The sequence below is a fragment of the Lepidochelys kempii genome, chromosome 9 (genome assembly GCF_965140265.1).
Source record: "Lepidochelys kempii isolate rLepKem1 chromosome 9, rLepKem1.hap2, whole genome shotgun sequence".
NCBI lineage: Eukaryota > Metazoa > Chordata > Testudines > Cheloniidae > Lepidochelys > Lepidochelys kempii.
In genome coordinates, this window is record NC_133264.1 from 76,028,774 (window position 1) to 76,100,862 (window position 72,089).

The 72,089-nt window shown below is 40.9% G+C and overlaps 1 protein-coding gene across 1 annotated transcript; it reads left to right on the plus strand.

The window, feature by feature from the left end:
- Nucleotides 1-31,807: 31,807 nt before the first annotated feature.
- Nucleotides 31,808-51,121, plus strand: CHMP1B (charged multivesicular body protein 1B). Its single transcript, XM_073360935.1, has 8 exons — nt 31,808-32,032; nt 38,081-38,178; nt 41,632-41,778; nt 44,787-44,855; nt 44,937-45,044; nt 47,044-47,087; nt 48,313-48,385; nt 49,238-51,121. Exons 1-8 carry the CDS (start codon nt 32,017-32,019, stop codon nt 49,280-49,282), a joined length of 600 nt encoding a protein of 199 aa, XP_073217036.1. The 5' UTR covers nt 31,808-32,016; the 3' UTR covers nt 49,283-51,121.
- Nucleotides 51,122-72,089: the final 20,968 nt, after the last annotated feature.

Sequence of the window (72,089 nt, forward strand, 5' to 3'; positions counted from 1 at the left end):
CCGCCGCCCCCCCCACCCCCCAGCCAAGTTCTCCTCCCCATAGTTATTCTCTCTCTCTCCTGCCTCTCTTAGCAGTGTTGGCTTTAGGGTGCAAAGGCTCCCGTGTGCCTTATGCATTCACATTGCCCCGTGTCAGGATCTGGCCCGAGGGAAAACCGACGAAGGCTTCAGGCGGACGCAGCTTGGAAAATAATGAATGAAACACATGAATCGCGCAGTCCTGCCTCCGCCCACACTTCCTTGTCAGGCAACGGGAGTAAAGGAGGGCTGCAGGAGTTACAGTGCTGTGTGACCCTCAGGGGGACACGGATATTGACCAGTTCATGGTATTAAATTTCTTAATGGGGAATGATTTATAACTATTTAGCTGCTGTTCTGATCCAGAAAGGGTGCTGGGTTGATTGGAGAAAGCTGGGAATAGCAAAGACAAGTCTGTTTGGTGTGCTTGCTCATTTTAGCTAAAACCAGGACCCAGCACAGCTTCCAAAAAAGATCAGTAGAGAGATGAGAAGGGAACTTCAGACTGGGCAAGTTTTCATTTGACAGATCTTCCTGCATTGATAACCACAAAACTTTCTTAAGCCCCTATCTATCCTTAGCTAATGTATCTCTTATCAACTTAATTTTAAAATGTAAACATTTTTTTCCCTTGGCTGCTGCTGCTGAAATTCCTCACAGGGGGCAAAGGGCCGTTTATAAGGCCTTTTCATAGAATCATAGACATGTAGGACTGGAAGGGACCTCAATAGGTCCTTTAGTCCATTACGCTAGTCATTGTACACACAAGAGACAATCCCTGTCCCAAAGAATTTACAATCTAAATAGACAAGATAGAGAGAGAGCCCGAGAAAGGCAATATCATTACCCCAGTTTTACAGTTGGGGGATTGAGGCCTAGAGAGACCCAGTGTCTTGACCAAACTCACACAGGAAATCTGTGTCAGAGTCAGGAGATGAACACAGGTATCCCAAGTCCCTGGGCAGTTACTTGGCCATAAGAGAATCCTTCCTCTCAGAGAGGTGATCTCCTGCATGGCCTCCCAAAATCTTGCACCCTATGTCCGAGCGGATCTTGCCCCACATTGGCTTTGCTGTAAGAGGGCCCCTCTATGCATGCAGGATATGCCCCCTTTTGATGTAATATAAAATGTGACTTGTTTGGTTTCAATTGCAAATGGCAGATTATAAAAATCAGTCTTCCAGCAGTGAGCTTTTACATTTTATTATCTTTGATCAATTACTTAAATTGACTGGAATCAAATCTACACTGAATGAGGTTACAGTGTTTGTGATTTTTTTAAATCATCTGTATCTGTTACTGTAATATTAAATGTCTCAATTCTATTGTTGTGCATCTCCTTAGTTTGCTTGTTGAGCTATAGGCAACTAAAATGGCTAAGACTTATATCGTGATTGATTTTGAAAAAAGGCAGATTTAGTGCTGCAGTAACTCATACCAATGGACATACTTGGGGAAAAGGTTTCAACAATATATTAAACCATATTTTATTATAACTACTTAAATAATATATTGGACTACTACGCATTGGTAGACACTTTATCCACTCTTTGGCTGGCTCTTGGGCATAGTACAGACTCATCATTTTCATCTTATATCTCAGGAGCTGTACAGTCCTTTGCAATGATATCTGGCACACTTTTAACATAAAACCTCCAGATCAGCTGCTACTTTTTAGGGCCCTTAACAAACAAAATCAATATATCCTTCCCTTTCAAAAACAGTTTTGCTCATCCAGTGATAAGTGCTGTTGCAGTAAAACTGCATAATTGTCCAGGAATTTTAAAATATTTCTTGGGAATGGCCTTCTTTAAATCTTTAAGCTGTTGCAAATAAACAATAAGTACCTCTCATTACTTTATATTTTGCAGTTGTCCCCATGAAAACAAACTAAAATGAGATGTTTTATTGCTTCCAGATGCTCTTAAAACTGAAATTTAAAGCAATTCTTGGTTTTAACAGCTCTGTTTTCCAATAAATTGGCTCTGCAGTGGCTGGCCTGTTGAAGCCTGGCTGGAAGTTAAGTAGCCCTAAATAAACAAAACTTTGGCACAGCAGTTATTCCACATGCCCCCTCTAACCAACCGCCTAATCAGAAGGAAGCCTGTAGCTCTGCATAACCCAAATTATCTCCCATAGCAATCAAGTGATTAATCAGTCAGATTAATTAGTTAATGGTTTTCCTGCACTTCGAAAATAAGAAAGTGTTAAATAAGGACTAAATATTATTCACTTATGTATTTATTTATTATTTAAATATAATTAGGCAGGTGCCAGAAATGTCAGGTGGCTTGAAGGGAGGACTCCACTAAAGATACAGAGCTGGGCTTTCTCTGGATGACTGACAGGTCTAATTATGATGTCAGCCAGGCGGAGCTGTATATCTTGGCAATGTGCCTTTACCTCCTTAAGCATTGTAGAGGAGGTAAATATACAGCCCCACAGCTCATCCTTGATGTCACCATGAACGGACCTGTCAGGGGAGGTATTCAAAGGAATAGCAGCTATCCACATGTTTTAGAAACAATACAAACATGAGAGAGGGCATTAAATCACAGGGAACTATATCCACAGGATGAAATCCTGGCTCTACTGAAGTCACTGGCGTTTTGCCATTCACTTCACTGGAGCCAGGATTTCACCCATAATTGTTTTATGTTTGTTTTGGAAATGAGGATTCTAAAGACAAGCCCCCAAGCTTGAGTTCTCCACTGCAACAGTGTTTAGCACACCACTGCAGAATGGAGTTATGTAAAAGAAATGTCACTTTAAAATCTGGGTTTCTGTCCTCTCCCTTCACTCTGGCTCTGATTCAGGAAAGCACATGCTTAAGTCTATCCCAAACTAGCAAAACATTTAAGCACATGCTTAGTTTTAAGCATGTGCTTAATTTCCATTGACTGAGTGGGACTACTTGTGGAGTAAGTTACTACTCACTGTGACTTAGAGTGCAAGAATCTAGCTCTGAATCTTTGTTGTTTATATCAATTATTATAACCTCAGCTTAGTCATCATTTGGCAAAGTGACAAAGGATTGTTGATTTCTTGCTGAATAAAATTTTGGATGTTCAGCCAGTTTCCCACAGAAGCTTGAAATTATATCTTCAGACTGTTTTTATGAATACACAGCTCAAAGCCCATAATAATGTACCTGCACTGAGGATAATTTAATGTAGAGTAATATCTTTGTTGACATAAAAACACTTATGTTGTGCTAAACATCGTCCCTAGTTGCAAAGCTTTGGACCCAGTCCAAGTTTCAAATTTTCCCACATTTTTTGAGGATTTAGATGTGGGAATTTTGTATTGTAGAGAGAGGGCCGAAATGTAAAGGTCAGATCCTGATCTGAATTTCCATTGTGCTCAAGAGTGTTTAGCTCTTGGTTATATAACAGGCCTCTCTCTATATATTATGCATAACTACAGTGGAAGAAATTAGTTTATCTTGTTACCTTTTAAAAATTCCACCACTGAAATACATTTTACTTCAGAAGCTGCAAGATTCTATGTAATATGATGTATTCTCTGTTCAAAAAATTGTTGTAAGAGGAAATAAATCTATGACCTGACTGCTAAGTTAATACAAGAAAAAACAAATGCAGCTTCCAGATTGCAACTTTAGACATTCACTTTGCTGCTCCACAAAATGCTTCTAAACACAAATCAAAGAGCTGGTCCTTTCCAGACCACCACAATGATGTCACCAGATTCCACACAGTGCTGTCATCCCATTCTATGCTTTCCTTGTTGCTATAGCAGACCCTCTATTGCTGAGAGCCCTAAACTCAAATTCCAAAGGACAATTTTCCCTTTCCTTTCCTGCTCAGTATCTGGGTATGTGTATATATGAGGCACTGTGTGATAATCGGCTCTCACTCAGTCAGAGTGAGTAGCAGGGGACCATTTAATGTGCACGTCTCTCTTAATGAGAGTGGAAGAAGTGCTCTCCCCTAGGTTTAGAGTTTCTACAACTCCTATTACCTGATTGGACTTCTGTAAAGTTTTGCTTTTCAGGATGAAGAGAAAAGGATGAGTTTTGCACATTCCCTTTTATGTTTGTTTGTTTTTTGTATGCACCTCAGGTAGAAAGGGGGAAGGGTTAGGGCTATCTTTCAGTTCATTTTAAATGTATGTGCTTTTAAAATTCAGGTTGGTTTTTCCGCTACTGCTGCTTAGAGCAATAGCAAGAATGAGAGTGGCATGATGAGAGATTAAAAAGACTGGGACTATTCAACTTGGAAAGAGCTGATGAAGGGGGATATGATAGAAGTCTATACAATCATGAATGGAGTAGAGAAAGTGAATAAGGAAGTGTAACAGTGTAAACAGCCCAGGAGAGGGCGGTGGCTGGGAGCAAGCGGTTCCCAGGCTGATTGGGGAAGCAGGCTCAGCTGTGGCCACACCCTCAATCAGGGCTCTGCTGGCTCTTATAAGAGGGCAGTGGGCCAGGAGCAGATAGTCTCCTGTAGTGGGAGATGGGCCTGGCTGTTGTGGGGGGGGGTACATGCTAGGGTACCTGAGATGAAGTAGGACTGGGGAAGGTCAGAGGAGCTTCCAGACTGGAAAAGCCCTAGGCTGCAGGCCTGGCAGATAGCCTAAGATAGGATACTGGGGTTGAAACAGGGCAGCCCACAGGTAGGCAGAGGCAGCAGGTCTAAACCCCTGTTGCCTGGGATGATTGGCTTATATGCTGCAGCCTGCCCAAGTGTGTGGGGGCTCAACAGTGACTGGCAGTAGCCAAAGACTGAGGTGAGGTGGGGATAGTGGGTGGGGGTTCCCTGGGAAGGGGAGACCCAGAGACTGGGGGTTCTGCCAGGGGGCAGCACCCTTGGTAAAAGGGATATGGGGGTCTGGGAGGGACATGGGGGGCCAGCAGCAGCAAGACACCAGTCTGCAAAGGGTGCTCTGGAGGCTGGAAGAACTAATTCCCTGAGAAACCAGCAGGAGGTGCTGCAGGGGTGATTCTCACCCTGTGATAGGAAGGGTTAGTTACCCCTTCACATAACACAAGAACCAGGGGTCACCCAATGAAATAAATAGGCATAGGGTTTAAAACAAACAAAAGGAAGTACTTCATACAATGCACAGTCAACATGTGGCACTCATTGCCAGGGCATGTTGTGAAGGCCAAAACTATAACTGGATTTCAAAAAAAGAATTGGATAAAGTCATGGAGGATAGGTCTATCACTGGCTATTAGCCAAGATGGTCAGGGACACAACCCCATGCTCAGGTGTCCCTAAGCTTCTGACTGCTACCTGCAGCAATTGGATGACAGGGGATGGATAATTGCCCTGTTCTGTTCATTCCCTCTGAAGCGTCTGGCATTGGCCACTCTCAGAAGTCAGGATATGGGGCTAGATGGACCATTGGTCTGACCAATATGGCCATTCATATGTTCTTATGATAACAATTAAACTTCTTGTCTCAAGTCTTCTCCTGCCCAGAGGCTCAAGCTTTGCATTGTAAGTAGCTAGAGTTTTGTCACTATGCTGAAGGGGAAAAGTTTGAAACTCTCAAATTTAAAAAACAGTATTTTCAACTTTTGCTCAGAAAAGTGTGTATGTGTATAAGCAATTTGCTATTGTAATTTTAGTTTGAAATAGCTTCTAAATTGTAAGGGGGGGGGTCACATTCCAAGCCCTATACAGAGCAGGTTTTGCAGATGGGATAGACAACACACTATAAGGCAGTTTAAAGAGGTATATGTGTAAGGTTTAATTTTAAAGGGAATTTTAAATTGGTAGGTTCTGTATGAAAAACATTAATACAATAGATGTCTATTCAAAGATGTGCTGTCTTTAGTCTAGTCCAGTTTGAACAGAATTGACAGTGCTGTTTGAAAGAGAGTGGGGGAATCCCCTGACAGTAACGAGAAGCAAAATCTTATTCAGAAACGGGATGAATGATCTAACAGAAGATAGGGTTCCCTGTACTGTGATTCAAGTGAGGAGCCAAGATGGAGGATTGGCTCTGGGACATTTCTCTCTCTGTTCAATCTCTTGGATTTCACAGAGGCACACATAATTACAATTTTTAAACTTAACTTTAACAATACCCCTTGTTGTCAGGCTATATACTGTTGAGAATGAGCTGGGTATCATGACTATGTAGACTTTAGTAAAGTGGGGAAGAAGCTGATAATGCAAATCAGTGAGTTCAGTTTTGCTTCATTTGCTCTGGGATGCCTTGAGAAACAGGAAAGAATCCAGGGTCATAAACCTGATTATCCTTCTAAAGACAGCCCATAGCAACATTAGACAGTATTGGAAACACATAGTCCAGTGCAATGTGCACAACACAGCATATAAACTTAATTGGTTACATGAAAGAAGAAAATCCTGTGTCATGTTTTGATTTAAATAGTACAGTATTATCAGCAAAGTGCTATTGCTTACCTCTTCAAACATAACAATGCTGAAATCTGGAGCAATTTAAACTAATTTGACTGCATATGTAAATAGAATACGTCCTCAGCAGCTGAATTTGAGTTCAGTGCAAGCTATTATCCACCTGTGATGAGACAATTGGAGAGCTGTTCTGTCTGAGACCAAGTATAGAAATGCTTGGACCTCTAATCTCCTCTTAATTTCAAAATATTAATTCCAGAGAAAAACAATAACACTCAAGAAATCTGAGAGATTTCCATAAATTTTTTACTAAAACATTCACAGTCAACTTTTGGTCTGATTTAGAACTGTGCAGCCACATGGCAGGAAATGGGACTGCATAAACATAAATGTTTTGTTCTGGCTCTTTTGGTTATTAGGGGTCAAATCGTCTTCCTTGTGCAAAGCTCAAGGAATTTGGTTTTGTGCAAAGGAGGTCCTGTAACAGCTGGGGAAATAGGTGAAATCCTGCCCAGCATGCTGTGGCTTAGCAGTGACATCAGAGTGACTCCACAGTCATCTCCCTGCATAGATATATTTGAGCTACAGAGTTAGGTTTCTGTTGGTCATTCCTAAACCCAAATACAATACCACACCTTTCCAATATTCTTTCCGAAGTTATCATGGATGGAGCTCTCTTAGAGCATAGCTGTGTGGCATAGAGGGGATGTACAGCTTTGTTTGCTTCACGCAATATTTCTGGACCACACAAACCACTGACAGGAAGCATAAATGTTTGTTAATGAGTAAACAGCTTGTTGCAGACTCTGGGCTAGGTTTACTAGTATGCTCCAGTTGTTTTTGTGCTGCTACAGCAATGTCAAGCAGCTATGAACTCAGATTAACCAGCCACTGGATGATTCCCCTTGCACAGGAGAGTCCTTGGGCAACATAGAGTTGTCTTGCCTTCTCTTGGCCCCTGGCACACAAGACATACCTGAGGAAGTATGAGTCATGTGTGGGATATTCCCGCATCCACCTGGTCCCTAGCTGCTGTAGCTACGTCTGGGGGGCTATTGGCAGATGCTGTAAAACAGAGAAGCCTGAAGGCTGTTCTAACATGCTAGGAAGTGGATTGGAACTAGGATGGCCACAGGATTGGATTCTTCTGCCCTCTAATCATGTACTGATTATAGCTCAGCCAAACTGGAGGATCTGGTCCAGTGTTTGTACAGTAGTTAAGTGAATGCCTCTAACTTTTGCCACATTAAGACGCTCCAATTCAATCAAATATACTACATGTCATCTTTAAAATAATAAATATTAGGGGGAAACAATTCTGTTACTTTATTATCTGTGCCTATGAGAAATATCCCTTATTTTGTGGGGGACAGACCTCACTTATGATGCAATGATTTTGATTTGCTTTTACTGATTTCCTTTGCCATGTATATTTTAAGCAGATACTGACTTCTGTGGAAGAGAGCATCAATATTTATTAATCTGAGGCATAACTATTGACCAAGGTGAAACTGAAGTCAGTGTTTACCTTGAGAAACAATAAATCTGGAAGTTCACTGACACACAGTATGTATTAGCATATATATGTGTGCATATTCCGAGGGCCAAATCCTCCTCTTAGTTATACACATGAAAACTTGTAAAAACCCAGTGAAGTCAATCAAGTTGGCTGGGTGTAAATGAGGGCAAAATTTGGCCACAAAATGCTAATTCTGCATTCATTCTATTGGCCAAAAAGTATCAGAGCCTCATCGTGGGGTGTCAAATGGTGGCTGGCCCATTTAAGGGGAGATGGGCTCAGCCCTACCTGTCACATAACCAACTTTCCTCCCCAAGTAGGGAGAATGAGGAGGGTCAGGTGGCCAAATCAGGCCTAGCATAGATAAGGAATGGGCTTTGAGAGAGAAGGGTGCAGACTGATACTGAGAAGGTGCCTGAAGGGAAGGGGGTGGGTGCCTCCTGGCCTCTTTCAGTTTGGAGAGGAATAAAACAAAGAGGAAGACAATCAGCTAAGTGAGGGCTGCAGCTGACTGGGATTAAAACAGCCTTGAGGAGATTGTGGGGCTCCTTTGTGAGGAAGAGAAAATAGCAGAGAAACAGGTAGGAGGAACTAGGCCTTGCCGGAGACTGGGCAAAAGAGACTTTCCTTTGAACTTAAAGTAGACCCCAAGAAAGGGAACTTTGTCTTATACTTTTGAACTCTCTCTAGTCTTATTACGATGCCCTGAGAGAAGGGGAAACTGAGCCACCCTGGACCATGAGTGGATGCTGGGGAGGGGGTGACCCTGTTTACAAGCGGGTTGAAGAGTTTAAGAAAACTACTGAACAACTGGCAGAGCAGGTAATGACAATCCCTGCTTTTCGAATTCATCGCCTTTTTCAGCTGAAGGAACTGTATTAACAAAATTATAGTCAGCATGAAGCCTAGTATGTATGCTAAGTAACTGAGATTTACTCACCTCAGACTAAATCCTTAAATGCTTTTTGCAGTCAGCCCAGGTCAAAATGCAATTGAAAATAAACAATTCTTTGGGTAATGGTGGTGGGGGAACCTCCCATCTATAGGGAATCTGTGAAGTAGAATTCCCCAGCCCCCTGTGTCCAAAATAAATGACTTTTACGTCACAGGAGTGTACAAAGAAACATGAGGGGGATGAAAAATGGGTATGTTGCCTGCACATGGGAAAGCAAGCCATGGTTCCAAGTATAGTGCAAATCTGCATAGCACAAACTACACATGGCAAAAAGCAGCAGGTGTTTCCAGTACCCTGGCCCCAGTGCTTAATTTATAATGAAGGAGATGCCTGGGCTCAAGCATTTTTTTTTAAAAAACTTTTGTAACTGACACAGCAAGCCCAGAGGTACTGGGGCTGTGAAGTGCTAAGCCTAGAGGTGCCAGGGCTCAGCCCAGGTAAGCCCTGCAACAAATTAAGCACTGCCTGGCTCCCAATATCCAGCAAGATCTGTCTGCCAGCCAAGTAGTTGAGTATTCTAGATGAGCATCACATGTAGGGTCTGAAGATTCTTTTTCTGAGCTCCAACAAGCTGCAGCAGGATTTCAAGTAGACAAAGCTTTTCTGTTTAGGATTGGGTCCCTATTGAATAAGTATAACTAGACTGTCAGTATGATTTCATTCCTCCAAGATAATACGAGTTAAATATGAAATGGATGTGATGTGTTTACTGTAAAACAATTTATATACTCTGCAATGACACTGTATTCAAAGTGACTAAGTGCTCCTGTAACCATGATTTGACTAAAGTGTGCACAAAGTTAAACACAGACACAGAATATTTTATACAAGTAAAATGTTTAAAAGAATATTGATCTGTATGAATGATCATTATATACAATGGCATTTGTTGGTCAAATCACATTTTTGTCATATCAATTTACAAATTAGAATTGGTAAATAGTAATAATACTTAGCACTTCTGTCGTACTTTTCGTTGATAGTCCTCAAAGCACGTTACAGAGGTGGGTGAGTATCACTCTGCCCATTTTAGAGGGGGAAATTGAAGCACCGAGAGTCTTTGCTTTGACTACAGTCACACAACAAACTAATGGTTCCCAATTCCTAATCCTTTGTCCTATTCACTGTCCACACTGAGATCAATTAGATAGTCTAATCCATGCCCTTGGTTCTAGTGTTATGTCCAACCTACTCTTAACCACACACTGAAATAAAAGTTTTACTTAGAGCTTGTTTAAATATAAAAGTTGTACTGCTTTGATTATACGGGATAGTTAGTGTGACGGGTTGAACCCCCACATGCGGGATGCCACCTGATGTGCTGGGGTTCCACTGAGCCTGCCCATTCTACCAGCCTGGGCTTCTTCACCCTGTCCTTGCTGGGCCAGGCCCTCAAGCCTTCTCTAGCGCACGTCCAGCTGCAGACACAGACTGAAATCATCATTGTGAGGTAGGATTCAGCTCGGAAATGTACCCAGAACTCACGTGCATACCTCCTTTGGGCTGTAAACCCAAAATAATATTGTACAGAAAGATCTGCACAGCGCAACCTCATAAAAATTTGCCCCCCTTCCTCAATGTGGAGAGCTTCCCCCCCCGATATGAATTACACAAAAACAAGACATAAGTTTAATAACTACAAAAGGTAAATTTTAAATGATTATAAGAAATAGCAAACAGAACAAAGCTGATTACTAAGCAAATAAAACAAAACATGCAAATTAAGCTTAATACACTCAAGAAACCGGTTACAAAATGTAATTTCTTACCCTAAATGTTGTTTTAGGGAGGTTGTAGAGTTTCTGTAGTTTAGAGAGCCAGTTATTTCTCTTTATAGACTGGACTTCTGTCTCAGCCTGGACTCAGCCCCTGCCTTTCCTTTCAGGTGTTTTTAGCAATCTTCCTTCTTGGACAAGGAGGCAATGGAGAAGAGTCCTGGTTGCCTCACTCCCCATCCTTAAATAGAACTTACATAAGGCAGGAACCCTTTGTTTCCAGTGGAAAAATACTAGCAGTGTCCAAGGTGGTATTCTGTGCCAGGTGACATCATCAGATGGCCCTGCAGTGTCAAAGCAACATCCCAGGAAGCTCTTCAGGATGGTGGAAGATTAGTATCGTCAAAGTTCTATTGTCCTTGTTAAATGGCTCATTCAAGCTGATTGCCTACTGTCTAGTGGGCGTTTCCCCAAATACACACAGTTGTAATTGTTACAAAGTCAATATTCCTAAACTCAGATACAGAAATGATACATGCATACAACTTGGATAAACACATTCAATAGATCATAACCTTTTCAGTGATACCTCACATGACCCATCTTGCATGAAACATATCTTAGTATTGCCATATGTCATAACAATGTTTCTGTGAAGAATATAGGGTGTAATGTCACCGTGAGCACAATACGACTTCCCTAGTGTGGACAAAGTTGAAGCAATATAAAGGTGCTTTATACTGGTATAGCTTATTCTTATAAGGGAAGGACAATAAGCTACATGGGTATAATGTACCTTTATACCAATATACAGCATCCATATCAGGGGTTGTATTGATATAACTAGATCAGTATACAATCACACCCTTAACTGAAAAATATTCTGGTACAAAAACTGTATGTAGACTATGCCTTATTTACTTATTATGGGCAATATTCTGCATTTCTTACTCAGAAGAAGTCAATGGAAGCTTTGCTGGAGTAAAGGGTTAAGAATTTGGCGCTATGGTAACTGGAAGAAATACTGATGCTTTTGGGGGCTTTTTTAACATTGATAGATATGAGTGCAAAGCCTCGAGCAGCTTCCTTCCTGTGTTTGCATACCCACAGTCCCTTGCAGATTCCTGTCTTCAACACCCTCCTATGCTCTGGCAACTCTCTTTCAGGGTCTCTGATCTTCTAGTAGACTTTCTAGATGCACAATAAATGGATGCCCCTAGAGGACATAGGAACATAAGAATTCCCATAATGGATCAGATGTGAGGTCCAACTATTCAAATATTCTGTCTCAGAGAGTGTTTAGCACCACATGCTTCAGAGGAAGGTGTCAGAAGTCTGTCGGATAATCTGCCCCATACATGGATCTCATCCTTCTCTCTAATGAGAGAGCTGCGACAGGAGAATGAATTCAAAGAATTGGACCAGTAAATAGAAGGAAGATTGGAGGCTACGTGGAATGAGGCCAGGACAAGAAAGCAACAGAGATAAGGGAGATCTGTTAGGGAACCTGTGGCTGATCTTCTGGATAGAGTATTGTATGTGAGATTCCATCTTGCAGCAGATTGCAAAGTGTTCTGCTTAAATAAAATATACAAATATAACCTGTAATTCTTCTGCAAGGCTGTATGTTTGACTGCAGGACTAGAACAAGAATTGTTAAGAAAACTTTTGAAATATAATCTAAGTTCAGTCCATACTCATAGTACAAACCAACCCAGGACAAGGAGAAGAAGAAAACAAGTCTTTATAGCTGAACTTCAGCATGACAGGCTCCAGAGTATGTGAAGTAATTGGCAAGGTCCTGTACTCTAAATCCTTTATTGGAGGCACACTCAAACGTGACACTTATATCTCCTTCATGCAACGTCCAGTACAATATGAGTATTCATAAAATCAAGTAGTTGCAAAACCGCATTTAAAGTCAGGTTAAATCTTCATCATCACTGACAGTTTCCAAATCTTCCTCTAAATCAAATGATTTTGGGCCAGATTTTGGTTCCCCAGCATGGGTATGTGAAGATGCCACATGGTGACCTTACCCATTAATCTTGTTGCCCTGGGATCAAGGTATAGCAACTGTGATTGAGGCCAGATGTGTTACTGCCCTGAAAGGGTAGATTAAATTGGGGTGTTGCCAGGGTCTGAGCTGACTGAGGCAGAGACGAGGAACAGTGCATACTGCATCTCCAAAAGAAGATATAAGAGTCACTTCCAGCATCACTGCCTCCAGCATCCTCAGAAACATTGTGCCTGCCACAGCATCCCACAGGCAGAATGGCTCTGGTCACTGTCTCTGCAGTGCATCTTTGTATCTGCACTGCTAGCACGGTTCCTTGCAAACAGTGAGCAATCTAGCACTTAGCAAGGTCTTCAAGATTAATTTGAATTTGTTCCTGGCACAGGGTGTTTCAATAACTGTTCTCATGTTTAGTGTTAGAAATATGTAAATATTTATTTGGTCAGGTAGGATATGATCAGACCTGAGCAAATAATACATATAAATTGATTTGACCAGCTTAGTTTCTTTTTCTCCTTGCTGCTTCTCCACAAGCATTCTTGTGATATTCTTGATATTATTTGCTGAAAAAAGTCTGCAAACAGCTTTCAGCATGTTGGTTATTTGCAAGCAATTATTGATATTCCATAGTTGCTTCCAGCTAGAGTTGTGCAACATTTTTGTTATGAAACCCAACTACATGAAACTCTCAATGTCTGATTTAGGTAAAAATTCAAAACTCTGTCCGGATTAGTTGAAAGGTTTGCTAAGTTTCTTGAACATTCGTGCGAACCTTGCGGTAATATAAATTTCACATTAAAACTAGATGAATGTTAGTGTTTCAGCTGAGTTTCACTTTGTGTTTGGGAGTTTGTTTGAATCTGAAACTCAAAGTAAAACTCAATATTCTGACTAATTTTGTGCAGATGAGAACTCAGTAACAGAACACACAATCCCCACTAAGCCAAAATAGCCCCATTTTGAATTTTCTCCTTATTTCCATATAATTGACAAAGTACCTGATCGTGTGGCTCTAACAATCAATGGTATTTGCTCTGGTTTTGAGTCAGAAGACATTGCTTCTTACAGAAGCAAGGCAAATCATTTTCCTAAAACTTCAAAATATGGTCTTACCAATTTTTTTTTTTAAAGAAAATTAAGTAACGAGTAACACCTAATGCAGTTTACCACTTGATGTTTGGTGGCATGTGCATACCACTTGGTGTAAACACTGACAGAGCACTGCACTGTTCTCTCCTTTCTTATGAGAATAGATTAGGCTATTTTTGTCAAAAGGTAGAAATATTTCTGTTAAGGTTCCTCCCCCACTCTGAACTCTAGGGTGCAGATGTGGGGACCTGCATGAAAACCTCCTAAGCTTACTTTCACCAGCTTAGGTTAAAACTTCCCCAAGGTACAAATTAATTTTATCCTTTGTCCCTGGATCTCCACTGCCACCACCAAACTCTAACTGGGTTTACTGGGAAATGTAGTTTGGACACATCTTTCCCCCCCAAATGCCCCCAACCCTTGAACCCCACTTCCTGGGAAAGGTTTGGTAAAAATCCTCACCAATTTGCATAGGTGACCACAGACCCAAACCCTTGGATCTGAGAACAATGAAAAAGCATTCAGTTTTCTTACAAGAAGACTTTGAATAGAAGTAAAGAAATCCCCTCTGTAAAATCAGGATCGTAGGTACGTTACAGGGTAATTAGATTCAAAACACAGAGAATCCCTCTAGGCAAAACCTTAAGTTACAAAAAAACCACACAGACAGGAATAGTCATTCTATTCAGCACAGTTCCTTTCTCAGCCATTTAAAGAAATCATAATCTAACACATACCTAGCTAGATTACTTACTAAAAGTTCTAAGACCTCCATTCCTGTTCTATCCCCGGCAATACAGACAGACAGACACAGACCCTTTGTTTCTCTCCCTCCTCCCAGCTTTTGAAAGTATCTTGTCTCCTCATTGGTCATTTTGGTCAGGTGCCAGCGAGGTTACCTTTAGCTTCTTAACCCTTTACAGGTGAGAGGATTTTTCCTCTGGCCAGGAGGGATTTTAAAGGGGTTTACCCTTCCCTTTATATTTATGACAATTTCACAGTACAGAACTTGGATACCTTATTAGCTTTGAATGTTTGGCAGTCTCAAATAGGCAGAGTGAGAAACTCAGGGGTTCATTGTATCATCTGTCATGTTCATCAGAGGCTTGTCTGGATTTTTATGAACAGATTCTGTTATGTCTGTATGTGTCTAACCCCTTCTTCTCACGCCAACCAAAAACCTCAAACCTCATATTCAAAGAACTTTAAGGTCACAAAGTCACACACTCAGAAGTTTGTAAATACCAGTATTAAGGCTGCATATGGAACCTTAATTTGGCCTGCTTGTATAAGTGCATCTAACTAAAGACTGTATCCTAATGCAAACGCTCAAGGAGGCTGAATTAACATTGTACAGGCAGCTTTAATTCTGGCATTGCCAAACTTTTGAGTGCCTGGAGTTTGCAATCTCAGTGTTCTTTTAACATAGTTTTTTTTAAAATGTAATTTCCTATCAAAAATTAATCTTTAAATTTTGCATTGTGAACCCATATTGACTCCCCACATGGGTAATCAACAGGGTTGGGTTCTTCATGTTCACAGCCTTGACCTGTACCACTTAGGCTAACGGTAGCTGGTAGCAGAAGGCTGTTGTCTTCTATGTGGAGCTGTCTCTAGAGGGGTATGGAAACACAGCACTGGTAGTCACATCTATTTGCTAGACAGCAAAGGAATGTTGCGTCTCATAAATAATTAGTTTAGCTCCAGGTTTGGGAGGGGAGTGTGCTATTGTGGCTACAGACCCTTCTGGCCATGTTTTCCCCAATCTCTCTCTGTCCCCTGCATCTATTCCCAACGCCCCTGTCACCATCCCCTCCCCAGCTCTTGCCTGTCCACATCACTCACCCAACTCCTGACCCTGTCCCCCTGCTCCTATCCTTCTGCCATATGACTCCTGCCTTCCCCTCCACTCTGTACTTCCCCCATGTTTCTATTTTCTCCTGTACCTGTCCTCACCTCTCAGCCCCCACTCGTAACCCTCTTTACCCTGGTTCTTATCCGCCCCCTTTACTCCCATTCTTCACCCATTGACATTCAAATCCAGCTGCTTCCACAGTGTCTGGGCACCAGCAGGGGGAGCTCTGAGAGTACAAGAAAGTCTCCCTGCTCTCAGTTCCAGTGCCCAATACCACAGTGGCACCCTGGCAGTCCAGAGGAACAATTGTAGAGAATGTCCTGCTCACCCCCATCCTTAGGAGGGGGCATGCTCCATTGGTCTGCGGGTGGTAGTGGTGCATTTGCAGCCTGGATGCGGTGGAGGGCTATAGCATGCTCAATGTATATGGAAACTTCAAAGAACTGAGCTGCCAAATTCTAATGAAAGTACTAAGGATGTGTGAATTGAGATTTTTCAGATTTTTTTTAACTTGGGCAAGTTCAGATGAATTTTCACAGGAATGACAAGTCATGTCCATGACATGAGGGTAACCCCTCTGGCAAATTTCAAGTTCCTGCTCCAGAGGTTTGAGGCACCAAAGCTTCTCAGTGAAACAGTAAGGTTTATTGGGCAAAACGTGTTTTTCTCTAATCTCCCTGTTGGAAACAACTAAATCATTTTAGCTGAAACTTTTCAAAAGAATTTGGCCTGAGGCAGACTCCCAGCATAGGAAATTTCATCCCAAAGAGTATAGGTTTGCTAAAGTTATAAGCAACTGAAAACTGGATTTTTAAAATAAGTGTCAGGACACCTTAACTGTAAACTGTGCTGTGTGGGATTTTCAAATGCTCTGGGGTGGGATTTTTAAAGCTGCCAATCTGTGTAACTTCACAACTACCAATGGAACATTCTGTCAGAAGTAGAATAACCAAAATATATCCATTGCTGATGGGCTTTCTTTAATATGTATCCATATTTGTCTTAATAGGGTAGTATCTCTAGAATCTTCTGTTACTGAAATATGAGTAGTCCCACTTGAATCCTCTCAAACTTTCTCTGTTCTACTTGAACAATGTTTGACTGGTGATATAAGCCCCTCTTTAAAGGTCTCCAAAATATTTTCACAGTACATGGCACCATTTTCACCACCACCATGCCAATTGTTCCTTTCCTGCTATTGTTCAAAGTCAACATTGTGGTGGTTTAATGCATGAACCAATAGCAATTGTGCGTACAAAGCAATTGTGCTTTCTTGAGTGCCAGACGGTCACATACGTTCACTGGATATCAGAATTAAATGACAGAGGGAGAAAGATACATTTAAAAACTGTTCTAAAAGGCTGTGGAGAGCAGATTGGTGGCTACAATGAAGTCATGTGAGAGACACCTCATGCCCCTCCCTTTAATGATCAAAGTTCTAATGTGTGTAACAAGATTCTAATTCAGGAACACTATAAAAACACTGCGAGGAATATAACCTTTGGAACACTATGGATGACTACACCTATCCATAGTGCTTTTCACCCTGTAGATTGCTTGACTCCTGTCAATCCTCCTCCTTCCTCTCTCCTTCAGAAGGAAAGGGAGTGAGATAAATTGATAGTGGTAGGGAGAAGTAACAGTCGAAGAAAAGGAAGGGTATAAGAAGAAAGTAGGAAGAGTAAAGAAAAAGATATGTGAAGGACTGACTAATTGTTGACTCTTAGTATTTATTTGGAACAAGTACCTATGATAAAAACTTCAGCTTTTCCCATCTGAATAATCCACGTGCCAACTACCGTTTTGTAAGGAGAAGAAAAGAATTAAGACAGTCCTTTACAAAGTTCTCCATATGAGCAGCATATGTGCTAGTAGCTGGGGGACAGACTCTGCTTTGAGTCATATCCAGTGTAGCCCTACTAGAGTCACTCAGTTCCATCAGATGTAAGTTAGGGTAAAACTTGACCCTGGGTGACTCCATTTGTAATCAAATGGAAGATCAATATGACTTGACAGGTATGCAACTGTGATGCTCACACTGACTTCAGAGCCCATTTCTCTCTCCTATGCATGACATCAGCAACTCATGAGTCATTCTGAGTAGACAGAAACGGTAGTGGTTTCCACATTTACAAATTGGAAAATCTTGGACCAGATTATATAGTGTCTCTAATAGAGAAATGGCCCAGAAAAATAGCATAGCATATACAGTAGGTTGTCTCTTCAGGGGTAATCCATGTATTTAAAAACATTTCATGCATCTTGTGACAATTTACTGTGTTGTATGAACTACTGTAGCAATCACAACTGAAAAGAATAGTCAAGAGTGACATACAGAACAAAAGACAATCTTTTACTGAAGGAACCACCCTGACAAATTCTGAAGTACTTTGATCAGTTTTGAGATAACATGTTTTCCATATTTTAAATGCTAAGTGAATTAACTTGTGAAAGGTATTGGATTGACAGTCCTGATGATGCACATCCTCTCTTGAGTCACAGAGCTGGCAGAGCATTAATAATAGTACTGCAGGCTTCCCTGCACTACTGTCAGGTGGTTTTTGTTTTTTTTAACTCCAAACCACAAAAGTGTCAACAAATGACAACTGTGATGGTAATTTTGAGAGGTTGAAACCACCAGTTCATGTCTAGAGCTGAGCAAAACTCATTTGTGATTTGCAGAGGTTCCTGCCCAGAGCTCTCAACTGTAGGGCATCTTACATTGCTGTTTTTCTCTGATGCACAGCATTCTCTCCTGTGTTCCCCAGGAGGGGATGCTGGCTGGCTGGAGAGAGGGGGGGAAATGTTCCTGTTGCTGCAGCTCTCCTAGCGTTCCTGTCTCTATCTTCCCCCTCCCTCCACCAGATAAGAGAGTTGCCCAGGAACTGATATTAGATTTTAGGTAGGAGAAAGGGTGAAGCAGCTAGACTGACTCCCTATTCATGAGAGGGCAGGGAGGAATGAGAAGATCTGGCTCTGAGATGGAGGGCTCTTTCTATTTCCTCCCGTCCAGGCTTCTGCGTCTCAGGAGGAGAGCTGAGCAAGGAGCCCAGAAAAACTGCAGCAGCAGGAGGACCAGCTTCTCCACCATCTCCCTGGAGAAGAGCAGCAGATTGAAGGCTCACAGGCTACAGTATGCAGTGCAACATTTGCACCAGCCCTAAAGTAAGGGTTGGGGTTGTTTTAATTTTGGGGGGTGGGAGAAGGACAGTCAGCAATAATGTGGGACGAGGCAGCTGGAATTAACTGCATGTCACTGGGTTGAAGGGGTTGGCTGTACTAATTGACTTTGGAGACAGTTACAGCAGGTCCTTACTTTCCCCCTCCAGACTTTTTTCCTCTGGTGCCCCATGAGACACCTGCAGAGCAGGAACCTCTCCCCTAGCAGGGCCTCCCAAATGACCCCAAAGTGAAACAAATGTATTTCTTTGTGCATTACACCATAAGCAGTATTTTTTGTCTGAAATGTGTTTTAAGGCTGCTTTCTCACCTTGAATCAAGTCAACCAGGTCTGCAATCTGTAAACAGTTGTTCCCCACAACCTGATACAATTAATTTGGTACAGATTGCAAAACTGCCTTACTTGTTTTAAGGCTGTTTTCTCACTGTATAAATCAAATTTTAATGTAATCTTTAAATTATGATGCAACATGAAATGAAATGCATGCCCACATTTTGGTCACTTTTTACACATTTCAACGGCATGTGTCTCATGCTGGCAGTTTTAAGGACTGAGAAGCATGGTTCATACTAAGCTTTCAGCTTTGGTTTCCGTTCAATGGGCTCACACCCTTGGAGTTTCACCTTGACTTTCAGGTTTAATCAACCCCCCAGAATGAAAACTAAACAGGTCCAGTTTCATGTGAAAACCCATGCAAACTAAGCTTCAAACAAAATCATAACCTAGGCCTATGTTCATGCAATTTTTAGCAAACTGGGCTCCGATTTGTAACAAAAGCAGGCAAGATGGGCATGATTTTAAATGAAAAGTTTATACAGCTCTGTTCATCTCATATCTTCCACCAATGAGAATAACTTTAATTCATTTTTGAATGGGGCTGGATTTGGACTGGTAACCTACAGGTGAAAGTGTCATTCTCTCATTCACTGACCCATCCTCATAGTCTCTGTCACATAATTTAATGGCCCAAATCTGTCTTTTTCACTGCTCAGACAATGCAAAGTGGCCAGATATGGCCAGTGAAGACTTTCCCTTTCAGAGGCAAGCTCCCTTCTACAACAGCAGGCTCGCCACCCCCAACCCTGGTGTAGGGACCATGGTGTGGGAGACACATGCGGCAGCACTCCATTACACTGATTCTCCACCAGCCTTAGCTTCTCTAATTAATACTGGGACAGGGCTGGCACTGAATCAGAGAACTGAACCCAATATGTAACTCACTCTAAGGATGCAAAGGAGAGCTGAGCTGTGCAGCTGTCCTGTGTGACACATTTCCAATTCAGTATTTATTTTTGTTTTGACAGAGACAACCCAAATGCTCCATTATTTCACTGAAAGTGGTCCTACAGATTTTCAGATATTATTCATGTGGTGATTATTTTATGGGAAGCTGAGATATTGTTTTGACTGTGTCATAAAGATTCTCACTTGTCAACATTCCCAGCAACTGACTGTATGTACATCATCACAAATCTGTAGTTTCCTTTAATAGAAACATTTAATTGCCAAAATAGATCTTTAGGAGTGAGTGTGTGTCATCCTTTTGTTTGTTGTTTAAATGCAAAGAATTGACTCCTTTGAAGTAGTAAATAATAAGACTGTAAACATTCATAATAAGTGTCAAGATGTCAATTTTAGTACACCGTACCAGAGGGAGGCAATAGTGCACATGCGCAGAGGCAGGTATATAGGTGCCTAGTGAACTTTTACTGCAAAAATGTAAGCACTAAATGAGGTTAGGTGCATACAGGGTTAGACAGTAGCCAACTGGGAGTTTTGTGGATCGCAGTGATGCCTAAAAATGGGACTTAGGTGCCTAAGTGGCTTTGTGGATCTTATCCCTAGGGCTTGTTTTCCAGAGGCTCTGAGTACCCGTAACTCTAACTGAAGTCAACAGGAGCTGAGGGAACCCAGCATTGAAATCAGGTCCTGAGAATTCTGGAAATAGAATACAGATCATTTGACTCTTCCTGTAGTTAAGGTGCAGGACATACTCCATTTCTGTGAAGAAACCAGTTTAAATGGTCTTAAAATATCTTTTAGAAATACACACCACTTTTTCTTTTTCAAAGAAATGTTAAATAAATGATTGGAAATTAACATTTACTGACACTTAAAAATTGGCTAATTTTAGTCAGCTTAGATTTACAGTGTCTTTCGCTTGACATTAACAGAGGAGACAGCAGGCTGGGAAATTATAACAGTAGCAGTGAAGAAGGGAGACAAAAGTAACGGCTGCACCTGGTTCATTAGCACTGTAATTACTTCTTAAAACTCTTCAGCTGTTAACTGGCCATCAATAATTCATTTGTATAATAAAGGAGATGAAACAATAGCTTTTTCCTGTTTAAAATAGTGATTTATTAATCACTTGACCAACTGATAGCTAATTGATCATTTGTATCTTACTGACGTCATTATAGTTATTAACAGGACTCTGTACATACAGGGCCAAATCCTCTGCCCAGCACTCAGTGCAAGCCACTGGTCTAGCCACTGGGGAGAAATCCTCCCTGAAGTCCTTGAAGTAGCTATGGAGTTGTACCATGGAGGCTAGTGCTAGCTCAGCCTAATAGATGAAGTAACTTTTTTTGTAGGCCATTATATGATCCCCTGAATGGAGAAAATATGGTGGGAGCAGGTCAGCCAACCTCGCCTATCCCCCTAACCTACCCATGCCCCAACCCCTCCTGCTCCAGGCTTCCAGCCCCACTCCTGCACTGCAGTTCCACTGCCCTGGAAGCTTCTGCACTCAAGGAGGATGGAGCTGGAGTTGTCTCAATTTTGCTCTGGTTATGGCTGGATTAAGCTTGCCTTGGCTTCCAACAGTGAGATCTGTGGAGGTAATATGATGAATACAGAGGAGTCACTGTTGGGGAAGTTCTGGGGAGCACTATGTGCATCCAAGGTGTAATGCCTTAGAGTGTTACCTGTGTGCCACCCTTTGGAAAAGGTCATCAGCCCTTCTCTGCTGTACAGGGCCAGCGCTGTTGACTATGATGGTGGGGACTGAGGCCAAAGTCCTCCTTCCTTTAATTCAAGAGATAGCCAGCAAGCGAAGATTAGACTTCTGAAGTGGTTGCACAGCACTCCCTGAGGGCAAGGACTAGGATTTAGGATGCAGACCTTGCATGGAGTATGTGGTGGGAGAGGTTCCTTGTGCCTTCTTGGCCTTGCCAAGCCAGGCACAGTGGGGCTCAGAGTTTAACATTCATGGGCCTTTTAGTCCATCCATGTTCAACACACACACACATACTGGTACCCAATTGTACTTGACTACAATTATGTAACCTCTTACATATGTTCATTCCTGGTCCTATAAATCACCTGCTAGTCTGTCAGTGAGGGGGGAATAAATCTCTAGACAACATATTTTCTTTTTTAAAAGAATAATTTTGCACTTTTTTCCATGTTGGCCTTTCTAACGAGCCACATCAACTCTGGTCTTTATTTTAATGTAATACAACTATGTAGAAAAATTGTTTCCCCTCTCAATTAATGAAATTTTATATTATTGTTATTTGGTCATAAGCGTTAAAGTTGTTCAGTTGTCCATAGAGTCTTCTAAGGTTCTGGAGTACTAGCGTTTTTTTTAAAAGGCTTAAATATTTTTGAGGAAAGAGTCTTTCAGTCACCCCCTACCAAAAAAGAAAAAATATATTTTTTCCTCCTTCCAAGTCACCTCTGACTCAGGGAACTATGTGATTGTTTTGTTCCCAGACTGGTGCTCTAGCTCAGTTTCTTTTTAAACTGTCTATGCACTCCTGGTTGTAATGTGGGATAATAAATGAGCTGTAGTTTTACTGGAAGTGATTCAGCTTTTGACATAGTAGGCTCAGAATGATGATCGGTAGGCTTGCACTAGTAAATCTAAGGTAAATTTTTTCAAACATCCCCAGGTGACTTAAGAGCCTAAGGGCCATTGACTTTCAACAGCTTTTGAAAATGTTACACATAAGTGATTGATTTGTAAACCCCAACTTTATTTCATTGTCCTTAATATTTAAAATCCTATATAGAACTCCATTGGACTTCCGTGGGGCAGGATCAGACTGTTAATTTTTAAGGGCCCAATCCTTCAAAGTGCTGAGAGTTCACCACTTCATTGATTTTATTTTTTAAATTGTTAAAATATAAAGTAACTTAAATTTCAAAATGAAAAGATGTTTTGACCTGAAAAAAATGGAACTTTTTCATTTAGAAAATGTCAGTGGGGGATGTTGTGACAATTTTCAATTTTTTTCAAAGCCAACCCTTTCCCAGGAACAGTTTCAGTTTTGATGAATCAGCATTTTCTCGTGAAAAAACGCTTTAAAAATTGGCAAACAACTCTAAGAAGTATCCTGTAGACACTTTTGCCTGCAAGTGACTTCACTCATGCGAGAGGCCCTATTGCTCTCAATTAGTCATGTTCGTAAGTGTTTGCAGGACTGGATCTGTTAACACTGGTGTGATTACCCCATTAGCAAGAACCATCAGGGTAATTTGGCCCTGCAGGTGCATTAGGACTGGTACAGGGATAGAGGGAGGGGGCATGTATTTCCCCTATTCGATGCTGCTGTGAATGGGGTGCCAGTTTGGGAACTATCTTGGGCTTGGGAAGTTCTGAAGGTTGCTCTAACTTGTATCCCTACTGCAGAGGCCCTTAAGAGTGGTTGCAGTGGCACAGAATTGCTGAGAAATGTTACCCTGTGCACTCGCTTTCTTGCCCTCTCCAGATCACCCTGGAATGCTCTCTGCACCATGTCCTTGTGTGAGAAGAGGGCAGAGGGGGTGCACAGTTGGCTCTGTGCCCTTCATAGAGGGCATCTTGTGATGGGTGTGTTCTCTGGGGGAAAGTGCCACAGGATAACCTTGCATCAAGCCCTCTTTCTAGTAGTATTTGCCAGATTGGGTTCTAAGGATCAAGTTCTGCCCTCAGTCGCACCCATGAGGTCATATTAAAGTCAATGGAGTCCGTGGCTGTCAACTGTTCGGCAACAAAGTGATTCATGTTTGTGTTAGGATTATGGATCAGAATGTAAAGGTATTTACAGTACTTCATTTATAAGAAAAGCTATTCATTATTTGTCAAGAGGACTGTCATTAGTATTCTGGGTGGCTACATGAACTGTTAAATGGATATCTATTGGACTGGTTTCAGAGTAACCGCCGTGTTAGTCTGTATTCGCAAAAAGAAAAGGAGTACTTGTGGCACCTTAGAGACTAACCAATTTATTTGAGCATAAGCTTTCGTGAGCTACAGCTCACTTTATCGGATGCATACTGTGGAAACTGCAGAAGACATTATATACACAGAGACCATGAAACAATACCTCCTCCCACCCCACTCTCCTGCTGGTAATAGCCCATCCAAAGTGACCACTCTCTTTACAATGTGTATGATAATCAAGGTGGGTCATTTCCAGCACAAATCCAGGTTCTCTCACCCCCCCCCTTCCAAAAACCACACACACAAACTCACTCTCCTGCTGGTAATAGCTTATCCAAAGTGACCACTCTCCTTACAATGAAAATCACCTTGGAGAGTGGTCACTTTGGATAAGCTATTACCAGCAGGAGAGTGAGTTTGTGTGTGTGGTTTTTGGAAGGGGGGGGGTGAGAGAACCTGGATTTGTGCTGGAAATGACCCACCTTGATTATCATACACATTGTAAAGAGAGTGGTCACTTTGGATGGGCTATTACCAGCAGGAGAGTGGGGTGGGAGGAGGTATTGTTTCATGGTCTCTCCTCATAAGTCATGTGTTCCAGACCCCTAATCATTTTTGTTGCCCTTTGCTGGACTCTCTCCAGTTTATCCACATCCTTCTTGTAGTGTGGGGCCCAAAACTGGACACAGTACTCCAGATGAGGCCTCACCAATGTCGAATAGAGGGGGACGATCACGTCCCTCAATCTGCTGGCTATGCCCCTACTTATACATCCCAAAATGCCATTGGCCTTCTTGGCAACAAGAGCACACTGCTGACTCATATCCAGCTTCTCGTCCACTGTCACCCCTAGGTCCTTTTCCGCAGAACTGCTGCCTAGCCATTCGGTCCCTAGTCTGTAGCTGTGCATTGGGTTCTTCCGACCTAAGTGCAGGACCCTGCACTTATCCTTATTGAACCTCATCAGATTTCTTTTGGCCCAATCCTCCAATTTGTCTAGGCCCCTCTGTATCCTATCCCTGCCCTCCAGCGTATCTACCACTCCTCCCAGTTTAGTATCATCCGCAAATTTTCTGAGAGTGCAATCCACACCATCCTCCAGATCATTTATGAAGATATTGAACAAAACCGGCCCCAGGACCGACCCCTGGGGCACTCCACTTGACACCGGCTGCCAAGTAGACATGGAGCCATTGATCACTACCCGTTGAGCCCGACAATCTAGCCAACTTTCTACCCACCTTATAGTGCATTCATCCAGCCCATACTTCTTTAACTTGCTGACAAGAATACTGTGGGAGACTGTGTCAAAAGCTTTGCTAAAGTCAAGAAACAATACATCCACTGCTTTCCCTTCATCCACAGAACCAGTAATCTCATCATAGAAGGCAATTAGATTAGTCAGGCATGACCTTCCCTTGGTGAATCCATGCTGACTGTTCCTGATCACTTTCCTCTCATGTAAGTGCTTAAGGATTGATTCTTTGAGGACCTGTTCCATGATTTTTCCGGGGACTGAGGTGAGGCTGACTGGCCTGTAGTTCCCAGGATCCTCCTTCTTCCCTTTTTTAAAGATTGGCACTACATTAGCCTTTTTCCAGTCATCCGGGACTTCCCCCGTTCGCCACGAGTTTTCAAAGATAATGGCCAATGGCTCTGCAATCACAGCCGCCACCTCCTTTAGCACCCTCGGATGCAACTCGTCCGGCCCCATGGACTTGTGCACGTCCAGCTTTTCTAAATAGTCCCTAACCACCTCTTTCTCCACAGAGGGCTGGCCATCTATTCCCCATGTTGTGATGCCCAGCGCAGCAGTCTGGGAGCTGACCTTGTTCGTGAAGACAGAGGTAAAAAAAGCATTGAGTACATTAGCTTTTTCCACATCCTCTGTCACTAGGTTGCCTCCCTCATTCATTAAGGGGCCCACACTTTCCTTGGCTTTCTTCTTGTTGCCAACATACCTGAAGAAACCCTTCTTGTTACTCTTGACATTTCTCACTAGCTGCAGCTCCAGGTGCTATTTGGCCCTCCTGATTTCATTCCTACATGCCCGAGCAATATTTTTATACTCTTCCCTGGTCATATGTCCAACCTTCCACTTCTTGTAAGCTTCTTTTTTATGTTTAAGATCCGCTAGGATTTCACCGTTAAGCCAAGCTGGTCGCCTGCCATATTTACTATTCTTTCGACACATCGGGATGGTTTGTCCCTGTAACCTCAACAGGGATTCCTTGAAATACAGCCAGCTCTCCTGGACTCCTTTCCCCTTCATGTTAGTCCCCCAGGGGATCCTACCCATCCGTTTCCTGAGGGAGTCGAAGTCTGCTTTCCTGAAGTCCAGGGTCCGTATCCTGCTGCTTACCTTTCTTCCCTGTGTCAGGATCCTGAACTCAACCAACTCATGGTCACTGCCTCCCAGATTCCCATCCACTTTTGCTTCCCCTACTAATTCTTCCCGGTTTGTGAGCAGCAGGTCAAGAAAAGCTCCCCCCTAGTTGGCTCCTCTAGCACTTGCACCAGGAAATTGTCCCCTACGCTTTCCAAAAACTTCCTGGATTGTCTATGCACCGCTGTATTGCTCTCCCAGCAGATATCAGGAAAATTAAAGTCACCCATGAGAACCAGGGCGTGCGATCTAGTAGCTTCTGCGAGCTGCCGGAAGAAAGCCTCATCCACCTCATCCCCCTGGTCCGGTGGTTTATAGCAGACTCCCACCGCTACATCAATCTTGTTGCTCACACTTCTAAATTTAATCCAGAGACACTCAGGTTTTTCTGCAGTTTCGTACCGGAGCTCTGAGCAGTCATACTGCTCCCTTACATACAGTGCTACTCCCCCACCTTTTCTGCCCTGCCTGTCCTTCCTGAACAGTTTATAACCATCCATGACAGTACTCCAGTCATGTGAGTTATCCCACCAAGTCTCTGTTATTCCAATCACGTCATAATTCCTTGACATCACCAGGACCTCCAGTTCTCCCTGCTTGTTTCCAAGGCTTTGTGCATTCGTACATAAGCACTTGAGATAACCTGCTGATCGCCCCTCATTCTCAGTATGAGGCAGGAGCCCTCCCCTCACAGACATTCCTGCCTGTGCTTCTTCCCGGTATCCCGCTTTCCCACTTACCTCAGGGCTTTGGTCTCCTTCCCCCGTTGAACCTAGTTCTATTCAGCACAGTTCCTTTCTCAGCTATTTGAAGAAATCATAATCTAACACATACCTAGCTAGATTACTTACTAAAAGTTCTAAGATTCTATTCCTGTTCTATCCCTGGCAAAAGCAGCATACAGACAGACACAGACCCTTTGTTTCTCTCCCTCCTTCCAGCTTTTGAAAGTATCTTGTCTCCTCATTGGTCATTTTGGTCAGGTGCCAGGGAGGTTACCTTTAGCTTCTTAACCCTTTACAGGTGAGAGGATTTTTCCTCTGGCCAGGAGGGATTTTAAAGGGGTTTACCCTTCCCTTTATATTTATGACTCATCAGTAAAGCCAGAATACCCCCCATTGTCTCAAGTCTATTAAAAATACTTTTATTAATCTTATTTTCTTCTGCAGTATATTTACAGAATCCATTCAAGATGACTTGTCTGCCATCTGTTATGCTAGTTTCCATTTTTAAACTGACCCAATGGTTTTATCAGGATAGTTGGACAAGGTGACCATGAGCAGACATGGTGAACATTGAAAGTAGTATTTAGATACTGGTAGCATTTTTAAAGGCTAGGAAGATATTCTAAGTAGCTTCTGTTCTGGGAGTTTTGCAGGTATGTGGTTTTGGTATCTCTGGATGGCCATATACCTATTAAGAATGAGAAAGTAATGTACAATTGTAATAAATGAAGTGGGAGGGTAGCTTCCTTTTATGAACACCCAGCCAGTAAGTTAGCTGTAAAATCCCTCTTGGTATCTGTCCTCTGCTTGCTTTACCTGTAAAGGGTTTACAAGCCCACAGGTAAAAGAAAAGGAGTGGGCACCTGACCAAAAGAGCCAATGGGAAGGCTAGAACTTTTAAAATTGGGGAAAAAAACTTTTCCCTCTGTCTGTTGTTCTCTGGGTTGGAGGGGGATGGAGCAGTAATGCTATAAGCAAAAATGCTGTGCAATATTTGAACCAGGTATGAAAAAGTATCTTCCATACCTAGAAGAAATTATTTGGATAGGGAATGTTTAGTTAGACTCAATCAGGTTTATTTCTTATTTTGGCTTGTGGATCTCCTCTGTGCTAACCCCTGATGCTTTTGTTTGCTTGTAACCTTTAAGCTGAACCCCCAAGAAAGCTAGTTTGTGTGCTTAATTTTGGAATTGCTCTTTTAAAATCTAGCAAATCCTAAATTCCAGATGTATTTTTTTTCCTTATTGTTTTTAATAAAATTTACCCTTTTTAAGAACAGGATTGAATTTTTGGTGTCCTAAGAGGTTTGTGCATGTTGTTTGATTAGCTGGTAGCCACAGCTAATTTCCTTTGTCTTCTTTCTCAGCTCTTCCCCAGAGGGGGTGGTGGTGGTGGTGGAAGGGCTGGAGGGTACCCCACAGGGAGGAATTCCCAAGTGCTCCTTCCTGGGTTCAAAGGGGTTTTTTTGCATTTGGGTGGTGGCAGTGTTTACCAAGCCAAGGTCAGAGAGAACCTGTAACCTTGGGAGTGTAATACAAGCCTGGAGTGGCAAGTATTAATTTTTAGAATCCTTCCGGGCCCCTACCTTCTGCACTCAGAGTGACAGAGTGAGGATTCAGCCTTGACAGCAATTAATAATGTGTTCAGTGAATTTTCCTTTTGTTGTTGAGAAACACTGCTTTTTGCAAATAAAGGCCTTGATCCTACAACTTGCTCCATAAGAATGACTTCAACTGGGCTCTACATAGGTGTCTTCACAGAGCAGTTTACAGGATTGGAGTCTTATTCTTTATAATAATTTCAACTGACAATTCATGATTTGTAGATATGAACATGTGATAATCAAATTCAGTGTTGGCTCGTTATATTGGACCTATACAGGTCACATAGTATTGTTTCTGGTCCCTGTATAGATGACCATAACTCTCATAATAAGCTTTCTGGTGCAAAGATTCACATTTTGAACATGAACTTAACTTTCCAGGAATATTCACTGATATTCAGCTAAAATTAATTGATTCAGATTTTCTGCTGGGGTAAATTGGTGCGGCTCCATTGACTTTAATGGAAGTGTACCATTTTACAGCATCAGAAAATTTGGTCCACTGTTTCCACAAACCTTTCTGCTGGGGAATATGTTCTTGGAAAGCAAACACAGAGGAGTGAAGACAGCCAAAGATAATTCAAAACTTTATTCAAACAAATATCACAAACAATTTTTTCAGGAATTTGTTCATTTGTTATAAATGTGTCTACTTTAGATGCTATTTTTCCAGCATATTCAAATCACATTGTAGAAAATTGCAACAATGGCAAATGTGCTCAAATGCAAAAACTCCATGGCTAGAGAAAATGATGATGTGGGATTTATTTCACAGCAGCACGACCAGTGGAGCTGTCCTTCTTCAGTATAACTTACAAAAATTATGTTTATGGTTAACTTCAATCAGTTACATATATTGTGTTCCATTGCATTTTCATTACACCTGTTCCGTTAGCTATTGGCAGCAGTAGCAGACACATTTATTGTTTAAAGCTTTTACCATATTTTCCCCAGGATATCAGAATTTTCTGTTATTGTCCCATCCATTTTTTAAAAAAGTTACCACTAAAAAGGCATTATAAAAAGATATTACATTTCAAATGAAACACCATATCCTGAAAACAAATAATAACAAATAATTTAGTCCAAATTTGTTCAGCTAATTCTTTTTCCAGACAAAAAATATATACTTTTTCTGGTTACCGTTATATGGTAGCAAAACAAATAAAAGTTTGACTTTTGTAAATGCCTCTCTGATATTGTGAAAATTATAGGTCAAATTCTCAAGTAGTATAAATCAGTATCCCTCAGTTTTAACTTTGCATATTCAGAGTACACCCATTGACACTGATGCACAATGCTAAGTCCAGGCATATGTATCTGCAGTATCGGCATTCTAGATCGCAAGTTCCTCAGACAGAGACCCTTTGATTTTTTTTTCTGTACAGCACCATGTACATTTTTAATGCTATATAATTCGTAAAAAACAAACTCATCGATCTAAGAAGTAGAAACTTTTTAATAAGTATTTCCCATGGACATTAATCATTTAGTCAACCGTGTGTGTGTTTTCTTTTCCCCCTCCCCTTTAAAGGTTACTTACATCTTATTCCACGAAGTATGCCAGTGGCTGTTCTGCATGAAATAGCTGGTGAATTTGAGGCTACTGATGTTCTCTGGGTCTATGAGTACAATTGGCCTAGAAGTGCCCTACATGGCCATAGAATCATTGGGGACCGCAAGGGTCACAGGACATTAGAGCTAAACTGGTTTTGTTTTAAAGTGTGTATCTATTAATTTAACTAGCTTCATAAATAAACAAAATGAGTAAAGCCATTATTTTTAAATGGAAGGTGGATGAGAACAGAAGTAAGGGCAGAAAGATGGTATGTTTTCTAATGATACTGAATGGCATATTTAGAAAGAACCATCACATTAAAGCGAACTCAGCACAACATACCATACGCCTACTATTATCCATGTTACAACAGAACTCCTTTGGATTAGATCCTGCAAGGTGATGAGCGCTCAGGGTTTGATCCCGTGAAGGACTTAAGCCTTTAGGTACATAAAAAGTCCCATTGCCTTAAAATTAAGGAAATGCTTAAGTGCTTTGGTGGATTGGATACTGACTAGAGCTGTGCAAATAACTAATTTTTTTTTTTTTTTTGGTTTGCTAGCAGTTCTGTAAAATAAAAAAAGTGTCCATTCAGTGGAAATGCATCCGATGAAGTGAGCTGTAGCTCACGAAAGCTTATGCTCAAATAAATTGGTTAGTCTCTAAGGTGCCACAAGTACTCCTTTTCTTCTGACATATTAAGCAAACTGAAAAGTTGAAAAAATGGTTGCAGGTCAAACAAAACACTGGATTAGACCTGAAATTAATATTTTAATTTTGAGCTTTTAAAAACATTTTTAATAAAATTGAAGGAAATTTTAAAATGAAGTCATTTTGACTAAAACAAATTAAATCTGTCAAAACTAAACTTTAGAGGCACTGTTTGACTAAAATTAATTTGGTGAAAGTGACATGAATTCACAAAATGTTTGTCAACTCAAATCTGCATTTTTTTGTGGAAAAACGTTTGGATGGAAATTTTCACTCCCCTCTAGTCCTGAATGTTCAGTACTTTGCAGGATCAAACCCCAAGAGTTTAGCATCAACCTGCATGGATACTTTTACATTAGGTAACAGCATGAGAAATGGAAGAGGGCCATTACAACAGTGAGTCGATTTCCAATGCCAGGCAGCTTGATGCCCCAGCGAGAGGACTTGCCAGATAAAGTGGAGAGACGGTTAGTACTAGCCAAAAGGCTGACTAGAGGCGACCCCTTCCCTAATTCAAGCTGTAGTTGAGGAAGAGACCTTCAGTCAGGGAAAGAATGGGGAGGCGGCGTAGGGTGTGTGTGGGTTTTCAGTGTTTAAAGTCGCCTGAAAAAAAAAGGGATCCCGCATGAGGTGAGAGCTGCACCTCTGCAACCTCGCTCTACTCAGTTATTCAGGGTGAATGGTGTGAGCGGGGACAGATGGGGAGGGGGCTGTGTGTGTGTGTGCGCGTGTGCCAGCACCGGCGTTGGGGGCACCCAGGTGTGTCAGGGCAGACCACTGGGGGGAGAGGGGACAGCGTGCGTAGTGGGAGGGGGGCTGTCGGGATAGAGCAGGGCGGGGACAGACGCACCAGCGACGCGCGCCCCGGCACCCGCACACCGCCGGGCGGAGGTTTCGCGCGCACCCAGCCCCAGCACGCCAGCCTCAGCGCACTCTCATCCGGGGATCTCCGCTCCGTCTCCTCCCCCCGCGGTGGCGCGCGCGCGTTCCCTCCACCCCACCGCTCAGGCGCCGCCGCCGCCGAAGGGCTCGGAGTCCCGCCCTCCCTGCGCGAGACGCCGCTCGGGGCGGGGAAGGCGGAAGTTGGATCCCAACAACCCCCCGAGAGCCTGGTACCGCTGAGCTGCGGTCCAGAGCGTCCCCCTTCGCCGGCCGGGTCGGGCCCGAGGAGCCGCTGCCGCCATGTCCAGCATGGAGAGTATCCTTTGGGCCGCAGGACAGCGCGCCCGGGAAGGAGGCGCGGGCAGGGTCCCCGAGTGTCTGCAGCCCCGGCCCTGCCCCACACGGGGCCCCAGCAAGATGGGTCCCGGAGAGCTGGCAGGACCCCCTTGGGGAGGAAGGGCCCATTTCCTCCCCCCCGTTCCCCCCCCCGCTGAGAGCTGGGAGTTTCCCCTGGGGGGGGGGAAGGGCCCATCCCCACCCGCTCCCCCCCGCCGAGAGCTGGGGGTTTCCCCTGGGGGGGGGAAGGGCCCATCCCCACCCCACCCGCTCCCCCCCGCCGAGAGCTGAGAGTTTCCCCTGGGGGGGAAGGGCCCATCCCCACCCCACCCCCCGCCGAGAGCTGGGAGTTTCCCCTGGGGGGGAGAAGGGCCCATCCCCACCCCCCCGCCGAGAGCTGGGAGTTTCCCCTGGGGGGGAGAAGGGCCCATCCCCACCCCCCCCGCCGAGAGCTGGGAGTTTCCCCTGGGGGGGGAAGGGCCCATCCCCCCCCCCCCCCGCCGAGAGCTGGGAGTTTCCCCTCGGGGGAGAAGGGCCCATCACCCTCTCCCCCGCCGCCCCCCCTCGGGGGGAAAGGGCCCTATCGGGGGCGGGGTGGGCTGTCCACTCCTGCCTTTGAGTTGGGGCCTGGCACTGTTGTTGACTGTAAGGACTCCATTGAGTGACAGACACACCAAACCCCTTCCTCACCAGACAGGCGATGGGCTGGCACTGAGCACTGCCATTTGCTAGACTGACAACTTCTCCCACCCCGAAGAGGGGCTGGCTGCATTGCAGGGAGTGGCCTGAACCATGTGACCATTTCTGGGTTCCCATAGCCCAGTGTTTTATTTCAGCATGAAAGCAAAATATTCATTCAAGCCTTGACATGGGCTCAGACCATCTCCTTTTACCATGCCACGCCTGCTGGAGGCATGTGATACAGGGTGGATGTCAAAGCAAGTGCTCAGAGTGCAGTGTTTCATCCAGTTTTGTTTTGATCTTGGAATATGTGGGAAACTGGAAGAATCTTGAAATGATCCATAGTAGAAACTGATAATTTCCTTCATTGTAAGACATGATGAAGGCAATGGTTTAATTATAAACTGCTCATTTTCTCTTAGTACCGTGACAGAAATTGTATTGTTTTATTCTTGGATACAAGCGATTAAAAAAATTAATCCTGATTAATCACGCTGTTTATACAATAATAGAATACCATTTATTTAAATATTTTTGGATGTTTTCTACATTTTCAAATATTGCTTTCAGTTATAACACAGAATACAAAGAACAGTGCTCACTTTATATTATTTTTATTGCAAATATTTGCACTGTAAAAAAACAAAAGAAATAGTATTTTCAATTCACCTAATACAAGTACTGTAGTGCAATCTCTTTATCATGAAAGTTGAACTTACAAATATAGAATTATGTAAAAAAAATTGCATTCAAAAATAAAACAATGTAAAACTTTAGAGCCTACAAGTCCACTCAGTCCTATTTCTTGTTCAGCCAATTGCTCAGACAAACAAGTTTGTTTACATTTACAGGAGATAATGCTGTCTACATCTTGTTCACAGTGTCACCTGAAAGTGAGAACAAGTGTTCTCACGTCACTGTTGTAGCCAGCATCACAAGATATTTACATGCCAGATGTGCTAAAGATTCATATGTCCCTTTATGCTTCAGCCGCCATTCCAGAGGACATGTGTCCATGCTGATGACTGGTTCTGCTCGATAACAATTCAAAACAGTGCAGACCGACAGATTTCATTTTCATCGTCTGAGTCAGATGCCACTGGCAGAAGGTTGGTTTTTTTTTTGGTTTTTTTTTACACTGGGTCGGGTTCTGTAGTTTCCACATTGGAGTGTTGCTCTTTTAAGACTTCTGAAAGCATGCTCCACAGCTCATCCCTCTCAGATTTTGGAAGGAACTTCAGATTCTTAAACCTTGGGTTGAGTGCTGTAGCGATCTTTAGAAATTTCACGTTGGTACCTTTTTTGTGTTTTTTGAAATCTGCAGTGAAAGTGTTCTGAAAATGAACATGTGCTGAGTCATCATCCGAGACTGCTATAACATAAAATATATGGCAGAATGTGGGTAAAATAGAGCCGGAGACATACAGATCTCCCCAAAGAGTTCAATCACAAATTCAATTAACACATTTTTTTTCAACGAGCATCATCAACATGGAAGGATGTCCTCTGGAATGGTGGCCAGAGCATATAGGGGCATATGAATGTTTAGCATATCTGGCACGTAAATACCTTGCAATGCTGACTACAAAAGTCCCATGCGAATGCCTGTTCTCACTTTCTGGTGACATTGTAAACAAGAAGTGGGCAGCATTATCTTCCATGAATGTAAACAAACTTGTTTGTCTTAGCGATTGGCTGAATGAGAAGTAGGACTGAGTGGACTTGTAGGCTCTAAAGTTTTGCATTGTTTTGTTTTTAAGTGCAGTTATGTAATCAAAAAGAAATCTACATTTGTAAGTTGCACTTTCATGATAAAGAGACGGCACTACAATACTTGTATAAAATGAATTGAAAAATACAGAAAATTGGAAAATTGGTGCTGCTGGCAGTCAGGTGCAAGTTTGCCCCATGGACTGAATGGGCATCCCCCAACCCAACCAAGATTGGGGGAATGAAAGTGTGATGTAAAGACACCTTTGCTACTCTCCCTGTCCCTCCACTAAAGTACAGTGCTAAGTGGATATTGATCTGACCCATTACATAAAACAAGTCAGACTTGAAATGGGAAGGGAATCTGAAGAGTGGTAAGATCGAATGGAAGAGAGACCAAAGAGCTGTTCTACGAGCCAGGAATAGTTGAAATGCCATAGCACTCTGGTCATGCCCTATGCCAGAGTCTGAGACAGGGATGACATAGAGCCAGTTACTCTAGCTTTATGTCAATTGGGGTTTTCCTCACACAACAGGAATTGTTAGCTGGATGGATCATTTGGCTTTGAGGCCGTAGCAGGAGCCAGGAATTGGCCTTTTTCTTTTTTTCATTCCTGGTAATGATAAGAAATCATACTTAACGTCCTTTATAAACAAAAATAGAATAAACTTTTCCCTGGTATATAAAATGATCTTACCTTTAACCATTTTTTTTCTATAAGTTTGGCTCAGTAGTATCCTCATCTGTAGTTCTAAGGATGTTGACAAGATGAAATGTTTGAACAGGTTTCTAAATAAATTATGGTGAATATAAGAAGTCTGGTTTCATTTGAGTTATCCTATATTGAGACAAGTACGTTTAAAGGTTGGCGCAAGTGTGCCATGGCATGAAAGAGCTGTGAGGCAACAGATGATGTATTGTGCTATCTGGTGTAGAAACATTGAGAGTAATTGAGGAAGTTTAAAAATAAAATCCTGGTGTGTGTCACAATGACTCAAAGCCATCGATTTAAGGAAGTGATGTAATACTTTACATGGTCGTTCTGATCATTGACCTGAGCTGGATTGTAGTTGGCAACCTATAGATGAAATACTTTATAGCATATTATCAGTTCCTAGGCCGGGGATCTCAAACACGCGGCCCGTGGGGTTATTTTCTGAGGCCCGCCAGCTCCCCACAGCCACCCTATCCCCCCAGCGTTTACCTAGAGCGGCTCCGGCCTGGCCCAGCGCGCACCGGGGACAGGGCAGGCTCCCTGTCTGCCTGCCCGCCCTGCCCCCGCGCCGCTCCGGGAAGCGGCCGGGACCTGGGGAGTGAGGGCACAGGGGTCTGTGTGTTGCCCTGGCCGTGCCTCCGGGTACCTCCCCCAAAGCTCCCATTGGCCGCTGTTCCCCATTCCCAGCCAATGAGAGCTGTGTGGGGCGGTGCCCGGAGGTGGGGCCAGGGCAACACAGAGACCCCTGTTGTCGTGTTGTCCCGTCCTGCCTGCCCTGCCCCCGGTGCGTTCTGGGCTGGACCCGCACCCCTCCTGCACCTGAACCCCCTGCCGCACCCCTTCTGCACCCCGACCCCCTGCCCTGAACCCCCTGCCGCACTCTGCACCCCTCCTGCACCCTGACCCCCTCCTGCATCCTGAGGCCATTGAGTAGAAGTAGAACAAGTTTTATCTTTATACAAACACCTTATTTTAACTGTTAATCTTCGTTTGTAGAACAAGTGTCTTAATGGTGTAATAAACATGTTTTAAGTGGCCTACAAAGGATTTTTTTTTTTAAAGTAAGCTTGGTCCCTTTTTTTGCTGCTATGATGATGATGCAAAAAGAAGATCTGTAATGGCTTTCGTTAAATGCTTCACTCCCCTCCCCCTCCGTTTGAGTTTTTCCTTAGAAATATCAGGAATATAAAGTCTAGTTTTTCCCTTGTTTTGTTGGAGGGCACTTGAGAGAAATAAAAATATTTGAGCTCCACAACTCAATTGACAAGTGTTTTTAAAAACAAACAAACAAAAGAAACAAACATGAACGTGTTAAAGATTCTTTTACTTAAAATATTAGACATGGAAGCTAAATAGGTGTCGACAAAAACAAAACAATTTTAACCACTCTGATTAAATCTCCCTTCTCTTTTTGTTCCCACTGTTTTCATTCTCTTGTGATGTCTGTCTTCCAGCCCAGTCAGGACCTAAAATGCAAATGTAAAAACAAACAGAATGCTTTTCTTGGTGGAGAAATTTTTCAGGCCTTTTTTACACATCAGAAACAAAGAAAGTACAGCTATCTTTTTTTCCTTTGCAGCTCACCTTTAATTGGATTTATGATTTAATCAATATTCCCATGATGTTCAAACTTTAAATATGTGATGGTACAGTGACATTGTAGGGCCTTGCACACCAAACTTATACACCTCTCTATTACAAAAGTGAGTCATCATGATGAAGTCAGTTGTTAAATCTTTTTTTCATATTCACCTTCAAGCCAGGGTCATCTATGCAACTTTGATGCAGAGTGTGTGGTTTGGGGGGGTGAAATCCTACAGTTCTCCAGAAAATTATCATTGCATTAATGTTTAGCCTAGTTAACATTTGGTATTAACAAAGAAAAGATTGTTCACTAGTGGTCAGTGGGCCAACTGATGAGTGGATGTTAGGGTGAAGAATTGCATAGAAATAATACACACATGGTTTCAGAAAAATCATTCTTTGCCTCCTAAAAGGAAAATATTCATCCTTCCAGGGACTTATAAACATTTATTTATACCAGAGAACAATTTCTTATTTACATGTGATGAATTTTTTATATTTGGTTAGTAGGGTACTTATGGGCAATGGTATTCCATTAAACAGCACATGTGACAAAATGATCTATTGTCATCTAGTAAGAGTAAAGAATTTATAACTGAAGGATGTTGTAAAGCCTCACCTTGTCCTGGCCAGGTTTTATAGCACATATGATGGGTAAGATTTCTAATTTTTCTCCCTACCTGATAGGGAGATGGGTGAGCTGAAAAAGAGTGTCATGGTAGCTTTGTTTTTCATCTCAAATTTGCCATAATTTTAAGCTGAACCTTTTTGATTTTTCTCTGTGGGTTTGTGGCACCATAGCATTCCTTGGAGCAGGAGGTAGCATCCTAGGGTTTTGAAGTTAAAACTATATAGATGTTGTGTGAATGCTAGGGATGGAATTTTCAGAAGTGCTTAGCGTTGCGACGACTCTGCTCCCTTTGAAGTCCATGTTAAAACTATCATTCTCTCCAGATTCCCAGGACTTCAGAATCACCCTATCTGTATGCACACATGTTCTAAAGACCAGCATTTTTTATTCCTGTTAACTACTTGAATTGGGTCTTTCATCAAAGTAAGCTAATTTTGATTCTGAACTTGTTTTTAAAAAAAGTGTCCAAACTATGGTTTTAAGCTAAGATGACAAAGGAACATGGGCAATGTAAAATTAAAAAGAACAAAAAACCGCATCTTTGTTTGCTCAGTTTCATGCAAATTAAAGGGGCTGACCTACCAATAGTAAAATTTGCAGAAGGAAATACAGTATGCATGTAGTGGGCTACTAAATTCAACGGAAAGTGACATGTTCATATTTTAAGTATTGCTAGTATTTTGTAGATCCTTAATATGCATTGCAGAACACCTGTTTAACTTGAAGTTTGCTGCCAAAGAGCTCAGCAGGAATGCAAAAAAATGTGATAAAGAAGAAAAGATTGAAAAGGCTAAAATTAAGAAGGTAAGTAATGAAACCACATTGTGTGTATATACTTAATTTTTATATTTTATGTGAGGCAGGTCCTTAACTTGTACTTTGTAATGGTTTTCCTGGTGTGCATTGTAATAAAACAGTATGTTGCCAATCTACATACGCTTCCTATGTCCTATTGGCTGTAACATATTTGTGACTGGGGCCTGGTCTACACTACACAGTAAGGCAGCTTATGTCAGCCTAATTATGTCAGTGTCTGCAATACAGCCTTGGTCCTACCAATGTAAGGCCTGGTCTACATTAGGGGGGAGGAGGATGATCGGTCTAAGTTATGCTTCACGTAGCTGAAGTCGACATACTTAGGTCTACTTACTGCAGTGAAGACACCACGGTAAGTTGACGGCTGATGCTCTCCCATTGACTCCACCTGCACCTTTTGCCCTGGTGGAGTACTGGAGATGACGGGAGAGCGCTCGGTGGTCGATTTATCACATCCAGACTAGATGCAATAAATCAACCCCCGCTGGATCGATCGCTGCAGTGGGTAATGTAGACAAGCCCTAAGTGCCCTACTACACCAACATAATAACTCCACCTCCACAAGAGGCATATGTCAGTGTAGTTAGTGATGCGGTGTCTGTAGACACTGCAATCCTTACATTGGCTGTTGGCTGTAAGTAATTACTGCAGTGGCTATAAGTCAGCCTAACCTACATCAATTTAAGATTGTAGTGAAGACATACCCTTTGTCATAGTATTTTTTATATTCTTAAAATATTGTACATATTTGTTAACGCTGAAATGGAATGTTTCATAACTTTTTCTTCAAAATATGTATGCTGTGTTCTTGTAGTGCAGTTAATTTTTTCCTTGACAGTGTTTCTCTAAATTATCTTAATGTTTATCATATACTATTAAATGTGACCTGTGAAGAAGATTTTTAAAATAGGGTTCATATCCTTTTGCTGCTTAAAGTTAGCCTGAAGTTTTTCTGCTTGTTGTAACCTTTTCAATAAAAGGAACATCAACTTCTGGAGATCTTTTTGAGCATTTTATGTGGACTGAGCGGTCCCACAGTCCTTATTTGAAGTGCTAGGAGTGTTGACTCTTCAATAAAACCTCTGTTCTCCCAAGTGCATGTTACGTATTGGTTTTAAATAGGTCTTGAGGAAAGCTTTAAATGGTCTGGCTAAAAACTCAAAGTTTAGTTGCTCTGCTTTTAGTTTCTGGTCTCGTATCATAATTCCATTAATTTTCCAGTCCATAAAATTAAAGTGAGACAAGCTGAATTTCAGATGAAAGAAATAAGTGCAGGAAAACCTTTCAGGACTTCTTAATATTGTAAAGAAGCAAAAAGGACACAAACCCATTTTTGTCCCATTTCTAACTCCCCTTTAAAATGTAGTATAGAATGATGAACTAGATTAATACATTATTTTTAGAAGTTGACTTTTTTTCTTGTTGTTTACAGTCCTGTGACAATACAAAGAAACAGTTAAAGACATGTTAAAGATAAATTTCACTTAACATCTGAACGTGTGTTTTGTACTAAAGTTGTGTGTGTTTGTGTATCGGATTTTCTCAGTACTGTACTAAATACTAGTCTTGCAAACTCACTTGGGATCTGAAACTTACTGTGAATTCTTTTCTGGTATATCTAGCTTAAGGTATTATATCACTTCACATTATCATAGAGCACCTTCCATGTAAAATCAATAGAGAAGTCCCAAATGGACTTCATGGAGTCTTTGGCACTTCTTCCAATTTGAGGTAAAAACTTTGCTTTGGGTAGAGTTTTTAATTTTCATTTAAAATTATTTACCTTTTTTAGGTTGATTTTTTTGAGAATTTAAAAAATTTTTTTTAGTTAGTTGGGTGTTTTGGGTAGAAAGGAGTGTCAGTGTTGACTGTTCATATGGTGGAAAGGCCTTTTCAAAGAGGAAGGTTTTTTAGTGTTTCCTAAAGTCTCTGGCTCATTATTAGTAATAGATCTTGCTTACTAAATTCTGCCTCTTCAATGCAGATTACATGGATATAACTGAGGGCAGAATTTGATCTTTCAGTTTGAATTTAATTGTCAGTTCTGTTGACCTATGAGAATAATAAGGAATGGAGTCCAACTTCCTATTTCATTGCTGCTGGACTGGCTTTTTTGTTATTGGGAGACTCTTTTAATCTCCAAGCAGAGACTTTCTTTTCCCTGTTTGACACAGGTAACATGAATTATGGGAGCCAATACCTTGACTTCCAGCTCTGCCTTTGCATTTCTCTGCAGTAGTTTTCTCATAACTAAAAGAACAGTGTTAAGGTTAACCTGTAATGTTGGGTTATAATGATAGGATTAATGTGTTTGCAGTGCTTTGAATATCTAAAGCACTTCATGTACACTGGGTTCTGCTTATTAGCAACTTATTGTTATCCAAGAGTGGCCAACAAGGGAAAGGCATGGTTTTGGGGCTGCAGCTAGGGAAGGAAGCACTGGGGCAAGCAACCTTTGCCTGCCTGTAACTGGTGCTCAGCATTCCCAGAGCTTCCTTCTGTGGCTGCAGCCCTGCAAACCTGGCTGTGGGGCTACAGCCTGGGGAAGGGAGCTCTGGGATGTGCTGAGAGCAGGGTGCAATCAGAGCATGCAGGGGGAGGTAGGTACCATGCCACACTAGGGGACCTCAGCACCCCCACTCCCCATGAAAAGCCCCAGCATCTGCTGCTACCCTGCCTGCAGCATCCCCTCTCAGCCCGCAATGACAGGAGATCCCATTGGGTGGGGATGTGGGTGCTGCAGCCCTTTACCTTCGGTGTGGACAGTGGATCCCTGGCCACAGGCAGGTTTGTAGGATTTCCCTTACCCCATAAACCTGCCTGCAGCCAGGGTCTTTCTTCCAAAAAAATAAAGTTGTTACTAAATGGCCTGCCTGTTGCCAGTATCCGAATCCTGTTAACCTTAAAATCAATGGGATGGGATTGGTTCCTGGCAAAATGTTGCTGTTAAAAGTTGTTACTATATGGATTGCTGTTAAGTGGCATCCACTATATACACAATGAGGGAGAGATACTTTTTGTTCTGATTTCATAAACAGAAAGATACTGTAATGAGGTATACTTATTCATCTTAACACTTACTTGTTTTAGTAGCACTAGAAGTATGAATTTTGATGAAAAACTGGGTGCTTAATGTATTTTAAAGGTTAGATATTTGTGAGCATATAAATCCAGAATGCTACTCCATAATACATCTGTTTCATAAACTTACTGGTATTGAGGCTCTGGGAAGTAGCTGAAAGTTTCAGGCATACTTTCATATGCATAGAAGACGCTATCTAGTTCACATCCAAGTCAATTACAATCTTTCCGTTGACTTGAATGGGAGTTGAATTGACCTAGAGTTCACTTGTTTTGCAAGTGTAAGTTTTTTGAAGTCTTACCGCTGCTGGGTAATTATTGCTAAGAAGGGTTAGCAATAGTTTGCTTTTATTTAAACAGGCAATCCAGAAGGGTAATACTGAAGTTGCAAGAATACATGCAGAAAACGCAATCCGACAGAAGAATCAAGCAATCAATTTCTTGCGCATGAGTGCCAGGGTAGATGCAGTAGCAGCAAGAGTTCAAACTGCAGTAACAATGGGCAAGGTAAGCATGTTTTCATACTTCCATATATAAACTACAGAAAGATAAGGCCCCTGATTCTCCTTTAAACTGTCTTAATTCTATCCCTAAAACAGTGAATTAGTAAGCTTACTGGGATGGCTTGGCAGTCTTCAACTATGGCCCACAGTAAACTAAACTGTGTATGAAGCATTGGCCTGTGAGAATTATGAATTAATTAGTTGGGTTAATGCCACCATCCTTCATATGGTATTGATGCCATTGTTGCATGTTTCTCCTAGTACTCACAGGAAACAAATGTTTCCTATTAGCTAACCAATGTCTTGTGTCACAAATTTTTAAAGATAACTGTCCCTTCCATTTTACAAGTAGATGCACTTGATAAATTGATTTCTTGTGGGTTTCCAAAAAGGCATATAGAAAGTATTTGTTTTGATCTACTATGGAGTATGCAAAATAGCTATGTAACAATAGTTTAGAATCTTTTAGACACAAGTACACTTACCTTTTATGGTCCCAGCTCACAATGACCTGTCTAGTGACCGCATTTTTAAAATAGACTGTCAAGGATATTTCTGCAGTCCTGTTACTTTAGTTTACAATCTTATTAGGTAGCATTTGGGTGGGAGATCCAAGGAAATTGTAAGTACTGTAGGAAATTAATTAAATGGATTTTTTACCTGTCTGTACTGAATCAGTGCCCTGCAGCCCATTTTGTAGCATCGCTATCTTTAAGATGAGAAATTAAATGGAGATCCTGAGCATCTATGGTCAGTAAAGATGCTATGGTATGAAGTAGTGATGTTATTCCTTGTTTATACTGTTGAAAATAAGTGGCTTAGAAAAACCTTTTAAGGTAAACATGCCATGTAACCTAAATTCCCTGTGCAGTTTGTCATATGCTGTTTTTGTTTTTTCTTACTGTTGTGCAATGTTCCTCTTCACTGTTAAATACTCCAGATATGGCTACACTTCAAATATATAAGAATTATTTCATCTGCCATTGAAGTATGTAACAGTTATCTTTTGGAAGAAAAGGAACATGAGATTATTATTGCGGCCCAAAGGCCTGAAAAGCTTCTTTAAAAATTAGTTTTTTAAAGATTCGTGGGCTTGTTTGTGGTGGCCTTGTTTTTATTGCATCCTGTTGTATTAATTTAGATAGACTATATGGGCTCAAAGATTTAAAGGTGTTAACATGTCCAATATTAAACAATGTTAAACAGAGTTTGGTGTACAGAGACCTAAGCCTGCTTCATACCATGCAGACACACCACTACAGTTTAAAAAAACAACTATTCAAAAGAAACAGAAAAGTAGGAAAATCAGCTGAAGCATTTGAAATGTAAAGTATTAAGTAAGGTTTTTATTTTAATGTGCCTTGTTTCCTTTCCCTGTGTCTGGAGAGAGTTTTGAAAGGAAATAAACCCTTTGTTGGAAAGTCTTTTGGATGATATTAAAAATGATGATAACTCTCCTTTTTAGGGAAAAGAGGTTTTAGGCTGTGTCTACGCTGCTACTTTTAGCACTAAAACTTTTGTCATTCAGGATTGTGAAAAAACACCCCCCGAGCAACAAACGTTTTAGCGCTGAAAAGCGCCTGTATAGACAGTGTGGCTCCCGGCGATAAAGCGACCACCGCCTGTTCGGGGTGTTGTTTTTTTACCGCCAGGAGAGCTCTTCCCCGGCGATAAAGTGTGTCTACACTGGCCATGTCACAGTGCCGCTGCAACAGTGCTATAACATGGGTAGTGTAGACATACTCTTAGTTGAGAGGATCCTGGAGCTGTTGATGCTGTTAGTCTGATCCTGCTTCCTTTAAGACACAGAAGACAAACACACACAGGGAAAACAAAACATTAAAGATAGAAACTGCAGTTTCTGTCTCTGGTGTTGACTTTTGCTTGCATCCTCATTGCTGGAAAAACATGCACAGCCGAAGGTCTTATCAAGGCCTGGCAAACTTGTACCAGCAGTGGGCTGTGTAGGGCATCACATTTAGCTGATTCTTTCTGGTCACAGACTGACAGCAGTGTTGTGAAATGTGTAGTCTTGGCCTGCTAAGCCAGAATCTTATTAGTCAGAAGGGGAAAGGGAGGCTAAGAAAGAGAAGAAATAAGGTGGAGAAAAGGAGACAGGAGTGGGGGAGATTAGGGTTGACCGTCTCACATCCTGGGTGGCATTTGGAAGTTAGCTGGAGACAGTGGAGGTGACAGTGTCATCTGAGTCCCTCTCTTTTGGGCCTGGTGTGGTCAGGACAGTGAAAGCCCAGTGGTATGACAGTAACTCCTGGGGTTCCAGGAGATAGTGGGAGTGGCAGCCATGATGATAAAGCTCGCTCCTTCCCCTTCTCTCGTCTTTGTCAGTCAGCATCTACATCCCTCACGTCCCCATGTCTCTTTTTGAGGACACCAAAAGGAATCAGTGGATGGAATAGCCCATCCTCTCATTATTTTGTTCACTAATTAGGCCTAATTTCCAAGACTGACAACTTTGGTCCATTGGTTTCATGTTTACCAAGTATGAATTTAACGCAGAGCTTGAGTTATATTAGTAGACCTTTTTGTTGAGAGTAACTCAGTCTGTTGGTCTCCCTTTTACATCTTTTACCCTCAAAATTCATTTGTTAGGCTGTTTTGACATGTTCTGAATTTTTATCCACTTTCTCACCGTTACTCACGGCCGGCGTAGGCTTACTAGACCCCAGTTATCACTACAAACATAACTCAAAAAATGCTATATAGATTTCAGTTCCCTGTTGTTTGTGAAATGTCTTTATTTCTAGAGATTCAGCCCAGAGCATTTTTTTTACAGCTAAACTGTAAACTTCTGAAAAGGAGGGTTTATTTACAGTAAAAAGCTGATAGACCTGAAAACAGCTGTGTAACACCACTATTACAAAATAGTAAAGTTCTTTGGACAGAGATGAGAACAGACAAGTTTACTTAAAAACAGAAGGGGTTAACCAAACTAATGATTGTTTATTATGTGATTTTGTTATAGGTTTATATCTTTTACTTTATCTTTTTTAGGTAACAAAGTCAATGGCAGGCGTAGTTAAATCTATGGATGCTACATTGAAGAGCATGAACCTGGAAAAGGTAGACATACATTTAATTTGGAATTCAGAGGTATAAACTCAGTTTTATACTTTTGCTCTGACAGTATTTGTTTATCTTCAGATATCTGCCTTAATGGACAAATTTGAGCATCAGTTTGAAACACTGGATGTTCAGACGGCACAGATGGAAGACACAATGAGTAATACTACTACGTTAACAACACCACAAGTAAGAATAACTGATATTGCAGCAAGTAAAATACCATGTCACTCAACTGTACACAGACATTATCACTTTCTCTTCTATACCTTCTGCATTTTGAAAGATATAACAGGAGTAGGGGCATTCTCAGTTTAACTTGAGAAATATTTGTGCTACCTTGTGAGCAAAAGAATAGTTTGAGCTGCTAAATGCTCCGATACAAAATGTACATAGAATCATAGAATATCAGGGTTGGAAGGGAACTCAGGAGGTCATCTAGTCCAACCCCCTGCTCAAAGCAGGACCAATCCCCAATTAAATCATCCCAACCAGGGCTTTGTCAAGCCTGACCTTAAAAACTTCTAAAGAAGGAGATTCTACCACCTCCCTAGGCAACGCATTCCAGTGTTTCACCACCCTCCTAGTGAAGAATATTTTCCTAATATCCAACCTAAACCTCCCCCACTGCAACTTGAGACCATTACTCCTTGTCCTGTCCTCATCTACCACTGAGAATAGTCTAGAACCATCCTCTCTGGAACCACCTCTTAGGTAGTTGAAAGCAGCTATCAAATCCCCCCTCATTCTTCTCTTCTGCAGACTAAACAATCCCAGTTCCCTCAGCCTCTCCTCATAAGTCATGTGTTCCAGACCCCTAATCATTTTTGTTGCCCTTCGCTGGACTCTCTCCAATTTATCCACATCCTTCTTGTAGTGTGGGGCCCAAAACTGGACACAGTACTCCAGATGAGGCCTCACCAATGTCGAATAGAGGGGGACGATCACATCCCTCGATCTGCTTGCTATGCCCCTACTTATACATCCCAAAATGCCATTGGCCTTCTTGGCAACAAGAGCACACTGCTGACTCATATCCAGCTTCTCGTCCACTGTCACCCCTAGGTCCTTTTCCGCAGAACTGCTGCCTAGCCATTCGGTCCCTAGTCTGTAGCTGTGCATTGGGTTCTTCCGTCCTAAGTGCAGGACGCTGCACTTATCCTTATTGAACCTCATCAGATTTCTTTTGGTCCAATCCTCCAATTTGTCTAGGTCCCTCTGTATCCTATCCCTGCCCTCCAGCGTATCTACCACTCCTCCCAGTTTAGTATCATCCGCAAATTTGCTGAGAGTGCAATCCACGCCATCCTCCAGATCATTTATGAAGATATTGAACAAAACCGGCCCCAGGACCGACCCCTGGGGCACTCCACTTGACACCGGCTGCCAACTAGACATGGAGCCATTGATCACTACCCGTTGAGCCCGACAATCTAGCCAACTTTCTGCCCACCTTATAGTGCATTCATCCAGCCCATACTTCTTTAACTTGCTGACAAGAATACTGTGGGAGACCGTGTCAAAAGCTTTGCTAAAGTCAAGAAACAATACATCCACTGCTTTCCCTTCATACATGGTATGTATACTGTCTCAAGCTCCCCTTTTACAACTAATGTGTTTGAGTGGTGGTATAGCATGACATTTTTTGCCTTTCCTTTGAAATTTATGGAACTTTTGACTAACTTTTAATAAACATTTTTAGTCAAACATACCGACATCAGCTATATCACAATTAAAAAAGCATGGTTCCAAAAGAGTAAAATAGTTTTTGTTTGAAGGATTATATAAAGAAGTCTGCTATGGGGGAAGATGCTTCCTGTGCCCTGATAAAGGAATTATTTCATAATTTGTCATGACTATAGTAACATTTCTGTAGTTGTGATATTCAAGTAGATGTGATTTGTCCAGTCAAGGTTAGACTTAATCATATTTGGAAATATTACAGATCAGTAATTGAACTTGGAGAGCTGATATGCATGGCAGCCATTGTATGAGATGTGCTCCTTGTATTCTGAATTCCTGTAGCTCCCTCTAGTGGTGCAGACTATAAACGTTCAAAATCCGCAGATGCTCCTTTCTAAATCAGTTTTATTAAGACAGTAGAATTTTTGCTCATTACAAATGATACTGTTAATCTTATATTAAATACAATAACAGAAACTGATTCAGTTTTGATTTCCTGTTTTAGAACCAAGTGGATACGCTTCTACAGGAAATGGCAGATGAAGCAGGGTGAGTATGTAATATAAAAAATATTGAAAAGTAGTAATATTTGTGTATCTTAAGGGAAATCGCATCTGGCTCTTACACTTGATTTTAATTAAATTAACTATCAGATTTCCCTCACTACAAATGTGCTAGTCTTGTGGAACTAAATAATCCAGTGGCTGTATATATGCTGAGCTTTCACCTCTAGATATCATGGCTCAAATCTTCATGAGTGAAAATGGATTGAGATTATAAACCACCACGTGGTTTTGGCATGATTATTTATGCTAAAGTCTAGAACTAGAACAGCTAATTTCTGTCATAAAATCACTTTACAGAAATGGACCATGCTGAGATAGTTAAACCTCTTTATACATGCATGAAGTGCACCCTAGATAGGTTTAACTATCTCAGCATGATCCATTTCTTTATAGTGATCTTACAATAGAAATGAGTGAGGGCAAGGCTACATAACATTTTAAAGTACAAATGTTTAACACTATTGTGCTGTCAGCCTTTAAAAAGGCAGTGAGGGGCATCTGGTTTAATACTAAAAAATGTTTGAGCCCAGGATAGTGCAACTAGGTGATCAGTCAATTCTGCTTTTTTATATACTGTATATCTAGTTTGTTTAATTTGAGTTGATAGAATTGCCAGTGATAGCAGGGGACTGGACTTGATGACCCAGGAGGTCCCTTCCAGTCCTTTGTCCTGTGTTCCCCTTACACCCCTTTCATGCCTTCTTTGTAAGGCAGGAGCTGGTGTTACTGCTTTGTTGCCATAAATCCACTGCCCCATGAGCACGAAAACAATGTCCCTGCTGCTGGACTGGGCTTTGCTGGGGATAAGGGAGGGATGGAGAATTAGTGCACCATACTACTACTGGGTTACCTTTATTTGACAGATTTTGTATTAAAACTGTGATGTTAGAATTTGATACCTTATTACCAGTCTGAGCCCTGCTTAATCCATTGGTACTATCCAAAAGCATCCCCAGTAAACAGAAATTTTGTTAATTGTCCCAGAAATTATTGCTGTTAACTGTTAGACAATCTCTTTGCTTGGTGATCACCCCGCTTTCCTAATCAAGCTTGGCTAATTAACTGGAGTACAAAGTACCAGGTTGTATTTGAGACACTGATGGCCACACACTATATAGAACACTATTTGTCAATTAATGTGCACCTTGCTGCGGTCAGTTGCTATATTTATTTTTGTGATATATATTTGTCTATGTTTTTAATTGTAGCCTTGATCTGAACATGGAACTACCGCAGGGGCAAACTGGTTCTGTTGGCACAAGTGTTGCTTCAGCAGAGCAGGTAAATATTGCTTTGTAATTTTTCTAATCATATGTCACGTTTATGTAGAAGGGTTACTATTGTATGTGATATTTAAAATTGAAATTTATTTGCAAACTTCCAGGACCATATAATAAATTAGTTTTATTTTTATCAAAATAAATGCAGTGTGTAATTAAAATAAGGTTTACTTGCAGGCATAAGGTGTTTGTGTTTCAATGAGTCTACAAGTTGTGCACATACTTTAACTTTTCCCCTGTTCACTAACTGGGGCATCCAGTGTATATACTGGGTCAGGTCCTCTTCTCTTGCTAAGGTCCCCTACGTTTCTGAAGTAGGGCAAAGGGGCCTTAAATTAGCTCTGAATGAGCAGCTCAGGATTCCTCTGTTCCTGCGCAAATCCTCAGCAGAGGTAAAACTGGCATAGCTGTTAACACCCCTTGCTCTGGCGGAGGAAGATTTGAGGGGCTTAGCTTTTAGAGTAATGTGCTTCAGTGATCCTGCATTGGTGAATGATCCTTTAGGGCAAAGTATGTTAGATGGCAGTTCCAGCTTGCACTAAGGTCTGATTTGGCCATTGGCTGGTTCTGGGAATGGCAGAGGTACAAGGTGGTGTAGAGCCACCATCCTACTTCAACTTCTCATCCATGTTGAGCTTGGTTCATTTGAGGATGCAACCAAATGACTCAGTTACAGTGGAGTCAATTAACACTTGTCTCCTAGAAATGCAAATTCTTATCTGGCTCTTGCTTCTGTCTTATTTACTGTTGTGTTTGTGGTGTGACCTTGGATAGTACAAGTCTTTGCATTTATCTTTTATTTTAAAACTAATACATACTAATGAATATAACTTTTTATTCTGACGTTCTGCAGGATGAACTGTCACAGAGACTGGCCCGCCTACGTGATCAAGTTTAACTTAAGTAGTCAAAGCTGCGGATCTCTGTATATGTTTCCAAAGCATTCACTATGTATACCTCTTACGCTGTATGCAGTATCCCCTGAATGTCTAAATATTTGTATTATATGATACTTCACTTTTGGCTTGCTGTCCTTTCTAAATACATTAAGAAATTCAAAGATATCACAGCCCTTTAATGTTTTTCTAGGTCTGTACAGTACATTTTGAAGTTGGGGGTATATTTTTGCAATTATCTTTTCACAGAACCAAGCTAAAATTCTAAGTCAACTAATAATGTTGGCTCATTCTAGTTGAAGGAAAAGCTGAACACTAATAACATGATATATAATATTTTAAATTATAAAGTGGGTTTTTTAGATTATGAAAAACATGTACAGTTGGGGAACTGATGCATGCAATTCAGATGATGGTTGCAGTTGACTTGCTTACACAGCAAAATTCATGGAATACACAGATGGACGTGTTGTCTTTGTTAATAAGCATATTAAAACATATAGTCGGACTTGAATCTGGTTTTATGGTCTTTTAAAACTACATTACTTGCAGAGCAACTTAATGGGCCGGTTAAAAATTCGCTACCAAAAGCTGTTTTCACCTAACTGGGAACTTGTATAGTACCGTCACTTCAGTACGGGAGGAATACAATTTATTTTTCAATATTTTTGTCTAGATTGTTTGATATATGTATATTAGTCAAGCAAAGTGACTTCATATTACGTTGAGTAAAGCATGCATGTTAAAATATTTTTGAACTGTCATCCTTGTATTCTGTAAGAATATAGACTGCATTTTGCAGATGTAACACCAACACACTTCGTAATGTTTTTGCTATGATAGGTGATAGCCTATTTTAGACTTTACTATCCACTTCGAAAGTAAACCAATTCAAATATTTTCTTGCTTACTATGAACTTCAATCTAATGTTGTCAGAAGTATCAAACTCTTCATGCAGTCCTAATTCACAGAAATAATTAGAAAAATTTCTAGTTAGAACTACCTGTGATGTTATGAAAAACAATGATTTATGCCAAAAAATTACTCTTCAGATTTTTTTAAAAAAAACCTCTGTACTTAGGCTCCTAATGACTTTATAGCTTCTTTTGTTGTAGTGACACCTCTTCATTACAATAAGCTATAGTGAGGTTTATTCGATTTTTAGAAGTAGTTTTTTACTGACAGACATGCAGGGTGTCACATAGCTGTGGTCTTTCTAATGTTGCAAAAATCTTTATATAATTCAAACAGGATTTCTCTGTAAATATATAAGTATATAAACCCATCCTGAAAACCCAATACATTTATGAAATTGTTCAGATAACAAAGGTATTCCAAGTACAGTTAGAGGCTTTCACAAGAGGATACATAACTGAGCATTCAGTGTCCATACAAAATATTCTTCACTGAGAATAAGGTTATATTTCAGTGAAGAATAGTTAAGTCTGCATGCAATAAGGTAAACTGCTGTTGATCAAAGCAACAATCTTGGATCCATAGGTTTCTTGGGATGTACTTGCTAAAACACTGAAAGCTTACTGACTTTGAGATAGTCCACCAAGTGGTATTTTCATCTTATTAAAACAGTCCTCTTAGTCATCTATATAAAGTACAGTTTATAGTCCTAGGTTGTTGATTTTGAGATCAAAGCAGGGAAAAATCATTCCTGGAATATGGATTGATCTTTATTTTCCATGAATAAATTATTTTGGCTGTCTAATGGTTATCAATTTTGATGTGTATCACTTGCTGTAATGTTAATGCATTGTATATATTTATCAAACTGTGAATGCCTCCAATTTGAATAATTAAAATAGGAAACAGATGGTTTTTAATCTAAGTTAGCCTTTAACTTTATTTGCTACTTTCAGTAATGAAATAATTTTTCTTTTTAAAATATCCCAGAGAGATTGGAAAATGAGGAGTGACCTTTAACATTTTTATTCTTATGCATTCCTACTAAACATGTAAACATCTTCCCCTCCAACAAAGTTGTAGGAACTAAAGATCCGGTTTGTGTGGACAGGAGTTGGATAATGCAATATGGAGACTCTTCCCTCTCAGGTCTATAATGACCAAACATCATTATTTGATGGCTGTTTTTCCATTAATGCAAATGACTTGGTGAGCTCAGTGCAGCTTTTGGTTGAACTGTCCATGTGTTCACAAAAAATTTAGCACCATGGGCATTAATTGGCAGTCTCAAAAAGGCCCCTAACTGATTATGCTGGACTATTATCATTCATAAAAGCGATCCCTTCAGAAAAAATTTCCTGGCATGCTAGGCGCTGCACTGCAGCTCCATGTGTTCTAACCGTTCTGCCTCTAAACAGAGGAATTAGGTCTTTAAATCTGTTAATCTGGCACCTTTCATCAGCTTGAAATTAACTTCAGGGATTAGAAACTGTATTGGCTTTCTGAGTGTTTTTTGCAGTGGGCACATTTACCAATTTATCAAACAACATCAGTTTAGTGTGAAATAATGTCAAGGCTGAATGTCAGTAGCAGTCTGGCTGCTCTTTTTTTGAACTACACTAGGACTAATCATTTTATTAAACAAAATGTCTTGAAAATCTGTGTTTTGGAAGACATTGTCTCATCTTTCACATAACCGTTTACAGAACATATGAAAATGTTCTATTAGACTTGCACTGTTACCTCTCCTTGTCCTCCTCATTCAAAGAAAGCTGCTTTGAAAATTAAAATAGCCTTGAAAGTATATTGGAGATAACTGTGTATCTGGGAGGAATTAAAACAGTTCATAAGTCCCAAACAAGATATTGACAGCTGAACCCAAGGTACATTATATCTAAGTTCTTACACTGTGTCCATCATGTCTGTGGATGAGCAGAATAACATTGTAGGAAAGACTAATCAAAATGTGCTAAATAGTTTTTTCAGTTTCTTCGGAATGACATTTTAAATCAGTTACATTTATCAGCTGCTCAGTAGTTGGTTTGGATCCCTGGAATCAGTCAGTTCTTCACCCTATTCTGCCTGCATTAAACCCCACTATTAAATCTCTTCAGTCTGTTGTTGATGTTTAACTTTTCCTGGCTGCCTGGCTTTTCTTAAGTTAGCCAGGAAGCAAATAACACGTTCTCTGATTTCGCTATTTGAACATGTTGCATTTTATCTTGTGAAGTGAATGTGTTTAGCTTTCTGTAGCTTTTCAAAAATGGATGAAGAAATGATTGTAACTACAGGTAGCAACCAATTAAATATTTTTCTTTTGCTAGCATGAACATGTTTATGGCTCTCAAGTCCTCCAAAGAGCTGTGCTAACCAACCTTTCCAAAATGCTTAGCAGAGTCTTCCCCATGTCATTTTTTTTTATTCAAAGCAATTCATAATAGGTAAGTAGATCTGAGGGATGATTTAGATCACCATTTAGCATTGGTGCTGCTGAATTGTGGCCGCATTGTATGAAGTGGCCATGCTTTGTTGATTTGAGCAGCAAGTGTGTATTTTCAATGCGTAGAATGAAATCCTTGCCCCACTGACCTTAATGTCAAAACTTCATTCACGTTAGTGGGGTCATGATTTCAGCCCTGCCTTGTATTTAGCATCTTCGGTGTACAGATGTTCTGCCCTATGTTGGGAAAATGGCATTATTCCTTATCTCCTAGTAAGCACAAGTGCATGTGTATATGACACGGGATTTGGATCCAGAAATGTTTAGCACTAGTGGATTTTCTATTTCTAATGGGTCCCTGGAAGTGCTTAAAACTGAATGTTAATGAATTTAAGTTAAAGCAAGGTGGGTTTTTTCCATATTATGGAATTAGGCTTATTTATTGAGGTTTTTATAGAGGTTCAGTATATTTTGGTGCTGTTTTGCATGGGAGACTCAAATATCCAATAAAAGGTCTTTCATTTCTGTTCCAAGTAAGAATTTATAGTGGGAACATGTAGTGGGAACAAACTTGGGCTGATCTTCATAGTTGGGGGGAGTGGATGACAATGCATTCAGCCTATTTCAGATCACAAAAGAATCTTCTGCCAGTGGAATAAATTCATCATCAAGTGTTCCAGGAGAATGGATTGTGGATCCTGATTGTGGATTGTAACCAGAGATAGGTGCCACCCTGCAGTCCAGACTCAGACACCAAACTTTTTAAGAGGGGCAGAACTTAGATTTATTTTTTAAGCGTCCAACACATCAATGTTTTTGTCTGATCATATTTATAAACATCCAATGTACCCCCAAGCTGCAGTGGGGTAAAATTATGTTAGGCATGGATATTGTGTTGGGTTAGATGTAGATATTGTATGTGTGGTGATCAGTACAGCCAGAAGATAGTGGGATTTGTTCAATAGAGAGCACAATTACATGGAAAACTGAAGCTGAAATTTTACGAGAGAGACGGATGATTGTACCTCTGCCACATTTCATTTTGATGCTGACATTTAAAAAAAAAATTGCAATTTGCAATAACTGGGAGTAGAAAATAGTATTAAATGTCAGTAGCACAACAAACATGCCCCAAGCCTTACAATTTTATTCACTGTAGCTTGTCTCAGCATATGTATGTAGACAAATTTCATCATGTCATGAATATCCTTAAGTATTTGTTTCTCCTCTCAGAAAAGAATTTGGAAATCAAGCTCTTCTGGATCTCAATGTAAGAACTGAAGGAGTTAAGTAGGTGTCGTTCCAAAAGGCATGGTGCTCACATTTGAGGGATTACGTATGAATGATTAAACATAAAAAATGAAAACTAACATCAGAGTTTAAACATTTCTCATAATAAATTATGATGCTTTGATCAGGTGATTAATACTTCGTCCATCATTCTGGACTGAATTGTGCTTTTAATGTTTCCATTGTTTTTAGAACCTCCTCATAAGACAGAAGGGGAGATAATTGCTATTGATTTTTGTCCTCCATATGAAAGCCATTGGGGGTGTGTGGGGGGGGGGGTCTGTCTGCAAAGCAATTTGGCTTTTATTTTAACTTTTCTTTCCTTTGTTGCTTAAGCACCAGTAGAGGGAGCCTAAGGTTTTGATTTTTGCATGGGTCCTACACAAATGGTTATGTCAAACTAAAGAGACGTGGTTCAGAGTGCATTGTCCACCAGTTTCTTACCAATTAAAGCTACTGTACATCAACTCTGGGCCATAACCTACTTGATAGTATCAAAGTTAAACAGGCAGTTACACTTTTTACTATTCTTTCTTCAATTAACACCAAAATATTATACAAAATACAAACTGCAAATATGTTGCATAATGCTTTAATATGTATTTATTTAAAATGTATGTTTTTTTTGTCCAAGATTAAATTTTTGTTTTTTTCCTTGCTGTTTCCTTGCTTGCCCGAAGCTAGGGAGTTAAGTTGTGCCTTGGAGATCTACATATTTCTGGTCGAAAGGGGCTGTGGAATTTTTGAAGTGTAATCTTTGATTAAATGATACGCTGATCAGAGCTGGTTAGAAATATATTTTGGCTGCCCTCTAGTTTATCCTTTTAACCTGTGACAATACACTTTAGACAATCCTTATTATGTAAGGAAATATGCATCCATGTTTGCTGAGTCAATTGTATATACTGCAAGCATGATTATATTCTTGCTTGAAAGCGTCACCTATGTTAAAATAGATTTTTCATTTTAAAACTAGTTGGAGGCAAAATGTGCCCATTTGCTGTTGGTTCAAGTGCTCTCCAAGTCTATACATGTACTGTATTTGTTCTTTAGTATTTGCATTTATCACATGCAAAGGTTTAGTTTTAGCTCCATGGAGTGAGCTGTGCAATGCTTTTTATTTTTTGTCAATTGATGTATTTTTTTCAGGAAGACCACAAGAAGGGTCAGTGGCCTTACTTGTATCGGAAGCAGCTCTCCATTACCATTCAAATAAAGGGAAAGACCTGTCTGGGCAATCTGCAACTAATTTCAATTGTCAATTGAACCTTTTTAACTTGGAGGGAGATGCAATAACTGAGTTTAACAGGCTTTAGTTTGACCTTTACTCTTCTTCATTAAGCTAGTCATGCTGAATCAGCAATGACGTACAGTTTAAAGATAGAAAACCAATGGGACTTAGGCTCTTAAAAGCACCAGATTGACTTAAACTGTACCCATGTTCTACAAAAGTGCTTTCTCTTATGGTTGTGGACCGTTCTGTTCAGGTATGTAACCACATTTTGTCTTGAATATGGTCAGAGTCCATTTTCAGCCTTTTCCTTACATCAAAATAATTATTTCTGAGTATGACAGTATTTCACTGCTTTTAATCAAAACAAGTGGGTTTCTGTTGGGAAGATCCAGAACTATATTAGGATGAAACAATCATTTTGCAAAACCCTGAAACATAAAACTTAAATAAACGGGATATGCTAGGACCATACTTTTCTGCTTGATATAATTATCTTACTAATTAATGGAATTTTGTGAGCAAACATTTTGAGTTAATATTAGAACAGCGCAGCAGTGGGATAGGGAATGTTAAGAAAGCACTCAAAAGAACTTCCAATGTTTTTAGGTTTCTTTTTTTAAATTCTTTTCAAAATTTTTAGATGGGGATTTATATTTTCCTCTGTAGGTATTCACTTAGCCCTTGTCAATGTAGTGATGGAATTTTTTATCAGTTGCTGCAAAACAGGTTACTGCTGGAATGATAATGACTAAAATCAGTTATTTTCCGGAAAGTTTCGATTATCTGTATAAAGTCCTAACATTTGATTTGAAACTCACAGGAAAAGCAGACATTTCCATCATGAGTGTTGTAAATTAGTTCCAGTCTACAGGAGAATGCTGTAACTAATTGATATGACCTGGAAGTTGATGAAGTCCATAAAAGTAAAGTCAACCTTTCCTCCAATAACTTGAAAAATATAATCTCTTTTAAAGTCCCATGTACCCTGCTCGCTTTTTTGTAATGGGCATTGTTTCAACACTTAAGTGATGATGATTTTCCAGACTTCTATTGATTTGTACAGCAGGTGCCTTAATTTATTAATGCCAGAAGAAAGGAGGAGGATATTCAATAACAAAAAAGTCTGATCTTTGGCAGAAACTACATATCAAAGTCATTGATTATCCGGTTACACTGCCATAATTGTCCAAACACCATATAATTATTAGATCTACTCAATGCAAAATGACATTTAGAAATATCCCCAAAAGAAAAATCACATAGATCTGCAAAGATAAAAGGGCTATGTTTATATATTAAAGAAAAAGAAACTGTTGTGTGCTGAAAAACAAGAACAATAGTCTCACTAAAATCTCAAGTGCATACTGTACAACCAAGGCCAGACTGATTTAAGATTGGCTGCATTCTTTGATACCCTTAGAAGAAGAAAAGTTTGTACCATGAAAAGACAAATTCAGTGGTATGCACTTTTCCTTTCAACTTAGCAGTGAGTAGCCTATGAAGAGGAAAAAAAGGGGGAGGTGGATGTTACCTCTGCTCTCTCAAGGTCCTCGCCCAGTAATAAGCTGTTCTGTTCAGAGACTGAAGAAGGGAGGAGAAAAGACAGATAGGGAGTGAATAAGGAAACAATGGGATGAACACTAAAGAGATCTGGAAGGCAAGGGCCAAAGAGGCTGACAGACATGTGCTACCCACAGGAGAAAGATAGTGAAGAGAGAGTACGATTGCTAAATAGTACGATGGCTAAATAATTTAGTGTTCCAACACAGCCTTTGACATTTGCCATCTATAATTTCCTGGTAATAAATACACAGGTATTCTAAAGCTCTAGGTGGGGGTATATATTCTGGTGACACCTAAATAGATTTCTCTTGACAAAAGGGAAGCTGGATATTTTCATAGTCCAGCTACTACATACAAAATAATAATTTAAGCCCCATATGGCAAGGTGAGCCATACAAGAGGATTCTTAGCCATATTGATCTGGCCTTAATTGCTAGACTTCACCTATAACCATTTAACTCTTCACTATCTTTTTCCTGTGGGTGGCAGATGTCTGTCAGCCTCTTTGGCCCTTGCCTTCCAGGTCTCTTTAGTTTTCATCCCATTGTTTCCTTATTTGCTCTCTATCTGTCTTTTCTCCTCCCTTCTTCTGCATCTGAACAGAACAGGAACAGAACTAGTTTTGAGGAGCTTGGGAGAACAGAGGGAACATCCACCTTCTCCTTTTTCCCCCTCTTCATATACTGAAATCCCATTTTCAGAAGCTGCAAGAATAGGTGTGGGATTCAGATAAACAGGGATGCTTTTAGATGATGAAGATTGGGAGACAGGTGTCCTCAGTTCCACTTCTAGCTTGTTTTGTAACAAGTGCATCCCTTAACCTTTGTGCCAGTCTGCCCTTTTGAGAGGGGTATTCTAAGGCTTATTATTTGTGGAGTGCTTTGAGATTCTCCATGTACGAAGTATTATTATAGATTAATAAGATTGTGGGTATAAAATCAGTCTGAGAATGATTGCAAGATTGGGATAAAAGTGGCTCATACTCTTTTGCTCTGATCGAGAGCTGTGCGAGTCCATCCATTTAGCACTGTGAAAGTCTGTATGTGGAAGCTGACTTTTTTGTGAAAATTTGTGAATTTTGGCCCATTTCCACCAGTAAAGACAGAATGACCTAGGCAACAAATGGCAAACTTCCATCTTGGAACAAAGCACAATTGTTTTACAAGCTTGCCTCAAGTGAAATGTCACAATTTTCCCAGAAAATACCACCATTTTGGGTGCAGAATTCAGCTTTCCAAGGCAAAGCAGCTGTCTTGTAAAAACTGCTTCTCAATTTCATAGGAAACAGTGAAATCTGAGGTTTTTCATGAAAATATGATTTTGCTCAGAGTTTGCCAGTAGTGAAATTTTAAATAATTCCACTCCTAAAAGGCCTCAATTCAGGAGAATGCCCCTATTCAGGATAGCCATTAAGCATGTGTTTAAGGAATGAACTAATAACACTGACTTGAATCATACTGGCCAAGATTTTTTTTTAAAAGGCTTCCTAAACTAGTCTTGTAAGTACATATTTAGACTCTGATTCTGCAATTAATTCCACATAAGCAACCCCTAAGCCCAGGTAGAAGTCCTTGTCAAGGCACTGGTTTGCCCATATGGAACAAATTGTACAACTGGGGCCTTAAGCACCAGTATATAGGAGGTGTTGGGTCAGTAACTGTGCACCTAAATTAGATTTAGGAGGGTAACCTGGCCATGCTGCAGGTGGTTGACTGCAAGTCATCTTACAGAATGGTGCCAAAGCAGCCCATTCCTAGCCTATTATGTCCTCTTCCCTACAGGGTTCCCCATGAGCAGAAACTGTCAATTATACTAACCTGTGTAACAGTCTTATAGTGAATATAAAATCTCCACTCGTATGAGTCAAACAGACTATAGGCTCCCTGTTTGCTTGTGACCTAGTGGGATGTGAACTTAGGTCTCGGAAGGTAAAAGGTTAGGGGATGTGTGTTTTGTTTACCTGAGGTTTTCAGATTGTTTTTCTTCAATCTCTTAGGCAGACTCACTATTTTGTCTCAGGTCATAGTATGGAATCACTGGTGAGCATTTAATTCCTACAAAGCCGTATATGACGTGACTGATACAAACACACGTGAAATGTCAAAACGTGATTTGTCAGCCGGAAGGAATTCAGAAAGCCATTTAATTTTTTCCTTCTTTAAATAGAAACATCATTTCACAGGTGCTTTAATATCTTGTTTACAAAACATTCACCTGTTGAGAGAAATTCATGTTGAGTAATTTCACAATAAATTCAGAGCCAAATATTTATAAGATCAGATACTATTTTAAAATGTGCCTCAGGAAATACCATATATTTCCAGAGGCTTTAAAAATGCAACTTTGATTCTTTTTAAAGGATATAATTTATAGACACACAGTTAATTCAATTATCATAACATTTGCTAGCCTTTAATTTTTTCTGAGGCTTTATTCTCCACTGTAACTGTCTAGGTGTAGACATGGAATTTTATTACATACTCCAGAAAGTAGTTGAACTTATTTTTCAGTATCATTATAAAGCTGGTGTGTGTGTATTAGTTAATTATGGTATATGACTTGGTCATATATTATGTTAGGATTGGTTCACAGTCACAATAGCATGGGGAAGTTACTGCAAGGCAGCTGGTAAACATATTTAAGGTTGAATAGTTAGTCACACTTCTGGAGTTTTAATTAAATTACCTTTGACAATGAACAGCAAACCTAGTGGGTGATCTACTAAATTAAACTGATTAATGGGTTCCCTAAAATCAATTAGCATATAAGGTTTTGAGCATGAACACATCCTGTTGCTCCTTGGGGACCTGGGCAGGATTAGAATGACAGCAACAAATGTGAGACAAAGTGAAAGCATACATCTCTTACTGCTGCTGACCTCTGCTACCACACATAAAAGAAAAACAGGAGCCTAACAGGAGCTGAAAGAATCTGACAGTAAATCATTTAAGCTCTGTTTTGCAGAACTGATATAGGATGCTTCCAAACTGCTTGACTGATGCTGGGCAGTATATTAAAAGTGAGACACAGTTGTGAGGTACCAGTCCTATTGCAATGCAGCACCAAGCTGCAAGAAATAACATCTGCTGGCTTTTTATTTTAGTTAGAGATGTGCAGGTACCAAAGAGCCAGTTGGAATAAATTACCTTTTCTGCTGATGTGATACACTGACAATCCTTTCTGTAGATCCTCAGAAAAATGTTCACTCTCTTTGGATGGCTGTTTATCTGAATAATCCACCTATTACAAAATAAGGAGATGACGATTACCCTGACCTTTGCCTCACTGCAACATGATTCTGTGCACTACTCAGCTAAAGCATGTAATGGGATACAGATGCTATTGAAAGAACAATTAAATACACAAAAAATAACCATTTTCAGAACTTTGGGTTTGTGACACAAACTGATAAAAGCCAGAGAATTCAAAGATACTGCGAGAAACAAAATAGAAAACAAAAGTAACAGAGCACAACAGCAACCTATGCCTTAATGTTACATTTTTAGCATCATAAATGTATGATTATTTATTTCTAGTGCCCTTACGTTGAAGAGTGCCTTAACTGAGTGATCCCACTCCAGTAACTGAGTCTATCTGTGGAGCAAGGTTCTATTAAATTGGAAGGACATCCAAACTGTGACTCTCTAATACTGATTTAACAAAAAATAAAAACACAGAACTAATCTTTACCTTACCTTTTGCCAAATCCCTTGATCAGTTTCTAACTCACCCATTATTTATCCAGCTACCTGAGGGAATCTGGTCAGCTTTTCAAAGATTCCACCATTGCATTATAGAGGTTATAAGCACTTGGGATAAAGCAATTGGTGTACTGGAAATTAGTAACACTGGCTAAAATTTTTCTGTCAGATTTTTTAGATGGCAAATTTAAGTGTTGATTGAATAGAATTTTTGGCACAAAGTGTCCGCTTTTTTCAATTTTTAGCTAGAAAACTCAAAGGCTGAAAATTCAAGTGAAAATGGAAATTTTTTATGTTTTCAGCACTTTTTCTATTAAAAAAATCCAATTTTTGACTGAAAATTTTCAGGGGGGAAAACCTGCTATTTTCTGACCAGCTCCAGAAATAAATGTAACTTTTTAAAAAAATCTTTTCTTATAAAATTGTTATATGCATAGGGTCAAATTCTGCTTCAGGCTAAATGTGCACCCAAGAGGGGGCATGCAGGCTTCTCGTTTGCCTTTGCACTCAGTCCTGGTTCCCACAGAAACCACTGTGTGGGCACTCTACAACCTTCCTCATGGGTCTTTCATCCGTGGAACTGCAGAAAGCTGTTCTAAGGTGTGGGGTAGAAGTTACAGATCACTGATTTGCCACATACTCCCTAGATCTGCTCCTGCCCCCTCCCTAGTATCATCCCCTCCATTAAAATATGGTTTTGGGCACACACAATTTGCATGAGTCCCCCTTAGGCTGGCCTATAGCTTTTAGAGAAAGACCTATAGATTTTCATACAGATGAAACCAAAAAGGTTTTATAGAAGTTCATCTTAAACCTAAAGAATTTACTTTCTTTACCTTTCTGTAGGGTTTTGTTTTTGTTTTTTGAAAACGATCCTGTAGAATTCTATAGAAAAGAAAAAATTGTGTGTTAAATTCTCTAGTTTTGTTAAAATTTTTCTATAGGTTATGTTGAACAGAAAATGACAACCTGTCAGACTTTTCTATACTTAATCCTGCCATGAGTTCAGGGAACTGGACTACCTGACCTCTTGAGATCCCTTCCAGTTCTATGATTCTATAAGGGTGGGATTAATTTGTAGTGTTAGGGCTTGATCCTGCAAACGCATGTCACTTTACTCACATGAACAGTCACATCTCACATTAATAAAATTACTGAAGTGGCAAATGTTTGCATGCATGATCAGGCCCTAAATTACACAATGGAGACACAAGATGGCCCTTCTATCTGACATATCCTCTGCTTTTCTACTGCCTGGTACTGTCCCTCTCTCCCTTTTCTGAAGGGATGCTCTTTTCCCTTTTAATCTTTGCCACCTGTTCAATAAATAGTTGTATTGGCAGTCATTATCTCAAATAGGACAGTGTACCATTGTATGTAACAAAGTTCCAGTGCATGAATTGTTCACAAGGACAACCAGTCTGCAAGGTTGTCTATTATTTGTATTATCATAGTGCCTAGGGGTCCCAGTTGAGCATACTTAGTGTGTTACACGGTTGATCTGGTGTAATTCACTGGTGATAAATAGGTTAGTTCACTTGATATTTAAGTCTCTGGGCAAATGGTAGTGTTGCCTTAAACCTCCATCTACAGATCCCATATTATTTCCAAAGGACCTGGGAAAGCGTTTAACTCTGTGTGTTATCTTTTCCAGGGTTAAAGAAGCAGCAGTACTATTCCTCCAGTCTCTCAAGTTGGGCACAGAGTCTTGCAGCAATGACACATAACACACATTTTTGTCATAGAAAGTGCAACACAAACAGATCAGATTTTATACCTAGCAAGGGAAAGTATAGACACGTCATTGAGAAGACAGATCTATCAGTGGAAGAAGACCATTTTGGACATTTAAATTATCTGGAAGATGTGTCATCCCAAATCTTTTTGAATTCCTGACTTCAGTGAAGACTACTATGAGGTTGACAACTTAAGCCTCCCATTGACTTAAATTGGAATTGTGTCAACAGTTGCAAGCTTCATGCCTAAAACTGGAAATGTATCAGTACAATTGGTTTTACGGAGTCAAAATTCTGCATGTAGCTATAAGCTACCAGGCTGCGTGCACATACACTTGGTCTTTTTTAGGAATAAAGCTCATGGCACCTAAATAATATGGTGATAGGTGCATTAGAAATACTGAGACAGAGCAGATTAGTTTAGAAGTACAGTTAACACAAAGCATTTTGTTTTTCATGTTAATAGATATTGGACCAGATTCTGCTGTCAGCTACACCTGTGCGTTCCCAACTCCACAAAAGTCACTGGGGTTGTGCTACTGTAACCAAGAGCAGAAATTGATCCACCATCTTGATTTGGTTGCAAAGGTCTGTCCGTTTTTATTGTTCAGTGACTATTTTAAATTTTTAAATAAATTTGCTTTGTGCATATTTGTCACCCCCCTTTCTGTTCATTTAAGTGATTCTGTTTTACTGGCCAAAAAACATGCACAAAGGAAATTTCAGATTTGTGCATGTGTATTTGCAGTAGCTGAATGATAAATTTACAGGAGCAAATATTTTGCGCAGGGATGTCAGTGTGCTCATCTAACCAGGGAACAGAAATAATATCATGTTCCTTCTCTGACCAATCCTGATGAAGGGCTATAGCTTGAATTTTGGATTTTCATGATCCATCTGCAGAATAAAATATTCAAAAGGGGAATAGCTCAGTGGTTTGAGCATTCGCTTGCTAAACCCAGCGTTGTGAGTTCAATCCTTGAGGGGGCCATTTAGGGATCTGGTCCAAAAATTAGAGATTGGTCCTGCTTTGAGCAGGGGGTTGGACTAGATGACCTCCTGAGGTCCCTTCCAACCCTGAGATTTTATGATAAGAGTTACTAATTAAGTAATGAATACATGTGAGGAAATTTCAGTCTGTTAATGGATACTGCATGAGCAGAAGAGAGGTTAAATGCATTGAGTGAATTTTCTTCTAAATTATCAGTTTTCCTTTCAGCTATTGCCTTTTTATCCTGGCCTTTATGCTTCTCAAATAAAGTTGAGACAAATTGATGTCACATCCGATGAAGTGAGCTGTAGCTCATGAAAGCTTATGCTCAAATAAATTTGTTAGTCTCTAAGGTGCCACAAGTACTCCTTTACTTTTCAAACTGGCTCCATATCTGTGAACTGGTGTAATAACTAATGTAATCCCAGTTCCTTAAATATTTAGTTTAATTACTTGTGTAATCAAAAGTCAGAGTTAGAGATACCTGTTAGACTGTGGGCCCAATTATACAGATAACTCCCTGACGGTCAATGGTGTATGAGTGAGAGCTGAATCAGGCTGTCTGTGTTTGTCTTCTATGTCATTCCTTCTTTTTTGGTTTCCCAGCAAGTCCCACCTTCTGTAGGTGTCTCCCTTAGACAGTAAACTGTTCCTGGCAAGGACTGTCTTTATTTTTATGATGCAGGCTGGGTTTATTGTCTGTGTTATACAAGTGAATAAGGCCTAGGCTAGCTCTTCCAAATGTTGGGATTGCCTCTAACAACCTCAGCCATGTACGTTATAGGACAGTCTGCACAGGAAATACATGCTGAGGTTTAGAATGTCTGCAGAAGTGTGAACAATAAGTGCTATCTGACCAGTGCAGGCCTCAGATCTCCTTGTGGAGGATTTACTCCTGGGTTACCTTTTCCTGAGGTCTGAGGAAAAGAAGGAATTCTGACTTCTTGAAGCCACACTGCCAAAAGTGTAGATGAGACCGGTCTCTCTGGTAGCTTAGGAAAAGCCAGGTTAATATGGATGCATTTAAATAATTCAACACTTCCTTTTTCCAGTGAAAAAGAGACATTTCCCTCCAAATTCCATTCTTCCCTTTACTGGGGAAAACATACTTATTCAATATTTCTCACCCTGCCTAATTTGTGCAAAGCTTTTTTGCCACTTTTGAATTCCCCTAAACATAGGGTAGAGCCCTGCCAAGAAACTTTACCCAAATCAGGCTATTCAGGGAATGGTGTCTGGATGATCTGACACAGTCTGTGAGCAAGGACATTAAGTGACCTATCAGTGATATGTAGTGAAGGAAAGGTTTGGGGCTCCAGGAGTTCAACAAGTAAGTCCTACAAAAGGAGAAGCTGAGATTTCTATTGTCAACCTGCAGGGAAATACTGGGCTGGTGTAGCCCAGGGGGCAGTGCTTGAGTGGAGGCCAGGCTGGTTGTGTTAGGGAGCTAACACCCAGCTAGTATGGGCAAGACTCCCTCACACTGGACATAGGTGGCAACAAGGTGACTCACTCAAGTGCCAGCAGAAGTGTCTCAGTAGTGCCCACCTTAGAACTTTGATCCCCAGGGTTAAAGCACTCACTTACCATGTGGGAAACCCAGGTTCAATTCCCTCTTCAGGGAGAGGGAGAGAGAGGATTTGAACAGGGATCTCCGATATCTCAGGTGAGTGCTCAAACCACTGGGATAAAAGTTAGAAGGTGACCACTACCACCATCATCAGACTGTTGTGTGGAGTGAGACAAGCACCTGACTCTGTCTAGCAAGGAATGACTTAGGCATCTAAGCCATCTGACTTCAGAAGAGGAGTTCCCATTTTATGGATAGCTAGCAGAGATAGGCATCTCCCTGCAGTGGTTCAGACTTAAGCAACTATTTCTGTGAGGGGGTGGGGCTTTGGACGTGCCGCTCCTGTCAGCATCTCCCATTGGCTAGCTTAGGCGGCTCCCTGCCTAGCTTGCAGGCTTTTTGTGGATTGCATTCTTAGTTGCCTGTCTCTCCTTGTTCATTGCATAGGGAGCCTGGTGCCTAACTCAGGCTTTGTGGATCTCAGTATTCTTTCTGTGATTTTCTAGGTACCTAAAAGTTAGGTGTTGCAACACTCAGCCCCGGGTCCCAATCTGAAACTCTTAGTCCAACTAAATCCTACCTTCCCAACAGCATGAGTCCATGCACTGTTGACATCTGTGCTTCAGAATACAATTTAGAACATACCGCCCCCCTTGAAGTCCATCCAAGTATTGGGGTTTAAAGGAAGACTGTACGTGAGCACAGGCAAAAAATATTGGAATTGGGTCCCTCAGTAGGGTTTAATGTATTTTTTTAGTGCTGTCTATCCTGATGCAAAACATGCCACACTCCTCCAGCACACAAAAGTGAGAAATGTGGGTTTAATTTATACAACTAGTTGCTTCCAGCTGAACCAGCCATTAAAAGCAGTTGAAAAATTACAGTGTAAATAGATTAGTGCAGACAAAGCAATGTGCACTATTCGGTGTCTTCTTGTTAACTATAGAATACTTCAGCAGTGATACACTGTTAGTCTAAGGCAGGGATTGGTAACCTTTGGCATGCAGCCTGCCAGGGTAAGCCCCCTGGTGGGCTGGGTTGGTTTGTTTACCTGCAGCGTCCTCAGGTTCGGCCGATCGCAGCTCCCACTGGCCCACGGTTCGCTGTTCCAGGCCAATGGGGGCTGTGGGAAGCGGCGGCCAGCACATCCTTCAGCCCGCGCCACTTCCTGCAGCCCCCATTGGCCTGGAACGGTGAACCACAGCCAGTGGGAGCTGCGATTGGCCAAACCTGCAGACGCGGCAGGTAAACAAACAGGTTTGGTCCGCCAGAGGGCTTACCCTGGTGGGCTGCATGCCAAAGGTTGCCGATCCCTGGTCTAAGGCATACGATCTGAGTAAACCACCACTAGGGGGTAGGTGGCACATGAATATGTGATTAATATAGGGACCTGTCTATCCCCAGAACATCCCATAGTATCTTAAAGAAAGACTGAAATGGTCACAAAATCTGGATCCTGTGCTTGGAAGAAGGCATCCCTAATTATTTTACCCCAGAATCAACCTTACGAAAACATTTTTGTATTGATTTGAGTTATACTTAGTCTTAATCCAACCCTAATGGTATCCAAACACTCCTATATTTGAAGGGTCACTAAACTCAATAAAGCAATTCAACTCATTTCCACTCATTTTTATTATATTTGATCATATAATTTTCTTCTTTTTAGATATGATTAGTCAGGTGATAGGACCAATCCCATGCTAAAGACTCTGTGTTTTAAGTGATGGTACCTGGTTTATGTGAAGCTGATATTTGTTGGTTGGGTTGGGTTTTGTTTGTTTGCCTGTAATTTCTGCTCCCCTTTAGAAGATAGGAAAATGCATAAAGAAAATGTGTAAGAAATTACACTGATAAGATTGTATTGGTTACTTATGATCAGCTTTTATTGTTATTAGGGGATTCCTAATGACTGTGCCAATTCTACATAGACCTTACTCACTGAACTAAATTAAGTCACCCTTATTAGGTGCATAGCACTTGAGCTAATGCAACAGAAGTTAATGAAAGTGTTTCCAGTTTGCTTGGGAAGTGGGATCAGGCCTGCAGACAGAGAGAGAGAAAGGGACTGCCAACACACCCTCCTCTCATGCCACCACATCCACTGTGTGCACCAACAATGCTTGAATGAAAACTCTTTGGGGGAGGGATTGTTATGTACTGTATGATGCCTACCACAATGGGACGCACAAGTTATTGACCCTACAGTGATATAAATGATCAATATAATAATACGTGTTTTCAAACAACATTGAATTTCCAAGACCAAAGTCAATTAACCAGGAGTGGGTGGGTGAGGTTCTGTGGCCTGAAACATGCAGAAAGCCAGGCAAAAGGCTCGTGGTGGTTTCTTCTGGCCTTAAAGTCAATATGCAAATCTTCCTGGACACTATCAAATAGCAACCCTCTGATCATAATCCTTTGATATCAGCTTTACAGTACTAAAGAAACGGAAAGGGTTGTCAGGATGCCATATAAAAACAAACAATAAAAGGCACAGTTTGTGAAGCACAGGAACTCCGTCGTCTGAGCCAAAAGGATCGCTTGGTCGCACATGATCTTTACATTCGCCCATAGTCTAAGGCTATGTCCACAGTAGAGATCTCACAGCAGCACAGCTGTACCGTTGCAGCTACGCCACTGTAAGGAATCCATGTAGCCACTCTATGCCAATGGGAGAGAGCTCTCCCAGTGGCATCATTAAACCACCCACAATGAGCAGCGGTGTCTGTGTTGGCCGGAGAGCATCTCCCACTGACATAGCACTCGCTGGCCACACTGGTGCTTCTGTTGGTGAAATTTATGTCGGTCATGGGGGTGTTTTTTTCACAACCCCGACCAACAAAAGTTTTATTGACAAAAGTGCTAGTGTGGACATAGCCTAAATTTCCCATCCTAACGATAGTAATAAAATATCCACCCATCCATTCATACAAATAATTAATCACCTTTCGGATATGACACATCACCAGCCAAAGCTGGTAGCAGATGCATGTTCCAAAATTAGTGTGAGCTTATTTGACTATTTGCCTTTTTTTATCACAGACAAGTTCTTAGAATTTGGCACATTGTGTAACAAGCCATGGAAGAAATATGTACGCCTCCAGTGATCTTGTCAAGTCAGATCTCATTAACTTATTGGAGCCGGTCAAATCAGTCCTTTGATGGGATTCTTTAAGAAAATCCCTATGTTGTAAACAATAACGTTGGGGATTATTTTTTCTGAGCTAGTGCTGCACCGATGCTCTCCTATAGTATTACAGACTCTGTGCTGCTGGATGTGCTGTTTTTCAGTTTCTACTTTAATGGTCCAAAGCACTATTTCTTATAATAGTGAGAGGGCTGGCTTGTGGGCCATTACTATAGAATGCTGTAGCAATGTTTAATAAGGGCCACTGAACAAACCCTCTCCGACCATTTTAATTAGATAGCAATTATATTACACTGTCCCTCTTAAAAACTATTGTGTAGTGGCTTCGTATGGTTCCCATGCTGCACTCCAGAAGGGAATAATGGTGCTGGGACAGGTCTGTATTTTGAAAGCATTTAGAAATCCTTCAGGAGGCAAGACCCTAAATCATACATGTAAGTTAATCAGGCCAGTTCAATCTTGGTGTAAGTAGCTGTAACTCCAGCCAAGTCAGAGTTCCCGCCAGTCATACCGGGGCTGGGAATTGCCCTTAAGCCTTGGATCCAACAAAGCACGTAAGTAAGTGTGTAACTTTAAGTAGGAGAGTTGTCCCGTTACAGTCAATGGGATGACTCATGCCCTGTTTAAATTTACTCAAGTGCTTTGCTGAATCCGGTCCATACTGCATAGCAGAGGTTGATTTAAGAATAGTATATTTTTTAAATTGCACTGTTGGTGTCCTTTAAATTTATGTGGCATGCCACTCAAGAGGCAACTACTTAAACGCTTTCCGTAGAGTTGGGTATGTCTCTCAGACCGGTTCAAATGAAGAGGTTTCTTTGTAGTACAGTATTAGCGCGCTGACTCTAAACCTTTCTCATAGTGAAGAAATGATGTAGGCTGTTGTGATCTAAAGCTAAAGCCACTTTAAGAGAACTACAACCCTAATTTGGATAGACAGATTTTAATTGGGCGCACGGTAGGCTTTTTTTTGGCAGTTGTAGAATTCATAAACCAGAAAGCATGCTTGTTCAAAGGGGGGTGGGGAACATGTTTCATGCAGCTGTGGGTACACTTGACATGAAATAGGTCCCTCTAGTATGTAGATTCAGTGCTATGCACAGCGGCGACTTTTTCCTTTGCCTGGGGTGCTCAACCCCTGCTCAGCCCCAGGCCCTGCCCCCACTCTAGCCCTTCCCCCAAGCCCTCACTCCCACCCCACCTCTTCCCGCCCAGTTCTGCCCTCTCCCCCGAGCACGCCCCATCCCTGCTCCTCTCCCCCCCCTGTCTCCTTCCTGCTACGGAACAGCTGATTGCAGCAGGCAGGAGGCACTGGGAGGGACGGAGAAGAGTTGATTGGCAAGGCCGCTGATGGGAGGTGCTGTTAGGGAGCTGCCTGCCATGGGTGCTAAGCACCTGCTAATATTTTTCCATAGGTGCTCCAGCCCTGGAGCACCCATGGAGTCGGCGCCTATGATTTTTATTCACATGTAACCATATAATTGAGTCAGTCACTCAATAGACAAGTCATAGTTATACATGGATGTTTTTGTGTTTATTTTACTTCATAGGCTGACAGATGTTTGTTAACTAACCATATAAAACTGAAATGATTTCTCAATCATAAAAGTAGAATTGTATACTGTAAGTGAAAGATAGTATTACACCTTGAATTCAGGTGAGTGCCTGGGAGTAGCTGGACCAATTTTAGCCATAGAATATTTAGTATGGCATAGAAAGCTGGGAGCCTTACTTCCATTTTGTGCCTTTGGAAATCTCCTCCTATCAACTTCCATTCTGCTTTACCGTGTAAGATTAATATTCAGGATGCAGCAAAATGTTCTGTATGAAAAATGCCTCATTGTCTCTTATTTCCAAAATAATGATAAATGACAGCGAGTAAAAATTATAGCCAAATGCTGATGTCTGCAGAAGAGATGACAGTTGTGTAAGAAGTGTATTTTCTTACTGCACGTTGATTGACGGCCAGGGTCAGAATGTGGAAAGCATTTGTTGGGCTCTGTCAGATCATAGTGAGCTGCTGACAGCTTACTCTACAGTTCGCTTCCTTCTCACACTAGTGAGATTTATGCTGCAATTGTGAAGGTGCTAATTAAACATTGCTTTATAGGGTAGTCGTTTAAATTGTCCTGGAAAAAATCCTACCACTTGTATTATTAAACATAACCTTTATTTTATAGAAGTTAGCTAGTGACAGGGTTTAAATCTATTACAAGACCGCTGCCTTAATTGACATCATTCACAATACTCTGAAATATTGAAACAAAGTTTATACAACACACTGAGAGTTTGACTTCTTTAATGCCAGTGTGATCTTAGCAGCAAATAGCACTTCTCAGAAGAAAATTCAAGATCATCTCTGAAAGTCTGCTTGTCGACCAGGAGAGGAGATATTTGAAAGATACTGTAGGTAGCAGGTCCATCTCTTGTGCCACTGCTGGCCTGGCCAAGTAATAACAATGGAGAGCGATGCTCTTAGTTGGCATTTTAAATGGGATTATGAAGTGCAAGAAAAACGGGGGGAAATAAGGAAAATACTTTCAATAAAATGATAGTAGAAAAGTGACTAATGTCAAGTCTTGGATTTAGTTTTTGCAGAATAGCTATTTACAAGGGCACCAATGAGTCATGAGGAAGTTCCTTAAATATGTTCAAGGCTCCTCTAAAAATTTGATGATGCAGAAAAAATGTACAAATTGATACATGGCTCTGTGTTGGGTGTTTTTGTGAGCTATTTTTTAATTAAAATGATATATTTGCTTAACTTTCTCATGTAAAAAAATCACTTTTGGGATGCTTTTATTATTTTACCACATTATGTTGTGGAAGAATTTAGGGCCAGATCCTCAGCTGATGTACATTGATGGTGCTCCATTGATTTCAGCTGATTTTAATGGAGCTGTGCCAATTTACACCAGCAAAGAGCTGATGTAAACTGTTTATGAATGTGTGGAACAGCCTAGAGCCATTGCTGGTAGGCCCTGTGCTAGATATAAACTAGGGACCTAAACTACTACTTCATTCCTCCATCTTCATTCAGCAGAAAGTCCCAAAGGACTGTGTTTATGTAGAACTTATTGAGTTTCTCTACTAAGGCCATGTCTACACTATGGACCCTACAGTGGCACAGCTTACTGTTACAACTCTGCTGCTGTACAGTCTCCCATGTAGCCGCTCTTTGCCAGTGGGAGAGAGCTCTCCTGCTGGCATAATTAAACCACCACCAGTGAGCTATGTTGGTAGGAGAACCTCTCTTGCCAACATAGCGCTGTCCACACCAGCACTTTTGTCAGTGACACTTGTGTCGATCAGGGGTGTGTTCTTTTTTTCACACTCCCTGACCGACAAAAGTGCTAGTATAGACAAAGTCTTAGTTTCATGAAAGGGTAGCCAGTTTGTGGGCCTTTTTCTCAGTTACACTGAGGGCTGGTCTACATGGGAACACTCAGGAAAGTCAAGACAAATTAACTAAAGGTGTGACATTAAAGCACATTAAATCCCTGTGTGTATGCTCTCAATCAAAAGTAAAGTGGCCTTTGTTCACTTTAGCTTACTCCTCAAAGGATTAATTTATGGGAGGAAAAAAACATTTCCCACCACCTTCAAGTTATTTTGAGCATTAAAAAAACAACCCAAAACTTGGTGATATGTTGTATAGCAATTGCAGTTTTGAAGATGATTAATATGCAAATTATAATGAAAATTATACTGGGCAGAGAAAAGCATGGAGTCTTGTTCACAATGTTGCTTAACAATAACCTGGAGAGAATATTGTGGAGAAGTTGATTGACAGCAGGGAATGAAGGTTCTCACCACTAGGATACTGCTTTAAATTTGACCCAGGTTGATAGTAACTGAAAGTCATCATTACCACCTGAAGTGTGATATGTGTTGATGGTCTTGGTTCAGATCACATCCTAGTGGACAGATGTTCTCATCACAGAAAATCTACCGTCCCTATTGGCACCCTTGCTGGCAGAGCAGAGAAGCCAAGGACTGAACGTGCATAGGTAAAGAGTTGTGTCTCACTTCACCACTAGTGGTGACATCTCCAGGTCAGGGTCGAGGCCCAGTGATGGGGCAACATGAGGGAAGCCTGCACTGCTGCTATCTCTACAGTGAATAAATGGAGAACATCAGTGCTCAGACATCACTAACCAACGCTAAGATCAAAACAAATGTACTTCTATTTTAAAACAAAATCAGTTTCATCGACA

Bases quoted from the DNA above. Each gene is read 5' to 3' on its own strand.
- CHMP1B (XM_073360935.1), top strand. The intron at 44,856-44,936 runs GTAGACATACAT...GTTTATCTTCAG, and splicing joins AGAGCATGAACCTGGAAAAG to ATATCTGCCTTAATGGACAA. The intron at 45,045-47,043 runs GTAAGAATAACT...TTCCTGTTTTAG, and splicing joins CTACGTTAACAACACCACAA to AACCAAGTGGATACGCTTCT.